Source organism: Tyto alba, unplaced genomic scaffold (genome assembly GCF_018691265.1).
Source record: "Tyto alba isolate M040663 unplaced genomic scaffold, T.alba_DEE_v4.0 Super-Scaffold_1000006, whole genome shotgun sequence".
In the NCBI taxonomy this organism is placed as follows: domain Eukaryota; kingdom Metazoa; phylum Chordata; class Aves; order Strigiformes; family Tytonidae; genus Tyto; species Tyto alba.
This window is the reverse complement of record NW_024881272.1, coordinates 10909170-10967639: the sequence shown is the minus strand read 5'-3', so window position 1 is coordinate 10967639 and position 58470 is coordinate 10909170. Positions and strand designations below refer to the sequence as shown.

General features: G+C 40.1%; 1 protein-coding gene across 1 annotated transcript; it reads left to right on the top strand.

The window, feature by feature from the left end:
* Positions 1-26532: 26532 nt before the first annotated feature.
* Positions 26533-37924, top strand: ATP6V1G3 (ATPase H+ transporting V1 subunit G3). Its single transcript, XM_033000373.2, has 3 exons — positions 26533-26792; positions 34182-34282; positions 37485-37924. Exons 1-3 carry the CDS (start codon positions 26711-26713, stop codon positions 37656-37658), a joined length of 357 nt encoding a protein of 118 aa, XP_032856264.1. The 5' UTR covers positions 26533-26710; the 3' UTR covers positions 37659-37924.
* The last annotated feature ends 20546 nt before the right edge of the window (positions 37925-58470 follow it).

Genomic DNA, 58470 nt, shown 5'->3' with positions numbered 1-58470 from the left:
GGTTTTTGACATACATGTTTATGACACTAATTATGACATTTGAAAATATTTCTATGCTGAAGCTACCATATATTTTCCGATAAACTAACCATCTCAGATCTAGTCTAAACATTATAAAAATTAAAAATAATAGAAAGGCAAACAACAAATGAAACAAACTCACAAGAAATAACTGAAGCATAAAACAAGTGCATTTCAGAACTAGCTAATATTTTACAGGAATATATGCAGGCTATATTCAGTTTCAACACCTAAAACGCACCACAACTGGGTTTGATTGACAATTGTCAAAAAAGTTTGGCTCTACTGTAAGAGTGAAATTAAGTCTCGAAGAAACATACTATTAGATTCTGTATATTCAGATACTCAATTCTTGCAACAGATTTCTGAAACAGATGATGTAAGGAAGGAGAAAAATTAAATTATTCTCTGGAAAGATGCAACCAAAATTCCCACTGTTTTTGATTTGCATTGATTTACACGACCCAGATGGCCCACATGAGAATAATAATTGCTGAATAAGGAGGTGACGATAAAGACAATATCAAACTTCAGTCCCAAATTTCTTTCTCTCCCACCTCTGCAGTCCTTGGCTAGGTCTAATAAATGCTCACAGCATTCGATACAAACCCTTGAACCAAGAGTGCCCCTCTTGAAGGGAATCATAGAGTGGTTTTGGTTGGAAGGGACCTTAAAGACCATATAGTTCCAACCCCCCTGCCCCGGGCAGGGCCCCCTTCCCCCAGCCCAGGGTGCTCCCAGCCCCGTCCAACCTGGCCTGGAACCCTGCCAGGGAGGGGGCAGCCACAGCTGCTCTGGGCACCCTGGGCCAGGGCCTCACCACCCTCACAGGGAAGAATTTCTTCCTCATATCTGATCTAAATCTACCGTCTTTTAGTTTAAAACCATTACCCCTCGTACTATCCCACCACTCCCTGATAAAGAGTCCCTCCCCACCTTTCCTGTAGCCCCCTTTAAGTATTGGAAGGCCACTATAAGTTCTCCCTGGAGCCTTCTCTTCTCCAGGCTGAATACCCCCAACTCTCTCAGCCTGGCCTCATAATTGAGGTGCTCCAGCCCCCTGAGCATCTTCGTAGCCTCTTCTGGACCCGCTCAAGCAGCTCCATGTCCTCCTTATGTTGGGGGCCTCACAGCTGGACCCAGCCCTGCAGGTGGGGTCTCACGAGAGCTGAGCAGAGGGGGGAGAATCCCCTCCCTCGACCTGCTGGCCACACTGCTCTTGATGCAACACAGGACATGGTTGGCTTTCTGGACTCTGAGGGCACATGGCTGGCTCACAGTTTTTCATCCACTAACACTCTCCAGTCCTTCCCTTCAGGGCTGCTCTCAATCCACTCCTTGCCCAGCCTGTATTTGTGCTTGGGATTGCCCCGACCCATGCGCAGGACTTTCTAACTACATATCCACTGTTCTTGGCAGAGTGACCCAAGTTAGATGGAAAAAGGAGTCTCAGCACAGATGGATCTTTCAGTGCCAGCCCTAAATGGGGGAAGGGAGAGGGCAACTGTTCCCATGGCCAAGTCTTAGCCCTAGGCCTAGTCAACTGTGCCCTTGGTTAAGCCAGGAGGGAGGTCTGGTTCTCTCACTGCTAATGAGACCGCAGCATTGCAGCAAGAAGTTGTGATCCTCAAAACACTACACTTGCCCATCTTCCTGTACAATCTCTCATAAAATATCAGGCAAAGATGCTGTACTTACTTGGTAACTTATCCTAGATAGCTCAAAGGCTCTGCCCAGATCCCAAACAATCTTAGAGCTTGCCGAGAGAGACCAAGATCTCTAATAGCCTCCACAGCCAATGCCAACTTCCTTTCTATCAGGACGCATTTCAGTAGCTCTGTTTTCTAAGCTGTACAGCACAAAGGCATCAGATTACAGAGTGCATTGGGCATGGTGTAATCCTCAAACACTTCTACACAAAGAATTTTATGCTTTTTTGCGTCTGAAGGCATTATTACTTAGCATTGGTCCTGACTGGCCAAGTCTTATCACACCATGTAGGCAAAAGTAAGGCAGAGAAAAAGAAAATTCAGCTGAACATGCTTGATTCTGTGGTTAAGCAGATTTCCTTTCCTGCAGTATTTCACTGACTTTTAAACAAAACCAGGCAGACAGCCTGGACTATACCTGCTCATGCAGGAGCTCACAGGGAATAAAGTCCCCGATGAAGGCAACTGTAATCAAGTGGGAAACCTGCAAAAAGAGGCCATAGAATTTTCAGTACACCTAAGAAAGCAGAAGGATGAGCAATGACTGGAGAGTAAAAAGGTACTTATGTAGGCCAGATAAACACAAGCACTGCTCTATAGCTTCCTGCTCTACAATAGCTTTACTCAGAGGTGGTTCAGGGTTTATGGCATCTTACTTTTTTCAGCACAGATTCCTGTCTTATTTCCTCCCTCCAAGTAACAGTGATGTCTACATCTGTGTGTGTGTGAAAGAGAGAGCACACACATAACACCTCTGCCCCAGAACAACTCAATTGTGTACTAATGCAGCCAGAAATTCCCTTACTATTTTGGGGGAGAAGCCAAGAAGCTGGTTCCTATTCCAATGAAGGGTAGAGGAACGTAAAGAACAGCTATAAAAGCCACCGTCATTTACCCTAGAGGCAGGGAGAGCACAAACTCTTCATCCATGTAAGCCACTTTGAGACTCCCCTCTTCCATCCAACAACATTCCCAAATCCATTTCCTATCTCTGCCTTGCACCACAGGGCTGGGAGGACACAGACTGGAAAGATGTAGGGAAGGCAAGAGTAGCAGTAACCAGAGTATCAGCAGCATTTTCATACAGCCACAAGCCAAATAAATTTATGTCTCAGGTTGAATTGTCACAGGTTGCCCCCAAAAGATTGGGCCAACCCATATCTGCCATCAGATATGAAATAACAGCCATGCTTACCCTGCACACCAACACCTACCAGGCCCTGTGTCACCCAAAAGCTATCATTCCTGGTGCTTGCTGTGCTCAATGCCACAGGAACTGTGACTGAAAGATGCCAGTGAAACTGCATTCTTTTTGTTCTCTCTCATACAGTTTCATGCTGCTTGGTTTTACTCTGTGTTCATTTCCTTAAGAGTTTAGCCAAATAATGATTGGGCATTCATCTGTCTCACCCAACACAATTCCAAGTCCAGATTTTCAAAGTCAATATGGTGCCACTTTGGCATTCATTGCAAAGAATTTTAACTGGGTTGCGTTTCTGGGTTTGTGTTTTGGATTTTTTTTTTTTTTTTTTTTAATTCAGGCAGTGGTGTTCTCCACTGGTACCTAAACCTGATGTTGTTCTGTGTTAATGTGTTTATAAAATGTTGTATAAATTAGTTTTCTCAAGAATTATATTCTTGAGAACCCACCTTTGTTTTCTTTTTGTCCAGAGGCCTTGGAAGAATAAAGTACAGAGCATATAATTCAATAAAAACGAAATTCTCTACATACTCCATATGTTGCTTAGATTTAAAGTTACACTGACTTTCTTTGATTTGCATAATTTTCCTTACATGGAAGTCAGCTCATATGGCCCGGCTCAGTTACACCAACATTGAGAATGGCTGCACATCAGAATTAAGTAGTTCCACAGAATCTGAAGACACACGCCTTAGCAAACACTAAGGAACACAGGATAAATTAATCCCAAGGGCAACTCTGTTTAAATCAAGGGAGCTACCTCCATAATGTACTTCATCCTGTAAAATTAATTTGACAGCCTCACTGTGAAAACCTTGTTCGTGCTAGAGAATATTTGTTATAATACTCTTAACATTTTGTTGAGTATTTGCTAAGGAATCTATTTTACACATACCTTTTTCAGGCTTGTTTGCAATTTCCAAGAACTATTTCTTGAAGAAAGAAAATATTTTTACTTAATATGTCATATTGGATCAAATTCTTTTAAGGTCAAGAGTAAACAATACTGCTCTTTGTGCAGGCATACTGCTATGCTGCTATCAACCCTCAGGCAGTGATGATTTGACATCTTCACTTCATAAATTGCCTGCATGATCCATGCTGTACCTGCTCAGGACAGAGATCATATTTTGGTATCCCTGAGGCACTATTCACAATCTGGTCCAAAACGAGAAATAGGTCTATGATAAGCCAAAATGCCAGGCTCAAATGTCTATGACGAGAAATAGGTCTATGATAAGCCAAAATGCCAGGCACTTACTTCTTGTTTACACATAAAATCATTCCAGGATAACATTAGGCACAGCTTTTGTGAAATGGGTGCTCTTGAACAGCCCTGTTTAACATGCCCCCCCTTAGAATTTGCTGCCCTTAGACAGTGGCAGCATACCCACAAGCACTGAGTCAGGTTTGTGCTGAACATCTGTTCCTCCTCCTGGTGTTGAATGAGTGTCAGATGCTGAGAGCAGCTCAGGATTTAGCTTCGTATATGGCATTCAGTGACTACACAATGATTAAATTAGTTTCACATTATGAAACATCAAATAAACATTTTTACCCATAGTGTCTTTTCTTCATATCCTTTCATCATCATCCAGTTTCAAAGCAAAAATGAAAATGAGGGACAACATTTATTTGAATATTTGCTGCCCATGGACAACTGCTTGTTGAACTCCCATTTGGAAGAGCCCTTCAAAAATGGCAGACTTTTCCTTCTCTTACTCTGATTTTCCTTTTTTCCCCAGTTTCAGTTCTCCTAGTACTAACCTCTAGATTCTTACAGACACTCATATGACTTTGTCTCAGCAAATGAACAACCACAGCTTTGAAAAGCAGTGACCTGAATGCCAGACAGGGAGCTGTGCTCTGCATTATCACACTGAAACTCAGGAGCACCACCGCAGCTGGAGGTACTCCCTATTACCTTCACCAAATCCACTCTGCTTTTAGCAACACTGATTACTTGCTTGCTGATTGCTTCCTATTAGCAAATCTGTGTCTGCTAGTTAATTTTCCCAAATTATATGCAAAATTATACATGACTATATGACACTCTGCAGTAAATGCCTGCACCATACAGAAAGTCATAGTTGTGCCATATTTGCAGAAGGCCTCACAGAACATGAGCCAAAGCAATAGCAACCCCAGACAACACAGAAGAGCCCACACAGGAAAAGAAGAAAATGCCTATAGAAACAATTTTTCCCAAAGTATTTCCATTTTGGCTTCAAAACAGCACTCACATATTTCATTGCGCTTCACTGGACATTCCCTTACCTCTTGGACATTGTGTCCTGTGTGCTCCGTAGCATACTTAAAGATGTCTGTTTATTCTGAAGTTAGTTCTTGAAATAACCAAACAGGGTGGGGATTCTTTTTTTTTAGTATTTTTTTTAAAGCACAACTTAAGCTGAAACAAGCCAGGACCAGTGTCAGGGTAGGCTACTGAACCTGTGTTTTGAACTATCTTTCTAGAGTATGATACTTCTGAGCTAACTGCTGATTAGTCTGTGTCATAAATCAGTAGATCAGCTTGCTTTCTGCAAGTTCCCTGTCCATTTTTCAATTTTTCCCAAGTAGGTATCTTCTGTGACGTTAATTTATGTATTGTTTGCTTCCAACGCTGTGTTCTGCTTCCACCTGGACTGTTTCCCACCTAGGATGCCAGATTCATTGTCATACACTATTAGCTGTGGTCTGCAAGTCTTGACAGTGTTCTGTCTGTCAGATGACAGTGCTTATATCCAAGAGTATTTGTGTTCATTTTTCCAAATATCCACAGGATAACTTTATACCAAATGCTTTCCTAACATCCAAAGTATGATTATTTTTTGAATGTAAATGTATTCCCACAGCTGATTACAGTCATTATGGTACAGAAGCACAAAAATGCCTTTGAGGAAGGTATTTACAAGCATAAACCACAAATATTTACCTAGAAGGCTGGTCTGATTACAGTGATGCTGTCGGTCATCTTCTGATAGCCCATCTTTTATCTTTCTTCACATTTTGACATGATTTTTCTCTCTGGGTCTGTCCAAATAGGTTAGGTAGATGTCTCCAAAGATAAGTATGTGGCAGGCATTACTTCTTCCTCAGTGGCTTGTCAAAAAACTAATTGTATAAAGCTAAGAGAGTCCAGAAGATTCCTATAATCTTAACTCATGATATCCATTTTTGAATTTGAAAGAGTTAGGATATCAGACTGATCCCATAGACTTACTTTGCACATCAGGGTCTATGTCATATCTCCCTCCTCTATTTTTCCTGCCTATAAGCGCTTCAATTTACATTTCACACACACTCACACACTGTAAGCCACCTTATAATGTGGCAAGTTCATAATACTGATGATAAGAAAAAGTCTGTCTGAAGATACACTGATTATTTTTGCTTATTCTCACTGTATAAAAACAACAAAGTAATCAGCACAGGCAGTAAATTCAAAGCTTTAAATAAAAAGAATTATCAAAATTCGAAGGAAACATTGACAAATAGTTCTCTATAAGCAGAGACAAACTTTTCTGAGAAATATAAAAAGCTTTTCTGTAGCATAAAAAGACTTCTGTAACATTGAAAATCCCATGAAGGTACATCCTGGGGCACACACTTTTGAAAAATATTTTTAAAGTATTGTCCCAAAAACACTTTCTATTCAGTCTTGTGAAAATCCATGTACCTTGCTTATTTGCTCCTTCAGTAGAAGTGCTAAAAAATCTGATATTTCACCCATCTTCCCTGACTGACATAAAATGAGTCAGTGTTAAAAAAATCATTAATTTTCACAGCACAGGTAAGAAATGGGAAAAGGATGGGGGCAAAAGTAAAACAATATGTGAAGTTCATTGCAGTACCATGGAAAGAAATTTACTTGTTGCCTGTTACATGTACTTCTTGGTCAAAATATTTCAAATTGATTAGTTGTCTGCAATAATAGTTATATTAAATCCAGATTTACCAAACTATCAGCCTTCTCATTTCTTCTGCTACCCCCATACTGATTTTATCTTTTCTTTTAATCAAGAATGTTATTTGTCCTGTAGAAAACATTTACTGCAGATTAAAAAATACAATGGAAGAGAAAAAATGAAGACAATACTAGATTATTCAGGAAAAATGAGATCTGCAGTTAGGACCTACCAAATCTAAGATGGTCTGGCTGATCTTTTTAGATCACATATTCATTTGGCTTTCTCCAAACTTCTACAGTATTCAGAAAGTTCAGTGAAAAATCATCCTTATTGGGTAGATTGGTGTCTAGTCTGGATGAGAAATGCAGAAGGTAAATCTGATCAAAAGTGAGACAGACACTTAAGTAAGCATTTCAATTTCATTAAAAGGATTAAAATGAATATATATAAAGTCATTTATGCAATTTCAAATGCTTCTTTATCACCTCTTGTTAATGCACATAATTAAAGTCCACTAATAGAGGTGCAGAAATACTAGAAATATATGCTTTTCAAGTAACAGCCAGGTAAGCAGTTGGCTCTTGTGCAAGACGCAAATTGTGGCAGAGAGCCAAGTAAATATCTGAGTGATTTAAAGACAAGTAAGAGAAAAGACAGCACCGGGAAATTAAACACTCTGAAATAAAGAGATTTGTTTCATTATTTTTGTTTTATAGCTTATTTCTATTTCACTGCAGGATATTTTGTAATAAACACTGAAAGACATTTAACACAAATTGGCTATTTTAACTGTGTCAAAAAGCTCAAGAAACATATTGCTGCGGGCCTTATAAACACATACAATATGTTTACTGCATATAATGCAATAGAATAGCCAAAAATAGCCAAAAAAGGATGGTGAGGAGGAAGATGGAAAACCTGTAATCTATCATGCTGAAACAGTCCATGCTGTGATATTCCCAAAACACCTGGAATTCTAGGAGTATGTAAACAATTGAACCACAACAGGAGTAAACCAGTATCAGATTCCTTTAGTTCAAGAAAAAAAAAAAAACTTTCACATGTCTCACAAAGAAATATCACAATTTCGCAATAGCTAATTTTATAATTTTGTGCTGGTGTGTACACTGCCAAAAATCTAATCACTGTCAAAAAAAAAAAAAAAAAGAAAAAAAAAAAGACCTAATATCACTATTATTTATTGTTTGTTTTTAAAAATGATAAAGTGTTAGCAATAGAAATTCTGGCACAGCAAGAACAGCTCATTTTTCCCATACCAAGCTCACAGGGACATATTGACTGAGGTAATGTGCTCTTCCTCTCCTAAGATCAGCATAAAATATTTGCACATCCTCTTTCTGTCTTATAGCAAGTGTCACTTCCCATACTTAGTAAGTTAGGAAATATCACAGAAGATGAAACTCCACACAACAACTATTTAGCAAGATCTGTCTGTCATCTTCTTCACATAAGAAGATCCGCTAAAGCAGAGTTTATGAAATTCTGAGTTAATATACAGAAAAGTTATTTAAAACTGGGTTTTATGCAAAACAAGAAAAACTCGTTAGCTGAACATTTCCAGTTCCTAAAGCAAAGTCAGTCTGTCAAGCCTGTAAACCAGTAAACAAAAATTAAGTTTTTTTTCTTCAGACAAAGGCATACTGAGAAAGATATCAACCTCATTTCAAACTGACATCCCAGCTTTATTTTCAGTTTGCTGATGTTCAGCAAGTTGCCCTAAACTGATCAATGGAGACATATTCTGGAGGGGTGAAGTTTCTAACAGATTTTACCCCCAGCTCCAGCACATGGACATTTTAGGTGGAAGAGATCAACCACTATGGAGAAATACAGATTCACAAAGAAGTTTTTCTAAGAAAAGCAATTAATCTGTTCATTTTACTTTCTTACTTTAACTGTAAACAGGAATATAATCTAAAGACAGATGATGATAATGAACAGAATAAGAGCAGCCTGCCCTCCACTGTCTCTGACCCAGAAAATCCTTTGTGCTATTCCTTGCCCTTGGAACCTTCCTTTCTCCAAGTTTCCCACATTAGCCTGAAAAAATACTTACTGACATCTGAACTTTCTCACTACTGTTCAGTTATCTTGCCTTCCTGCATTCATAAACCTTTAAGGTCAGATTTACAGTTCCTTCTAGCTGGAAATAATGTCTTTTCCATACTAATACAATATTCAGATAGAAAGTGTACAAAATACCAGTCCTAAGGAAACCAAGCTCCAATCAAACCCTCAAGTTCTGGGCAAGGTGGGGAGTTCAGTCTTCATTCCCTTTTGTTTGCATGAGGAACACAAGCAGTGTGATAAAAGAGAAGTTCTAAAATGAGGTGGGAAGAGCTTTTCTCTGTTGTTTCCAGAGTGACCTCTGCTCTGCTCCAAGGGGTAACAGGAAGTAGAAAAAGTGTTTTTGATATATGTCCTAGTTCAGTGTTGGCAAGTTGAGCAGGCTGAAAATCTACATATTCATTGCACAACCATCCAACCATATGAACACTCTGAAGATCATGCACCTTTACTTATTTACATATTTTGAAGAGTTTTATACTTTTGGGAAAAAAATAGTTTGCTTTGAATGATCTACAGTAGCTAAATTGTGTAAACCCAGTTTTATAAACTATCTACACCAATCTTTAAAACCTCTTAAAATTCCTTATTGATCAAATGGAAAAACAAGAACCAAACGTCCTGTCAGACAGATTATATATCTTTAATCCAAGCAAATACTCACTTAAACTACTGATGATACTATTTTTTATGCTGTATTTACTACTAGCTTAAGTTTTGGAAGCAAGTTTTGTTTAACTGTAATATTAGATATATTTAATGCCTCTACTGTCAATTACACCATGAAAAATCAGCAGCAGTGTTTTCAAGACTGCCAGACTAAGACTATTAGGCCCCAAAAAGCTATAACTGAAGTTGATATAACTGAAAAATCAATAAAAACTCCCTGACTGCTGCTTTCTGATTTTGCCTCAGCTTGGCCTGCAAAGTGTTCAGCTCTCAGCTTTCCAAGCTGGTTTCACTTTCTGGTTCCTGTATAATTACCAAAGCCCAGCAATGGGGAAGAGCTGCAAAATTCATAACTGAGGGCCTGAATATAACCTTCTTTTCTGGCTAAGTGAAATCCAAGCTATACCAGTGAAGCCACACATTCACTCATGTTGTCTCTGGGAGATCTCTTTGAAGATGGACTTTCTGGAAATCAGCTAAGGCGTTTTGATGCAGCCCACTGTTGATCTCTGAAGTTAAGAAATACTCTGGGAACTGAAAATAGCAGTGTTGATATCCAGTCTCCTGCTCCCCAACCTCAATTTAACATTTAACATTAATTATGTCAGTGCATGTCTTCTTACCTTTGGATTGTTTAGATGAAAAGACTGGTCCTTTGGGGACAATGTAATTGGCATCTCGGATTTCATTTTGTACATCAGAGGAACCAAGCTCCTTGTCATCAGTCTGACTGTGTATCTGAAGTGCCACAGGAGCCAGCACTTTCTTACTGAAAGTAGAGAAGTACAGTGACAGATAAATACTATCCAAATTCTCATCTAAGGACTATTCTATAAATTCAGCAAAACTTTTTCAGTCAGTTGCCTCAGGTTCTTCTAAATTGATAAGCTGGTTTCTTAGCTCTTGTCATGATACATTGGATGATACGAAGTTTGCACTGAACTAAAGCATACATGACACTGGCTCCCAGGTCCTGCAGGACCAACGAACCCTGCTCTGGGGCAGTGGAGGGGTTGCAGAAGTGTGCAGAAATTTGAAGTTCTGTCCAGTCCAAGTGCTGAGAGCACATCTAGCTCTGCCTGGCCCCCGGCTGCTCTTTCAGCTTGTTGATGGCTTCCAGTTGACAAGATAGGACTTGAACATGTATAGAACAAAATGGACCATTAGATAGCCCTCGCTAATACCACTTTTCAGCAGTACATTCGATGGGTTGTGTGTTATGTCTCAGTGTGTTTTGGCTTGTAGATGTCATACATGCGAGTCCACCTATTGTATACACAGTTGCTAATATCTCCTCCTTCTCTTACCAGATAATGAGGCATGAGGTTGGGTTTTCTGTGTTTAGAAAGCCACAGCTGTTGCTTTATGGCCATTTCTGCAGCATTATCTGGAATAATTTAAACATTTTGATCTTTGGAAGACATACTGTATTACTAACACAGAGATCTATGTTGTCCTTCTAAACTGGGGACAAGCACTGACAGCATCATTCTTTTTTCACCGGCTGTCCCCTAACCATACTATTACTCTTAAAGGAAATGCACCCTTTGATTAATCCAGCTCCATGCAGCACATGTGTTCTGGACAAACAATGTAAATGTGTGTGGGAGGGAAGTGGGAGGAGGAGAGCAGAGGCAAAAAGTAGATCATGAAGTAAAGAAGTGGTGATTACTCAGAGCACTGCAGATGAAAGCAAGATGCTGCTAATAATCTCAGCAGAGAAAGCATGAATGCTGATACAATGTGCTTCACTATATTCAACACCATCTAGATGATCAGGTTGCTGTGTTGTACGCTCAGCTCTACAGGCATTTGGGAAGTCCCAAGGAGTGTTCCAAACAGATAATGATACACAGGATCCTCAGTGTGTATGTAGGTGTATGCAGGAACATATACACGAGTATACATATGTAGGAAGTTACAAAATAGTTATTTTTAGATGGACAGGTCATCAGGCTAAGACAATCCTTTGCATGTTCCATGTCACACAAGCATGGAACATGTTTTGTGTTCCACATTACACAAAAACCTTTGATCATATACTTGTTTTAAGCAACTCATGCTGTCCAGCTCAGCAAGATTAATGTTTGCATTTACTGCTAAAAGTAATGTTGATAGCAATTAAAGGGTCACTTCTTCAAAGCTTTAAGCTCCAAGAACCAGAGAAAACACATATCTAGCAAGAGATCTGGTAACTTAGATTTGTAGCTTGACCATGAATTATGGGAAAATACTTTATAACATTCCAGATTTAGTATTCTCCTTCCTGGAGACCCTGACTGTAAAAATGAGGCTGGACTTCAAGAATCAAGTTCACTTCTGATTTTCTCAACAAAATGATGGTCTCCTTGAGCTGTAGGAATCTTGTAACAATTCAACATAAGACAGACAAGTAATCTGTGTACTCCTGTAATTGTTTTATAGCTAAAGGCTTTAAATCCAAGATAAGGTATGCACCCCCTTATGTCCACAACTGCATAGAGACACTGAGCAAAAATTTTATCTTTTATTAGGAAGCTTTCTTGAGATTATAATATTATTTTTCTCCATATCCGAACTTTAAAAGTACCTTTTCTCTTTCCAGATTTGTAGCCTACAAAACCTTTGCACTATTGCATATTGGAATTTTCAAACTTATATCAAACAAAATAGCCATTCTTAGCTGTAGAAAGAAATTCAGAGGCAAATGCTTTAAAACCTTAGGGTCTGCATAATGCATAAAACAGACCCCTTTTCCTGCAATCAATAAAATTTTCTAGAATAGGATTTCACTATAGAAAACAAATACAATTGTTATTACTTGACAGCTTAAACTGATAATGACACATGCTTATCATGAATTATCTCTTCTATTTAGGAGTCAAGACAAAAACCTATCTATATCTTATTGCCATGTTTTCTGTTACAGAATTTTGCACCTCTCATTTATATTATTTATAAAAGTATAGAGAATTGGAGCACATGATGAAGCAGCAGAGAATGAGAAGCCTAAGTTTGTCAGTATAGGACAAAAAAAAAGCTGTAAGGGCATGTTATCGCTGTCTTCACCTGATGGGTGGTTATAGAGAAGACAGAGTCAGATGTTTCTCAGAGATGCAAAATGAAAGGATGAGGAACAACAGGTACCAATTGCATTGAGCAAAATTATGACTCTATATTAAGAACCAAAATTTCACAAGAACAGTCATCCAGTGGAATGAGCTGCCCAGAGAAGCTGTGGAGCATCCATCCTCAGAGTCCAAACTCGATTAGAAGAGGCTACGAGTAACTAACATTGAAGTAAGCCCTGCTCTGAGCAAGGGGTACGGGCAGATGATGTCCTGAGAGCTTTGCTAACCTAGGTTATTCTGTAACTGTAACACCACTGCATAAATATGAAGCAAAAGAGTTTCACCAAGTGCTTGGGGAAGGGGGTGAGGAGTTGGTTTCTGAAATTTGGGGGGTTTTGTGGGATTGAATTTTTTTGTTTGTTTTCAACAGCTTCAAAAATTGAAGGTTTACTTTACAGTTACTTTCTTAGTTTCCAGGAGTAACTATAAAAACCTCAGATTTTATTTTATTTTTTTCTTCAAAGGGTTCCTAGGAATAGATTTTGAATTATCAGAGGTTCCCTTTCTTATTTAGGGCCACTGACTGACCATAAGAAAAATGTATTGAAGCATTAGATGTATTTGTTTGAAATACCTGATATTGAAATTCAAACAGTTCTTCAAGCAGAATTCCTAACAAGAAGGATTTGTGACAGGGAGCCTACAAGATTTACTTTGAAGAAAAAAATGTGTGTTTAAGAGACCCACGAACCTTCAAAGGAACACCTCCTTCAAAAGGCCCCACCTCACAGCTATAAGGGATTTTCAGAAGTTAATATATTTACATAAAGTGGAAAGACTTGCAAACTGTACAAGGCAATTACTGGAAACAGTGGTGTAGTATTGAACAAAATGGTCCTGATTTTCATCATTTTTTTCAAAGTAATCTGTTATTTCTTTCATCTACACTAAAACTATAGGCCAAATCCTGTAGTCCTTACAGGGAAAAAAATAAAAAAAATCATTTTACAGACCTCCTGCTGGTCTTCTGTACAAAGAAAATGAATACTCCAATGAGGTGAAGGGCAGAAAGAAAAGGAGATTGAAAATACAGTCCATATGGAAAGAAAAACTGCATTTAAAATGCACCCAATAAACACTAGAGATCTATTACAGTGTATTTGAGCAGCTTTTGCTGACATTTATATAATGATTTGTATGTGTCTATACAAACACATATATGCACACACACTTCATTCCACACATAGCTACCCCAATTAAAAACCCTACCCCTTCTTATTTTTAATCATAACACATTGAAACCTACATACTCTTTGGCATCATTAACTAATAGTTAGTTCCCTGAGATAGTGCTATATAGTCTCTTATTGCTGCATGTTTCAAATCAACTTTGTGAATACATTATATTTCAGGAAGAGAAAGATAGAAAACATAAAAGATATAGATAAGAAGTAGTGTCCAGTTAGGCAATTCAAAGTGATCACTGCATTTATTTTTGTTTTTTCTTTTAAAAACATTTTTTTCCCCTTCTGGTTTATGCACAGATACTTCTGCTCTCTGCATCCTTCTGTTTCTCCTTATTTCCGGAATCAGCCCTAAGATGCTTCATGGAGAGGGGAAGAGACTAAAATTATTTTTGCAGCACAGAGGAGGACTGGTAGAGCTTTTCATCAACACGTGTGTATGTGCACACATAAGCACATGTACACACCAACCACTACATTTCCAGTGAAGATTCTTCCCTGATTCCTAACTGCCAGTAAGGACTGAAAAAAAATTCCACGCTGCAAAGCATGGTAGAACAAGTGTCTGGTATTTTTGTACAGCAGCTCCCTAGATTTCATCAGGGTAATCTCTTCCCTCTACTGTAAACACAGTAGTATCATTCAGCCTCCACACAAAAATTTATTTTAATCTGGCAATGCTTTCCAGTGTGACAAGAACACCTAAAAAGTAAGACAAGGCTACCCAATATCTGCATTCATTCCTGTTCACCTCCTACAATAACTATGAATTTTTAATTAAGTAAAAATTTGATTAATTTTTAAAACTATCTTCAATAATTTAAAAATATTACTAACCATCAATCAGTTCCCACTAAATCAATTATGCTAGCTGCATGCTGCATACTGTTTAAAACCACATGGCATATTTCAAGAACAAAAATATAAGAATCCATTTTTCTATATATCATGCCCAGCACACAAAAGCTATGAAGAGAACCAAGGTTCTGTAGTTGCAAGCATCTACATAGCTGACTAAGAAGATTACAGCCATAAGCATCTCCTAATTATTCTCTGCATAATTAAAAAGTTAGCTCTGAAATGCTAGGACTCTGAAGTGATATTACTTCTTGTGGACACTTGGATGGTTACTAATCAGTAACTGAATCCATATTCCTTTTAATACCTAGAATTTATAGATTTGCATTACAGAGCTATAACTGAAAGCACTTTACAGAAGTGGGCATGAAGTTTGGGGCACCTTAAATTTTTAATTTTTTTTCTCAAAAGCCTATCCTCCATAATTAATACTATTCTTTTCATTTTTTTGCCTTAAACTTCAATTTGTTCTTTTGATTTGGGGATAGGTAAATATAGATATTTTCTGCCTATTTGATATGGTGTTTTGGAGATAAAATATTTCCCATACTTTTTTGTTTCCCGAAGTATAAGTATATATTTCTGACACCGTTATTTTATAAATAATGATACCATGGATGATAATATAAAGACACCTGAGGAACTTCAAGATAGCACAAATTATGCAGTAAGAAGAAAAAAAAAAAAGGCTTTCAAAACTGATCTCTTAATCCTGGCATACGATTTAAGATAACAGCCCAATACAATATTCAAGTTGTAGGGAGAGGGAAAGATTGGTGACATGATCTTTAAAGTCAATACCAATGACTGATAGAGACCTGGGCACACTCCATACTGAAACTGTTAGAAATTATTTCCATTTTTATGGCATTTCACTAGAAAACAAACAAGAACAAAAAAACTCACCTCTGGAATGAACAGTTTATAAAGAAATTTTTTACTTTATGATTTCAAAAGTGAAGCAAATGTTTTAATTTATGCCACTCTGGAGTGACCCTAACTGCCTTTCCCCTCCTCCCCCATCATTCCTTTCTTATGGGAATCTGAAATATTTCTGCTTTGAAACATTCTCTTTTATGTGAGGGTTTCTTCCAAACACAGAGCCTACTGCCACTCACCATCTATTAAAACTCTAGGCATTGAGTCTGTGTAATCACGACAGTAAAGGCAATGAAATCTTCCAGCCATTTCCCAATACTCAGACTTCCCTTTGCTCAGATTTCAAGACCTTCCACTTTAAGGTTTCTGTGCATAGGCTGTGATTTAGTAACATTACTGAAAACCTTAGGCCTAAAAACATTTAACTGAGTTCTTGGTGATTTCATAGGAAGAAATACAACCTCTCAGGCCTCTCCATTTTTCCACGTGGATATTGGTACAACTAGAGAACACTAGCTCTAGGAAGCAGCAGTTTTCCCACTTTATGTCCCTTGAACAAACTCTAGAAATTAAACTTCACTCATCAAAGTAACATGGGTGCACTGCTTGTTCCCCACTGCTGCCTGCAGCTGTTAGACAACTTGAAAGACATCATGCAGTACAGGAAAAGACTGGGTCACCTCTGCATCCTCTCCAGACCAGGACACAGACAGGCTGTCTGCAGACTGTGTGGTAGAGGTCCTGTCATGCCATAGCACCCACAGTTCTTGCCTCTGGGGACTGAGGACGTCTCTTTGCTGCACCACTAATCTGCTCCTCCAGAGCTCAAGCAAACTGCTGGTAGACAAGGAACTAAAGCATCTTCATCCTCAAAAACTGGTAGGATTCAATATGTTCAAATCTGGTTCCTGTAGACAACTCTGAAGGTTCCCCTTGCAAAATTATTTTTCAGGTCAGTTTTCCTAAATAAACATATTCTTTGATAAGGGAGTGTGTTAAGATATTATTAAGATTTATGAGCCTAGTAACAGAACAACATACATCTAGCCAGAGGCATAAGTGTATTTGCACACAAACCCTTGGTTTGTTGGTAACAACCCTATCAGATGCCTTGTGGGGAAGGGAACGTTCCCATAACCAAGTCAGCCCTTTGTATTTTTAATCTGCAAACTTAAAAACAGCAAAAATTTGTATAGAGGAAGTCAAAGTTACTGTAAAGTGTCAGGTTTCTGAACTTTTTACCGCCAGCTTCCCTCCCACCCTTTAATTCACATACCTATTGACACAACTTTCTATGCTGTAGAGCCTTGTTATTTCTTCAGTATCATCACTGCTGTAATAACAAGTGTTTCACATACTGCAGAACTAAAAAAACAGAAATGTGAAAGGGTCAGAGAAAACACTGATATCAGAGATATTAAAATAAGAGGAGGTAATTTATATTGAGAAATTACACAGAAATGATTGTGCTCTACCTGTAATGCTTCAAAGCAGTCCTCGGTGCAATATTCCTGGGTTTTTATGGAGTATATAGGACATAAGTACATATATTGTGAAAAATATATCAACCTGTTGCTATTGGAGTCAGTTTACACAACATCCAAAAAGCTTCACACTGTAACACAACAGTTATTTGATGTACACAGGTGAGTGCTTCCCACCCCACCTTGCTGCAGCTCACAAGGAGAAAGCCATGTCTTTTCATCACCATTTCTATCCCTCTCCTTCCCAGGTGGGATCCATAAAACCACAGCTGTATGAGCAAGTGAAAAGGCTGGCAGTGCTATGCATGCAGGTGAGCACAGAAGCCTGCCTGAAGGTCATACTGAACACGAGGGTGTGGACATCCAGCACCGAGAGGGTTCTGCTGGCACCTACAAAATGCAGGCACTGCTCTCTGTACTATCACAGGTTATTCCATAAAGATAGAGTCATTTTTGTTCTGAAGGCAAGGAGGAGTCAAGTGGCCAGGAAGAGGTAGAAAAAGAATCATTTCTGAGATTCTCAGTATTTTGGCATAAGGTGTTCACCCCTACCTAGAAATGGGGGGAGAAGTGAAATGGACAGCTGAACTGCTGTAATGCTCTGAATTGTAGGACACATATCTATGATCACCTCTGCTATTAAGAGGAGGATCTCAGGTGGCTTCGTAGGAAAAGATCCAGTAAGGCACACTGAGAGAATAAAAGCTGTTACTTGTTATGCCTTTACTAAAGAATTTCAATGGATTTAATTTAATTTCAAGAGGGTTTTGAGAGCCAATATTGTGTAGCCTTTTATCAAGCATGAAGCTTCTTTTTTTAATGTGTCTTTTGATGTTTTTCAAAGCAATGATTTTTTTCTTTTGAGACACTTCTATTACAGCCTGTGCAAGAAAGTTTAATCCATGCTGCTTTTGCTCTTACCTATGTATAGTGTCAAAAAGGAGCAATGCAAATATTCACAGTATTCTCAGACAGAAATACAGAGAATACTTCTGTGCTTTCAGTCTAATTCTAACTCTTTTGCTAGATAAATAAATCTTTCCAGGCATTTATTTCAAAGATAAATTAAGCAGCTGCTCAGAATAACCAAACTTATAATAATTTGTCTATATTGTTGTTTCCAGCAGCTCCTGCCTGACCATACACTTACCACAGAAAAATTTTCATATTATATACTAATGTTAATGAAGTTCCATCTTATATTAAAAATATAAACAACTAGAAAAAAAAAAGTAACAATCCTCTTTGTTCTTGTGATAACTTCAGAACAGCACAGATCGGTGGTCAGACATTTCCTTTTAAAATGCTCTGTGATACCAGAAATCTCATGGCTCTCCTCAGGGCCAGAAAATACTCCCTGTGGGTAAACAAGGAACTTCCAAAATGTTCCTACTGTAAAATACTTTATTCATCTTTGTTTTTTGCATTTTGACCCCTAAGACTTCTGTGCAATAACCACAGAAATACAGAGCCAACATGTCCACAGAGGAGCTGTGAGGAAGATATACAAGGAGTTCATCCATGGTGGTCCCTACTCCAAGATCCACCGTTAAAAGCACAATTCCTGTCAGAAATACAACTTTCCAGTCTATTACAGTTCCAGGACAATGATACATATCATCTATGGATTACCACTCCTGTTATTTTCCATCTCACACAGACAGCAATCAATCTCAAACAACACTGAGCCAAAAGCAAAGTTTAGAGCCAAGACTCACCCTTCCCCTGAAAAGGTGTTATATGAGGGCCACAACTTCTCTGCAGCTGGCTTCCACCAGCGTCATCTTCCTATCCCAAACCACTACCTCAAACTAGGTCCATAACCCCATGTCTTGCTCCCTCACCTCACACCTCCCTCCCCACCGGCTTAGCCCGGCAGCTCCATGCCTGACTTGCAGGCAGCCTAGCAACAGGCCCGGGGGAGGCACAGGCAGGGCGAGGAGAAGCAGGGTTTCTGCTGGGCCCCAAGCTCTACTGAGACCGGCCATCTCCCCCGTTCAGCTGAGAGCAGAGAATCTACATGGTGGCCCATGGATCCAGCAGCGACAGCTTCCCTCAGTGTACAAGGCCTCGCACCCATGCACAGTGCTGCTTTTCCATTAACTGCAAGCATGAGCTAGCTCTAACTCTCTGATTGCAGTTCCCATGTTTTCCTTCATAAGTTCTTCCATAGTATTTGCATTTTAGAGTACTGTATGCATAAAGTAACATCTTAAAAATGATTGTACTGGATTAGAAACACTGACCGGTTGATGACACATGTTGCGATTGCCCAAAATATTCACCAGAGCTGGCTTGGAGAAAATGATGCAATTTTTGCAGTGGCAGCCCTGAAAACATAAGGAAAATCTGTCAGGAAGGCCTTAGATATACCTCCTTACTGGATAAAGCAGCAAAATTTCTCATGGTAGGAAAACCTGAAGCATGCTGCGCACAGACGCACTGTCATTTTTTACACTCTGCACGCAGCAGCATAAATCGACCAGCTTTTGAAGAAGACTGACTCTGGAAGTCAGGACACATTTAATGTGCAATAACTGTGCTTAGTTTAGCTAAGCTCTAAAATTACTTGCAAGTGAAGTGTTTGAAAGAAAAGCAAGATAATAGTGAATTTTGACCTTTTTTCCAAGCCCATAAGAGAGACAATTGCTTTACATAAAACATACAGAGATCCTTATCAGCAGAATTACTTTCTGCAAAGCAAAACTCAAACCACTATAAGTTACTGTTCGACTGGCTAAAAAATAAAGTAAAAAAAACAGTGTTTACTGCATGAAGTCTTGACAAGAAAAGTCCTTCCCTCTCTAAGATGAGGAACTGCCTGACATGCAAGACTTGTTATTCTCACAGCCACAAGGAGCAAGAGAAACAGAGAACAGAAATACCAGGGACATGATGTAAAGTGGTGAGTAGGCTAAAATTAGTTAATGTTCTGATTTATTTTATGAAGGGAGAGTAAGTTTGGGTTTTGGGGTTTTTTTAATTAAAGCAAAAATCCTAGAAGGCACTGGAAAGTGAAGAAATAGAGATTTGAAAACTTGGTGCACAAACACATGATTATCTACGTACACATTTACTAGCATAAATACATGTACACTTTTCTTGTTTTAGGAACACTAATTCAAAATCAAGTCTTACAAAATAAGGAGAAAAGCACTCCATCACCTTTGTAATTGTATCAGGAATAATACCAGGAAATGTTACAGGGACTAGTTTAGCTAAGGCAATGTCTAATCTGGTCTTAAAGACTGCCAGTATTCAACGTTTTTCCACACCAGGTTTTATATCTTACCTTTCAAGTAATCACTCATTTTATGAGGACTAAAAAGAAGAAAAAAAGCTTTCCTTCTTCCTATTGTAGTATTAATATTTTCACTAGAAGAAAAGAAATTCTTCTTATTGCTTTGATTCACTTTCAGTTTAAGCTGGTGTTGCTCAGAGCTGGAATGAAATACAATGAAATGACTGAGTAGAAAATTAAGATTTTGTCAAAGGTCAGCAAATTGGTTAAAGAACCTTGACATACATACAAAGCAGAAGCACTTAAGTACAGTTCAGCAGACTACGGTTCAGCTCCTCTACACTGCAAAGTTGAACTATTTTTCTTTCTGGTATCTTTGTTGATCTTGGTAAATCTAATTTGAGACAGCACTGAAACTTTCTAATATACTACACTTGGTTTTCTTCAAGTGAATGTTGAGCTGTGACATGGATGTGAGCTGTTGGTTAGCCTACATAGTTCAAAATATACTTACATGGCTTCCCACTTCCCCTCCCCACCTACCTGCACACATACACTGGTGAGGCTGCAAACTTCTGTAGAAGGCAGCAGTGCTAAAAATCATTGAGAGGATGTAATAAGTAAAGAGGCAGGCTCTTTGTGCAGAAGGGTGGGAAAGAAGGTAGCAAATAGCTGCACTGGGAAAAGAAAAAGAGGAAACATGATTTGAAATTAAACATCACATGCTGGGTCTGGCTGGGATGGAGTTAATTGCTTCATTGCAGTTTACACATTGTGGACATGTGACTAAAATTGTGTTGAAAGCACACCCATGATTTAGGTGTTGCTGAACAGTGCTTGCAGGGTGTCAAGGCTTTCTGTGTTCCTCACGCTGCCCCCTCAATGAGCAGGCTTGGGTGAGCAAGAGGCTTGGAGGGGGCACAGCCAGGACAGCAACCTGGACTGATCAAAGGGATGTCACATAATGCCAGGCTCTGCAATAAAACTGGGGATTCGGTCTTTCCAAAGTAGCCACTACTTCCAAGTAACATTCATCTGCTTGTGGGAAGTGACAAGGGACTGCCACGGCATCATTTTGCCTTCCTCCACCCCCTCCCCTCACTTTTTAAACTGTTTTTATCTTGACCCACAAGTTTTCTCGCTTTTGCTCTTGATTGTCTCCCTCATGCCACTGTGGGAGGGCAGGGGACAGTGAACAATATGCTGGGTGGGAGCGCTGGTTTGGGCTGGACTAGAGTTAATTTTCTTCCCAGCAGCCCTATGGGGCTGTGTTTTGGATTTGTGCTGGAAACAGTGTTGGTAACACAGGGCTGTTTTCCTCACTGCCGAGCAGGGCTCACACAGAGCCAGCCAAGGCCTTTTCTGCCTCTCACCCCACCCCACCAGCGAGGGGCTGGGGGGCACAAGGAGCTGGGAGGGGACACAGCCGGGACAGCCGACCCCAACTGACCCCAGGGACATCCCACACCGTACGGCATCGTGCGCAGCGGAGGGAGCTGGGGGGAGGAGGAGCGAGGGGGGGACGTTCGCAGCGATGGTGTTTGTCTTCCCAAATCACCGTTACGTGTGAGGGAGCCCGGCTGTCCTGGGCATGGCTGAGCCCCTGCCTGCCCCTGGGGAGTGGGGGATGAATTCCTTGTTTTGCTTTGCTTGTGTGCATGGCTTTTGCTCTGGCTGTTAAATGGTCTTTATCTCAACCCACGAGTTCTCTCACTTTTGCCCTTCTGATTCTCCTCCCCATCCCACCAGGGCAGGGAGCGAGCAAGTGGCTGGGTAGGGCTGAGTTGACGGCTGGGGTTAAACCACAACAGTGGGGGCTTTACTTGCTAGCTGGGGTGGACACACCATACACTGAGAATAGGAAGTAATCACAACCACACTGATGGTCAAGTTATAATTAACCTGGAAGTTTTAGATACTGTGGTTCTTTTATTTTGCACTTTTCTAAAAAAAAAAAAAAAAAAAAAAAAATTTACTTTACCTGAATTATCACATGGGTAGTGAAAAAAACAAAACAAAACACATTTTTTTTCTTAATTTTTCTCTCAGATGTTGAAGAGGTTTTTAGAAAAATAATTAAATACATAACTCACACTGGCTTTCTCTGAATGCTAAACCAGCTAGAGTTGTAACATTATTACTCCTATTGAGACACAGGCCAAATTTAGGAAAAAATATGAGTTGGTTTACAGGTAGGTGTTCAGTATAGGGTAGGCAGACTGCTATGCCAGCTGAATCTGGGACTGTGTCAACAGACTTGGCCAGCAGTCAAGAAGCTCACCCAGACAGTATGGTAGCAACCCACCTCTGGCAATATTTTAATATTTATTCATCTTTTCTTACCTATTTGTTCCCAAATTTTTCAGGCCTCTGGGTGAAATTCAGACTGCTGAGGTCAATTGTGCTGATGTCAACAGAGCAAGAACATCACTGTCAGAAAATGCTGCAGCAAGAATCCTAGTTTGCAAACATAATTACAACTTCAGTACAAAGTTCATAACTATTTTTCTTCTAATATAGGCAAACATGGTTGTTGAATTCAAAGGGAAAAGACCATGATTTTGCAAAACATGTGATGGTTTTCACTGAACACATTTTAATTTATGCACAAAGACTTTTTGACATTAATGCTGACAAGGGACCACTACTCTCTCTCAATGTGATAGATCTTACTCCATTTGAAGGTGCTTGATTTTCATCAGAAAAGCAGTCCCCATTGTGATGTAGGAAGCTATGCAGGTGTGCACCCTGCTTTTCCTCACTTAGGCCTTTCTAGAGCAACAAAACAAAAGGCACACACTGACACACAAAAGCATCCGTGCCAGCTGCCCTGCCTGACATGCTGCTGATTTTAACGCTTTATCATTGAATCAATGTCACTGCTTTGAAGCTGTAGCCTGAGCAAAGCATACTACTTAGCAGTCATAGCAGCTCATTCGGAAAGAATATTTTTTATAATAAAAAAGGTGATTAAAAAAATGTGTGTGCTTTGGGAAATACAGCCACAGAAACAATGCATGGGAGACCTTCAACTTAAATACATTTCAGCAGAAATTCTGACTGCGGCCCTCCTACACACAGGAGAGCCTGTGCATGCTTAAACCACAATAAAAGGATGCCACAGCTCTGCCTTTACTGCTCTTTACTGAGAAGCTGTTATATTCATGCAAGGTAAGGCTCAATCTGAGTAACAGCAAGCAGACTTTTTTCCAAATAAAATAATCTGAACTACCTGGGGTGAACTTACCCACTGGCCCCGACCTTCCAGCTGCAAAGAAGAAAGCAGCTGCACAGCCTCCATCTAAACTAGAAATGTCCGATTTAGAGTGTTTCTGCTGGTTAAGGTGTGGATGAGCAAGCGAAGCTCAGCAGGGTCTCTCATCCCTTGTAAAACTCTTCATTTCCTTGCTCCACAGCTTTGCTTTCGGGGAGCAAGAATGCCAGAACTGAGCCTGGTTTTCCCTTTCTGTTGATGGGGATAACCAGGAAAGGCTCAAGAATTCTAGGGACTGAGATAGCTGGATGAAATGCTGAGAAGAAAGAGGGAGGAGTCTTTAAAAAAAAAATTAAAAAAAAAAAACATTCTCTCTGCCCTTTCTCCCTCCAGCAACACCTCACCTCTCCCTATCACAAGTCAGCACATCAGCTTCTCTAATTAAATGAGTCTGAAGCTGACTTGGAAGAAAGACAACAACTACAACACTGAAGTTTGTTATTAGCTTGTGTGATGAACTAGGAGACTGTTTGGTCAATTGGTGGCTTAACCTACTTTATTTTAATGAATTAGAGATACACAGAGATGCCATGTCAACGTAGTCTGAGATCATCACCACCATCATCAAACAAACTTTGAAATCAGTTCTAAGTGGCAGTACTTTGTGTGGAGTCTAACAAAATGTGTATAAGTACCAGCCAAAATAAATTATCATCTTCTCCCCTGTAGAGGCATACCAGTACATGCCTGATGCTGTGAGGAGTGCCAGCATGGCATGCCACCACACTGGATATGAACTAACTAAATGGAAAATTATAAACTGAGAAATTTTTTTGATTCAGAAAAAAACTGAAACATATGAACTGTAACATCTGCAGCTCAAATGATCTGCTTAAGAAATATATTAAATTTTTAACAATGGAAGAACTTTGTAACCTGTTCAAGGTTGGATTTTTTTTCCCCTAAAAATTCATCTTCTAGAACTATTTTCTGTGAAAGATGAATTAAAAATAACAGGTTATAAATATCAAAATTCAGATCATTACTGAGACCCGTGTAACATAATTACATCACTGAGAACTGCTCTGAAAATTCAGAAGGTCTGACCCCTGATGCTTTCAGTCAAGTCCAGAAACTCTGAAACAGTTTAGTTTGCAAGCAGCTTTGTAACACTTATTGTAGCAATGAGATTTTCCAGACAAGACCCTTTGCCTAGAATATACTTTTGATGTCTGAGACAAGCCTGACATTTCCACTTCCTATTTAATTTTTAGGTAACTATTGCTTTAAAGTTCTGAGCCCAAGTTGTCTGCCCCAAGTAAACCAAATCTCTTCATTTTTTACTTTCATTTGCCACTTCTGCTTTTCTTTGCTGGTCAGAACATTTGGAGCTGAGCCCCAGTGGCACAACAGGCTTCCTAACCCTACAGTTTCCATTTTCTGTACAATTGATCATCACTTCCTCTTCTATGTCTGAATAAAATAAACTTCAAGGCTATGCATTAAAATTTTCTAAAAACAGTGCCATGTCTGCTCTCTTGCAGCTAGAGCAGACCTCTGATTTCAGTACTGTAGACGAGGAGGCATCTCACACAATTTCTGGGTGAAGGAAGAAACTCGGTGACTATCACGCTGTAAGAAATAGGCATTTTCCTGAGAGGGAGCCTGGGTGGAATTTGACTCCATGATATCACAAATCAGAAAAAAAAATAACTTCCTTTTCAAAGTCTCAGTGCTACTGTCATTCACGGTACAGCTGAAGACAGTAATAGAACAAGAGGTTTCTCCCTCAAGCCTGCAATTTTTGGGGGGAAAACCCCTCAACATCCTAACACCAGTACACATTTCCTTGTAGGGACAAGGTAACAGCCTTGCAGCAAGCGAGCAGCATGGCACTGCTGCCCTAGGAAACCCCAGAAAAGAAAGGGCTCTACAGCAAGGGCCATTTGCAGAGAGCACTGAATAATTTTTATATATATGCATTTTATTTTATCATATAAATGCAGAACTTGTATAGATATATATTTATACATATACATATATATATATATATATATATATATATATATATATAATTGCAGCCAGAAAAACCCATTTACATCAGAAGGTGATCTCTGGTCCTGACACAGCTGTTTCAGAAGAACTTGCAATAAATATGCTTTACTCATGCTACTAAATATTTTTTCTAAAAATCTATTTTAATTATGCATCTTGACATGTCCCCCTTCTGAGCAATGGCAAAAATACCTGTGATTGTGGGATTTGTTGCTTTTTACAATGAGTCAAAATATGAAATTGCTGCTTATTTACAAGACACTCCTACCGTAGAGTACAGGATGTGCATCTACAGCCATGCTCACACGTTCTTTTGACTGGGGTGGGTGGGTGGGTGTGTGTGTGTGGGGGTGGGTGTGTGTTAGGACTTGAAAGTAAGACCTAGACCACCAGCCATACCCAGAGTCTGGATTTTAGGGCTAATCCCACAGCTTCCCAGCACAGCACTCATCTCCCTCGTGGCAGATTACAACACAGAGCACACCTCATCTGCCACATGCTTTTTTAAATTTTAGTCCCTGATGAATTAATTTCCAATGAAGATTTTTTTTTTTAAGTGAAAAATCTCTAATGAATAATGCTAAAAAGTAAGACCAAAGAGAAGCCTACAATCAGTTCACTGTATTCAACCAAAACTACTAGCTGACCAAGTCTAATTCTTCACATTCAGTGGAAATTTTATTAAAAGGATAGTCTAAGAAACACCTTTTTTTTCCTCCGTTCTTCTGACAAGATTAACTATATTCTGCTTCAGCAATAAAATCTTAAAAAAAAAAAAAAATTACACATTAGACTACAAGCCACTTAGAGTGCTCTCCTTTTCCCAATGTACTAATTGGACACTTCAGCTTTTCTGTGACCCTGTGGAGGGCAGAACACTCCTTTCAACCTTGCTGCTGTGTTTTTCCAATTGCACTAGCTGGCCTCTTTGCTCAGCAGCAATCCAGGCAGAGCTGGCTGGTTTGGTACAATCCGGAAGGCTGCTGTATTAACAGAACAAAAAAGCACAAGGAAGAGCCTGGTGGCTGTATAAAACTCCCTCCGAGCTCCAATCCCTGCAGAAGTTCACTGGCCTCAGCAATCAGCATGACCAGCCAGTCTCAGGGAATCCAGCAGCTTTTGCAGGCAGAAAAACGTGCCAAGGACAAACTGGAGGAAGCCAAAAAAAGTAAGTAGCTGGCCTAGTTTTACTGTAGTTTTCAACTGTAAGCTATTCAGAATTACAGGGGCTCACGGAAAAATACTATTTCATCTGTATACATCACAGCTGTGCTGTTCCTGTTCTCTCTTCTCACTTGCATTAGTGCTGTGCCTTGACTGCAGCCAGGCATTTCACCAAACCTGAACATTCAGTTTGCTTAAAATTCTGTGTGTACATGTATGCTTGTGTGTGCACGCACATATGCCTTACTACATTAAACAAGGTTTTCTTTGTTGTATTCATCCTGTCAGCTAGATTTATTCTTGCTTTATCTCAATGCCAATAATGTCATTACAGCCTTCCTCAGCTACTTAAACTAGAAGCCTACATGCCGCTGGCTGACAGCTCTGCAGGACCAGGCTCCAAACTCTCTATTTCTCTTTATAGGTCTTGTATAAATTTTTCACTGTCCCTCTTTACTTACAAAATCTTTTAACTTGCCTTCTAATCTCAGCTGGGATTTAAATAAATTCTATGAAAACAAAGGGAGACTTCAGCACAATGATAGCAATTAAAGTCATGGTACAATCACAAGCACTGTCAGTACTGTAGTAGGTCATTCACATAAATCTTATTACATGATACAAGTAATCAGCAAGTGATTAAATGCTCAGTTTAAAATAAACATCTCGTTTACTGAAAGCCTAAATGACCACGGCAAAGCATGTGTGGATATGTAATAATAAGAAATTCAACTATTTTTATTCTAGTCATATATAAGCAAAAAAATAATAATAACAAATATAAAAAAAATGAAGATGTCTGCTAGAATAATTTAAACCAAATAAATAACTCTCCTGGCAGAGTCTTTCTATTATCTATTTCCTTAATTTTCTGCATTTATCTCCCAGTGATTTAAAGCAAAATATGGTAACCTTCTTCTCCTGAATGTAGGTACCAATCACATGAGTCACTGACCTGCATTAGCACTGAAACATTAATAGTGTTTCATGGAGTTACCTTGATTAAGAAACTAGCAGCAGAAAACAATGCTGTCCTGCAGGACTCAACTAAAATGCATGAAGATTATGTCATGTGGAACAAGAATGTGATGAAGGAATATATTTTGTTCTCCAGGGAGAAATAAAAGCTAAACAAAAATAATTTGTGTAGCTTCTATATCCCTTCTACACACAGATCAGCACTGCTCTGTGTTCATTACTAGTGTGACATGTTAATTTGTATAGCAGCATACAAAAAATAAGTAGAAATCCAATACCTCTTCCCTGAGCATCCAGCCTCTGCCTGTGCCTTGAAGAAGCAATAGAAGAAAAAAAAAAAATTCTCCCACCTTCATCAAACAGAAGGTTCATAAAAAGAAGGTGTTTGGGAGTTGCTGCTCCCAGACTGAAAGCAAGGCATAATTAAGAAGTGATTTGACCCTTATATAGCCAAACAAGGTGCTCTGAATGGGATGGTCCTTCCCTTCTCATGTAGGGCAGGGGAAACCCACTGTTCCCCAAGGCCAGAAGCAAGAAAGCATACTACCTGGAAAGGCACAGCTCCCAGTGGAGGGTGTGGGAGTTTGGTCTGAACACAGGCTGCAGAATCAGGCCCCTAGCTACACTAGCATGATGTTGATTACTCTTTATTTTTAGCTTTTGGGGGGGGGTTGTTATTTTCATTTCATTTAGGTTTGGTTTTACAACCAGACAAGTCAGTTTAGCTTTTCTAAAACAGACACTTAAAATGAGGTTTTGTAAATTAAGGAACTCCAAAAATGAGAAGTATCATTATAACATAGAAGTAATGACCAGATGAGTGTCTTGCAGAATTCAGACATAGTTACAGGTGCATTTACTCTACTCTGCAAAAAATGCACTCCCCTGTCATCACCTCAGCTCCACACAGAGAGCTTGTGGTAAGGACAGGGCTTCTTACAGGTAAAGTATCTTCCAGACTCCTCTGAATCAGAAAGTTGAATTAAACGACTCCCTATGCTTACCTCAACACTAATACACTGGTGGGAGTTATTCAACAGCTGCAGAAAAACAGCTATGAAGAAGTTTGCTATCAGCAAAAATATTTAAAGTAAAAATATTTCATCAGTATGACTTTCTTCTCTATTACTTTTAAGCCCAAACATTTTTTTGCCTTTATACAAACTATTAAGGAAAATAAAAATTTCTACTATGCCACCTTAGACATCTAACAATACCAGCATAACTTAAATACCGTGGGACAAGGACAAAAGGGTCTTTTAGTGCCAAATCTGGTTATGCCAAGTCAGAATTACTTTAACAGCATCTTCTCCAGAGTGATTACGCAGCTAGATCAGCATCAAGGATTGCATAGTTTGAGCGTAAATAGCTAAGATAAAATGAAATGCAACCAATATATCCAGTGCAATCTGTTAACCTGTGCACACACAATTCAGTGAAACAAGGCAAGGACATGCTGCTTCACCCCAGAAAATGCCAGCCCAGATCCACCCAGTACCAGTTCAGATCAGCAGCTTCTGCTCAGGGCCTGGCACTCTGTGGATCTGGGCTGCAGGTGAAAGCAATGAACTTGTCCAGCAAGTGCTAATACAGTTCCATCCCTGCTGAACTGTGCATATGATCCTCCTTTGTCACCCCAAACAGTCATTGCACAACACCACTACACCAATGAGTCCAACTGTTCTGTTTACACTGTAACGCAAGAAGAATGAAGGGCAGATTGTTCATGGGACACAACTAGGAAAAGTCATTTTCAAGGAAACATGATTAGCAAAACTACCCTTACGCAAATTCTTCAGTGTTTATAGTTGATACATAACCAGATTAAAATGTAGCATGAACATAAACAGATAATGGGCCTGGGTTTTGCTGACATATGTGCAGCTGCTCATAATGCAAAATCCACTTTGGATAACTGAAAAATTAGCAACTAAACAAACATATTTACAGACGTGAAAGAAAACAAAAATACAGTGCTAAAGCTCCTCTGCACATGCTTCTTCACACTTCTTGGTCAATACCCTTTATCCTGGCTTGCAATATCTGTAATGTATCACTCCCTGATGACATTTATACCTCACAAATTAATAGTTTGTTGGTAAATGCACACATGCAAGGCTGGAACTTATTAAATTGATTAAACACAAACAAAAACAGTCTAAAACCCTTTGGCCTTTTATACACAGCACTGCTTTATCTATCATTTTTGCTTTAAGCATAATTTGGATCCCTGAAATAATTGAGCATTGTCAGAGCCAAGACAACAATTCCTGAAAATCCTTCTGGGTAAATCAAGGGAAACAAATGTGTCACGAACACTGAGTTTAGCAAAACTTGGGTTTCTATAGATTTTTCTATCTTGGCTTGAATTTCTAATGCCTAATAAAATGAAAACTCAGATGAAGGATTTCAGAAATTCATATTAAAAACAAATGTTAATCAAAATAAGATATTGTAAACAGAATTATATCTATGGCACTCTTGTGGATAATATCCAGGACACATTTTATCTACTGAGAAAGCTATACATATTGATCAGCTACTTCTATTGTATTTTATTAGAAGTGCAAAACACTATTCTCAAAATGAGCATCCCTAAATCCCATCTTGCAGGCAATCTAACACTCTTGAAGACAACTGAAATGGTCCTATTTAAAGAAAATATGATTAATTTTTGGCAACTTCTTCATATGACATGATTTCTATGCAGAAAGTCAGCGAGAAGCCTAGATGATATGTTTGAAAACAGAAAGCCAATTTTAGCTTGGCAGTTTTTGGAAAGTAAGTTAACTTAGTGTTTGAGCAAATTAAAATGCAACGTTTTTGCTTTCTACTGTATTTTTCTTGCAAGAGCTAAAAAAACTCAACAACCTAAAAAACTTCATCAGTTCTTTTGGATCTAAGCAGAGCTAGGTATTTCATTAATGTCACAGAAATACCTAGAAAGAAGAACACAGCCTTCTTCCATACTGATAATGCCTTCCAATGCTAGATAAGAAAACCTACTAACAGGCTGACTTGTTACAGAAATTGGTTAAGATTTGGCCAATTTAAAATGATGTCTAGAAATTTATAGGCTGTCAGCTACCATAATCGCAGACAGCAGTGGGCAAGGAAACCAGGCATAACACGGCTGCTTTGCTGCTCACCGTCTTCAAGAATGGGACGGAGGGACAAAGGGGCAGCAGCAAACCTGGCCTCCACGGCATGACCTTTGGGCAATAGTCTCTTCAAACTTGGAGCTTTCTGTACCTCACCTTTATGGCCCTAGATGAAATGTCACAGTGACAGGTTGGTTTGCCCATCCTTCTGTGTTTCTTGCCTTCTTTTTTCATGATCTTGGTTGAATTTCAATGTTCTGCCACCCATCAGTTTGTAAGGTTTGATTTCAACTCATCTGTGCTCTGCAGAGAATCTCATCCAGAAGATCGGTAAGACTTTGAAAAGGCAATCCCATATTGTACAACTAAGGTAGCAGACAAGTGGTTAATAACAGACTGATTAATTAATTTTAGTTGGTCTCTAGTGAAACAGCAGGTTAAGCTCTAGTTTCTGCTTAACTTAATCAGGTGCAGCATATGCACTATCGCATATGTTGGCAGTTGCCGATTCTGTTCATGACGTTGAACTAGCAGTAATTTACTCACAGCTTTTCCACTTAATTAAATAGGAAGCAGCAGGTTCCTGCTGTGCCAATCCTAAAGGCATCATGGAAAAATGAAATGGCTGCCACCCTACAGTGACACCCTATGTATTGTGCTTACTCCAGTGCACTGTCAAGAGCTGACATGTATGTATATATATACTTTTAGGTTCACTGGATACATTGTCAGAGGCAAATGAACTGTTGTTTTACAGTTAATCTCTTTCCATTTTGTGCATTTTAAATGGATTTATTTATCTATCTGGTGGCCAAATATGCAACATATTTACTACAGATGGCCCCCCAGATGGAATTTGAAATTAAATTCCCACTGATTTTGAAATAATTTAATTTACTATAGAGATCCAGTTCCTCAGCTGGTGAAATTGGCAGAGCTTCATCGTAGTCACTCCCCCTGACTTCCAGCTCCAGAGAATCACCTCCCTGCTCTGCTCCTAGAGGAAAACTCCATAAAAGGCTGATCAGCTCCAAAATTAGAGAGGAGAATAAGGAAAACTTCAAAATACAGGCCTAAACCTGGTTCCAAATTTTGTTGTCCAGACTGATGTCAGGCTTTTACACAAATCTGTCAGTTCACGCATACCGGTTCCAAGACTTCATAGAGTGTGTGGCAGAAGCTGAGGGAATCAGCCCTTATCAAACAAATACAGACGTTGGAAAAGCTCACACTAGATTTTAAACTGCCTCTCTGCCCTTTATACATAAGCACAGTGCCTCAGTGGCAGAAGGACTCAGAAATATAATTAACTACACAGGAGAGCACTGCACTAATGAACTGAGAGTCAGTAAAGCTATCTAGTTCCTCGCCAGGTTACTCCTTCCTGTAAAAAGCCTTTATACAATCACACACCCCAGGTCTCACAGTAAGCACACCTACAAAATCAAATGGTCCAGGAACCAAGATTTCAAAAGGAAATTCACATTTCAGGCATCTCTGCTTCTACTCACTCATCTGCAGATTATGCCTTCAGGAGTCACCAACTGGGCAAATAACTTACTGCTGATCAGGCATTTTACCCAGACTTTTGCTGAATCTCAGATGTATCAAAAACAACAGCCTTTCTCCCAAGATTCAGTGGAAACAGATTGGTATATGCCATGCCTGATAAGGCTTCACAAGCACAGCACTGGTGTAACCAATCCAAGGCAGCATCCTGGAGAAAATAAATCAGAAATACTAATGCTGGTCTTTCTATCCTAGTTAGAGAATGTTCCTTAGGATTTCAGAAAAGGCGCTGTTTTCAACGCTCATGCTTGAATTGAAAGATTTAAAAACAAACAAATAAAAACCTTACAAAAGTATTCATATTGCTTAGTGATGATAAGTAGGTGGTTACAGTAAGTAAATAAATGCATGTTTTACTCATCAGATCAAGGTGCCTTTTTCGGTTGCCTAGCCCCCATTCTTGTGACATCCTAATTTAAGCAAGTAAGCAATAGCTTTTTCAGCCAAAGGTATTTCTCCCATTAAGAAAAGGGAGCAAGCGAATCCCCTCCCACTCCTAAAATTCTAGCTGTACAACAGAGAGAGACCCCCAAAATCAGCATTGGACCAGGTGTCTCAAATATAACATCAACTTTCTCTGCAAGAGGTTTTCAGTCCTGTCAGTTAGAAAGTGGCTGTTTTCCTCACAAAGTAGTGTAACAGAGTCCTGTGCACATCCATGCAACTTTATCAACTTTATACAAAACAGGCAGGCAGAGATGCATCACCATGGGGTGGTTATGACATGTTCAACACTTGCTTTCTGTAAAAACTTAAGCATCACATTCCCATCAAACCTTTTACTCCTATCCTTTACATAATGTCCCTGCTAGACCCAGGAACTACCTTATGCCCAGTCCTGCCATGACTTAGGTGGGCTTGATTTGACAAACCCTTAGTATTTCACCTAAGACAAAGTAACTATTCACAGTGAACAAAATCAAGTATGTAAACAAGCCTGTTCAGGAGTATGGCTCTAGTTTCCACTACAGCCTAAAATGCCACCTTACACATCACCCTCCTGTTTAAAAAGGAGAAAAAGACTTAATCACTTTCATGTTTTCTAGGCATTGATAGAGAGTAACATTGACCTCCTTTTTCTTTTAATCACTCACCTCTGCATTTAACAAATGTCAGGGGGAAAAGATGGGGGAGAAGAGGACAAAGCCTGAAGGTTGCAACTTAGTTTGGTAGTGGTTAAGATGTATCTTGCAGTACTTTGGAAATCTGCCAGCTCTAAGCAGAATCCAGTTGGTGTGGAATGAAGGGATGCTGGCAACCAATCAATATAGCAAATCTTACAAAATAACGTCTTTTCCCATCAGTGACAACTAAAATCTGTTATCTGGCTGCTACTATTGCTGATAAAGGAAAGATAGATATTTATTTGAACACGAAGCTGTGATAAAAAAAAAAAAAAAAAAAAAAAAAAAGAAAGAAAAAAGCATTTGTTATGAGAAAATGTGTAGTTGAAAAAAGACTTCTGTTGTTAGCAAACTGACAAGCTTTTCATCTGATGCGTGCTTTTGCACAGGGATTTGGGCTCACAAGATGGGTACTTGTGTGACTGGCTTTCAATCAAAAAGTACCCTACCTAAATCACTTTGGCTCTTCTGACCATTCTTGTGCAAATAAAGCTGCTGTTGACTTTGCTTGAAGCTTTGTCCATTTTACTATGCCATGGAAAATACCTCTGATTTAGAGAAATTTATCTTTTGGGGTACAGTGACAAGTGTCAAGTAAATCCCTGTTTCTTCCCCCATTAGGAAAGGGAAAGAGGCTGAAGCAGGCCAAAGAAGAAGCCATAGCTGAGATAGACCACTACCGGTTACAGAGGGAGAAGGAATTTAGGAACAAGCAAACAAATGTAAGAAACCTGAATATGTTCTTTTGTAGTGTCAAGCTGCTTGATGGTAAACCAAATTGCTTCAAACAGTGTTACACGGAGACACCTGCAAACCAACATGATCATACTGATTAAACACAGAGATATCACCTATCATGTGTATAGGCTTCATTTTGACTTTTTCACAGGCTTTGAATGCATTTGCAGAAGGTATTGTGAACTTTCACCACTAAAATTGTCCAGATTCTGTATTTGGTTCATGCTTGTCCTTTGAAGACATATCTCTCTTAAGGAAAAATATCTTTGGATCCTCTAACTACATATAGACTTCATTCCTGTCTTGAAACTGAAGGTTTCAGTAAGGTGGATATTTTGGTAAAAGCAAAGATTCAAAATCTTTCTTTCTATTTCTGTTCCACTTCAGCTGACTTTTTTGACTGCATACAAGACTGCATCTTTGATAAACTGAAATCACAAAAACTTCAGAGTTTTTCACTATGTTTTCATAGTAAAAGTCGTCTAGCTGATATTTTCATGTCTGAATTATAGAACACTTTATACATTTATGCCACCTTGCAGTTTTCTTTAGTATTTTCATGAAGGTTCACAAACTGTTCTCCTTTTACTTGGTGACCTTCCTCTTACATTTTTTGTTCTTGTTTTTCCTCCTGCTTGTTTAGTACAGAGGCAAGGAAACTACATGTGCAAAAGCAGCCACAAAAACAGCCGAAGAGGTCAAATAAAAACTGCTTTACAAACCTGTCATTTCAGTCACACTTCACATAAAACATTTTACAACAGATATCACATGTCTTAGGAACAGATATACACACAAAGCCTCTTAACATATACTGCCAGCCCCCAGACGTTGTCACACAGCCAGGCCAGGTAGAATTGTCTCATATGTACAATTTCAGATGTTTACTGATGCTAAAATAAAGTAAACACACCTCTAAAATTTGTTCACCTTTTCAGTCAAGCCGGAGTTCTTGTTTTAGGTCTGAAATAGCAGAAGAGAAAAGACGTTGCTTTGGTGTGAACTCAGTCTTTTCATCACAAACAAAACCAAAGCTGCAGGGAAAGGCCACTCTTTGTCATCTGAATATTTCACACAAGCAGGACAGAGCACATATTGCTCCCCAAATGACAGCACATTGTACAAGATCACTGCAGTCCTCCTTCACGTTCTCTGACCCCGTTATGTCGAACATTTATCTACCCAGACAAATGTCATCATTATTAACCTGTGCCTGGAAGGCAGTCAGGAGTTCCAGTTAAGCCAGGGCAGAGGGAATTCTGATGCCCAGTTCAGTATACTGGTTCAAGGATTCGGACACAAATATTTTTAACTCTTTGTCACAGTCTCATTTAATGCTATTCCTCCTCTGAGTTGCTGTATCCAAACAGGGGGAAATTTTCTTATACCATGAGATGTTTCGCAACAGCCCAGAATGAACGACAGCAGAAACAGAAATAATGATCAATTTGAGGTTAGAGTGACAATACACAAGATCTTTTTTCAAAATATTCAAAATTTAAGCCCATATCTCAAACCAATTTTGCTAGTGCTTGTGGTGTTTGTACTCAGAGTCTGAGATCACCAAACTCTGGAGATGTGCAGCCTAGTTCTGAATTTTGTGGCTTCCTATTCAATCTAACTTTTTAGCAACTCTGGAATGACACTAGCATAAAACCATTATGGGCAAAATAAGGGATAGACATTCAAGGTCAGCAGAAATCATAGACTAAGCAGAGCATTGTCTGCATTCTGAAAATAAAAAGGTCTTCAAATTCAGAAGCAGAAAAAGAAAAAAAAAAAAAGGTAGAAGAGTAAGAATCAACTCAACTATCTCAAGTTACAGTGTTAGCATGAACTGAGAGAGTGGGTTCCCAGTCTGCAGAGGCTCTTCTTAAAATTATAATACTTTTTTTTTGAGTTTTTTCAAACATATTTAGTAGGTGGATAACATGCAACCTTCTGGGATCTCTAGAAAGTTATTTTCCCTAGTGGAAAAAGTCAGCTTCATAAATCTGGTCTAAGCTGTACAATCTTTCCCACATGAGACCCTTACAACTTGTCGAAAAGCTAAAATAAAATGCCAGCTAAAAATAGTTACTATAGAACACTATAATCTTTTCCTGATATTTACAATTATGTCTATGTCCTGTATTTCTTCCAAATTGGAAATTGTTTTACATCTGGATTACAGACAAGCTTCTTACTACGTTGCCAGGTACTGATAAATAGAGTTGCAAAGGTGATTTGTGCAAAAGATCTTAACTCAGCTACTTTTCCTTATTTTAAGGGCTAAGTTGGGCTGAAATAACAAGTTAAATAAAGCTAGTGACTCATCCCTTGTTTATGGTCATCCTCTAACAGCCCAGGTTAGCTTCAGCTGCTAGTCCACCCCAGAGAACCACGGTAGGAACAGGAAGAATATGTTACTTTGTTACTCTGTCAGCGTGCAGAAATGTCTTCTGCTCTCCCCTGTGGAATTCTTTAGCCGGAAACCAATTTCTCTGCCCGTATCTGAAGGACTTCTCCATAAGGGATGAATTCAAGGGATGTTGGGGCAGTGGGGGAGGAGGGAACAAAGTCATGGATTTGGAACGTGTACATCTGTTTATAACATAACCTTGCTAAAATGTTCAGTGAGTCTAGAGTCAATTAAATTCTAAGCGAATGTCCTGATACTAGCTGTGCCAGAAGCTGTCTGGTATTTCGCCAGATAAGAAAATGTAACATTAAAAGACCTTGTCTGAGGCCTGTTGAGGGTTATACATCACTAACTGCTGAAGACATTTCAAGTACTCTGAAACTGTAATTATGCATTGTCAGGAAACCTTTCCCATGTTTTGCTCCTTAGCTGCACTTACATGCTTTCTCAGTGAGGCCAAACGAAGCACACTGGTGATAGAACTTAGTTGACTAGTCATTAAAATAGAAAACAAATTAAAATGAGCTATATAAAAGACAAAACATGTACAATTTTGTTCCCACAGTGAGTGGCAAAACTTTCATTACATGGAGAGATTCCCATTGCTAATGAACATACGAAAGAGTTCCCTTTAATCCTGTCATGTGTAGAGTTCAACCTAGATCATACCACTACTGTTAGAAGCACTGTGATGTGTTTGTGTTATGTTTATGCTAGATGATGAAGTACAATAAACATAGTCATATATAACCCTTTATTTTGCTCAGAGGACTTCTGCTTTTCAGGTAATGGGCTCCCAAGGTAACCTCTCTGCTAAAATAGAAGAGCAAACAACTGAAACCGTCCGAAACCTCACTAGCAGCTACCACAGGAACATGGAGAGCATGATGAAAAAGCTTTTGAACACGATATGTGACATCAACCCTGAAGTTCACCCAAACTTCAGACATGCAGTTTAAGATCCATTGATGTGCTGGGGAAGGATATTTGTTAAAAGTAACCTTCTTTCTTGATAAGCATAAATATTTCCTCATTTATTTTTTCTCACACATACAGAAACAAAAAACACTAAAGACAAAAGCACAAAATAGGCTTTTGATGTGACAAGAATTATACAGGGTTTCACAAGCATTTGTTGGAATATTGTTTCCTGTTGGTAGCTAAGCCCCTGTCATTTAGATGGGGGCAAGTCAACAACAGTAGAATAAATGGTTATTTGAAACCAGCAGCTTTTCAGTTGGAGTCTTTATTCCTTTTCTCTTATAAAATGTTCTGTACTAGGATGTGATGTTGCATAAAGTCTGTTTACGCCAATCTTTATTGTACTTCAAGTTGTGTGAAATAGAATATCACAAAAACTTAAAGCATTTCTGTTTTCCTCACGACACATGGAGTGGTCAGGTTATGGAACACACAGGAACTCTAGCTTTTGGTCAAAAAGGATAGGTCAAAACATTTTCAATTTTTGTATGCTAATTTAAAGCAAAATATAGCTGACTTGTACAGAATGCTCAAAAGCTGTACTCCAAGTATCGTCCTGTTGTTTAACTACACCACAAATTCTATATAGCTTTGTTAAGTCTGAAAAATTAGAACAACAGTAATCATTATTTACAAAATTGCTTTGGTTCAAGGTGCAGACTAGCACATTTGTCATGATCTATACAGTTACACGGAAAGCACAGGAATCCATGGGCTCAAACTCTACACCAGTTACACTAAATGGTACCTTAATCCACAGGTTGTTCACAGAAATCATATCAGTTAGAGCTCACTTCTGGTACCCTAAGTGACCTTGAATAATACTTCCTTCTTCAATGGCACAGAATTCCCTTGGATTAAATTCTACTAAAGTTAGGAAAATAGAATATGATGTGATACTTTCAAGGTGAAGCCCATGAAATCTGATGGGAGGCACTAATAAAGTGGGCGTCTGGCACACACCTGCATCATGAACCCCCTTAATGCCTTGCCTCTGCTATAAAATTACACTGAATTAGAAATTAAGCTTGAGAAATTGCAATGATGAGCAAACAACAGCCATGATTTTCAGTCCACATAGACACAGACAAATCATTTCAATTTCACAGCAGCTAGTCATAGGCAATCTCCTGTTCCAGTGAGATTTACACAGCTGACATGCTGTCATGTGTAAAATGACCATAAAGCTGTAGTCAACTTAATGTCAGCAAACATGACTCCTCAAGGCTGTGCCTGTATGCTACATAATCTCCAAACCCTGATTGTTACAGTCTCCTGTGCTTGATTATATTCTCTGGGGATGCAAGGATGCTGAGGAATGGGATAGAGACTAGAAATCCTATCGACATCAGCTAAAAGGCTCATTTATTTAGGGGTGCTTTGAATCAAGTTGTGAGAGGCTTTGATTTACTGAGAGGATGAAGGAACTCCAGTCCCAGCTGAGGTGCACAAGCCAAGGCAGGCACCCTCCTGCGCAGCACGCGGCGGTCAGGTTTGCCTCACTGCCTGGGCGCACAGGCCTTCACTCTGGGTCATGACTCCAGTCACAGTGTAGCACTCAGCTGTGAAGCACGTATTTTCTGTGAATTTAAACACTCTCCAAGGGGGACACTAATCTCTCACAAGGACTCACTGCAGTGCTCAGGATTGCTCTGCTTTCCCTCTGGGCTACCTCAGCACCCTTTCCACTGGTTGTCACTTCTAAACATACAGAAATGTTGCAGGTTCAGCTGCAGAACTAAAGCAATGGGGTGTCCATCACCAGCTGTATGGAATAACAACGCACACCCCTGTACAGTGAGAGAATTGCCACAGTGCAAGCTAGAGAAGCAAACTAGAGAAGCAGCTTTTCAGGAGGCTGGCAACCCAGATTACGTGAAATAAAGCTTAGTTTTCCTGCACTGCCCTGCTTTGTTTTATGACGATCCCCCCTTTCCTTCATTCTTGCCAGAATCTGTCTTCTGTCACCAACTGCTCCTCTTGCAAAGCTTCTGCACTCCTTTCAAGGCTACTCTCTACCCTTCTGGTCCTAACAGCCACAAACACATCTTTTATTTAAATATTCTTTAAAACACGTCATCCCATGAATACACCCCCCTTGACAGGAACCCAAGCATGTGGTGGGGGACAGCAGAAGCCACTGGCAGCGTGGACAAGCACTGTCTGGAGAGGCCAGTGCAGCTGTGCCATCTCTCAAGCAGTGACACTGCACTGCAATCATGGCACTGCCCTGCCTGTACCCTTGCTATCACCTGCATACCTGAGATATAAATTGGGTCTTAAGTACTCCAGCTTTCTGAATGTGGTTATTTTCTTGAACTGTGGCCAGAATGAAGAGCTACTGCTCATGAAAAAGGAATGAATTCCTTATGATTAGCTCTTTAATCTTGAGAGATTTAATCCAAGAGCTTTGTGTGCTCTGCATTTGCTCTCTTCTACATTCATTCCTATTTCTGGACAGGGAAAGGGTGGTTATACCACCACTTTTAGCTGTGCAGAGGTAAAGGCCAAATTAGGCTCCATGTAATTGAGTAAGATACTGTTTTTTTTAAATGAAGAGTATAAAGTACCAGCTGCATCAATGGAATATTGCAGTGCCAAGAAAACGCCTGCTGAATTTACAAGTGCACAAAATATCTTGTATGTGACACCCACAGATTCAGGATAATGGCAAATAATCATTCCATGCAAAAGATAAATATATAATACAAGCAAGGAGGTTTAGTTTCAGAATGCTTTTAAATGAATAAATAAAAGTAAAAACAGTTACTCTATTAGCATTTACTTACCACAGATGATTATAAATACCCTGCCATCTCCTGGGGAGTATCCCCAGACAGCACCCAGCCCTTGCAGTGCCCTGACACTCTGTTACCTAATATGTACCAAAGCAGTTGCCAAATAAAATGGCAACATCTCACACATCACAACACAACACAACTAGAAAACCACATATAGATAGCAGCACTGTGTAAATATATATATATAAAAATAACTCTGGAATCAGGATCTTAGCAAAAACCCGAACAGCTCCTGTGAAGGTTTCCATCTCTCCAGCCACTCTCCTCCTTTGGAAATGGTGGTGACCTGTCCACGACACCATTTCAAACAGCCATATTTTCTCCACATCACTGGAAGCCAAACTCTGTAAGGAGTAACTATTATCCTCCCCCCGCCAGTGATAACTGTACATAGCAACAGTGATTAGCACTTTCAGTATTTCAATTAGTGTCTTCTTATTATCAATAAATCAGTAAAATGAATGGAGCTGATTCAAGGTCTATGTCTGATCCCATCAAAATCAACTGCAAAACACCCAGAGTGTGAGATATTAGGACTGAAACAAGAAACTCGGGGAGTTTCCTAGACTGGCTGAATTCTACACTGGCTTGAAACAGTGGGTTAAGAAGGCTTTTTCTGTCTGAAAAGGAAGAGGTGTATTACACACTAACTAAATCCACTGATTATAAAGTGCCTTAAACGAGTAGTGGAAAAGGTCAGAACAGTGGAAAGTGCAAGAACTGTTTTATACAACTCATGATTTAATTTGGGCTGAATTTCTCTGGCTGTTTTGAGTTATACATGAGGATGTAGTGACATGATTCCCACTGATGTGTGATGAGGGAAGATCTCTGAACTCATGCAGGTAAGATAGAATATCTTTCACGTCTAAATAAAGTAAAATGAAACACACATGAAGAATTACCCCTATGCTCTAGATAGAGGCTTCCTACTGATTTTCTCATTAATTTCTGAAGAGTTTGGAAATCAAGATTTGGGAATTCAGAACCAGATGTTAATCTATTACATGGATTATGATATTAACTGAAATCAGATTTCATTCCTTGTATATAGCTGCATCAATTAATTTTTCCATATTAAAGTATACTTGGAGGTTCGCATTATCTGTAAAATGTAAGTCGTTCTTGTAAATGATCACATGTAGGATATAACTGTATGTGTGAAGCTCTTTACAGAACAAAATATTTCAGTCCCTGACTTAAAAGATTTTGTAGTTCAAGGGCTGTGAGCAATGTCTCCCTATAAGATGGGACAAGATGACCTGCTGTTGCAGAGCTCAGGAACTACAATGGGACAAGTGACAACAGGCTGCCATGACAGGAGATGTGAACCTGCAGATACATACCTTCAGAAGCACCCTTCCCCAGAAGCATCCTTAACTGCAGACTAAGCAGGAAAGACATCTGTGTGTGACGATTTATTGAGCATCTCTGCAGCAAGGGGCCGTGTCAAACTTTGGGTACACATCTAGGCAGGTTAAGACTTCAGACTGAGTCTGGGGATGAAATACAGACATGTTTTTAGGCTACTAAACAATACCTTCCAATATGTGCAGTGGCATTGGCTATTAGCTATACTGACAGGCAGATCGTACTGTCATCAAAGACATAGATATTGTGAAATAGTAACAGTTATTAAAAAAGAAAAAATGAGCCTTGCCCCTATAGTCCATTTAATGGGAAGTCATCACCTTCCACCAGAATTTCTCTTAACCAAGATTGTACGGAAGTGCTGCATCTTTCAACTACAGATTTGTTTTTTCTCAGATAACAGTGTGCAGACTCATCAAGTGTTACCTAGACACAATTATTTTTCAGGCCCTGGCACCTGCCAGGTTCCTACTCTAGGAGGTTCTCACCACGGAATGGTACCTGTGTGGCATCTCATCCTCACCTTCTCCATACCCTGGGGCAAAGAGCATTCCCTGATTGCCCAACAACTGAGGAGGAAGCAAGGTGCTACTGAAAATAAACATAAGGGGAGGAAAGGATACTGGGAAAACATTCTGGGGTAAGAGCAGAATTCCAGTTCTTTTCCATCCCAGGAACCTATCATGGTCATGTGTTGATTAAGTGGGAAAACTGAATGTTATGTAAAGTTATGTTCTGCTCCATGTATACAATAGATATACTTCAAAATTATTTTCTCCAGTTCATCACAGAAAGAGAAGAAACGCCTGTTACACAATACACAAGTGTCATATATTCCTGCCAGATGCAGAGTGGCCTGTCCTTCACAGATTTGATTATTCCGCATTTTATGGTAGTATAAGGCACTTCAAACCCTGAGTCTTCCCCAAGGAATGTTAACGCTTGTTAGAAGTACATGACCCAACCGGTATTACTACAAAACACTTGGAAAATGTTACATCGGAGTACTATTAATACACTCTATTGCACTTACAGGACATGACTGCATGTGGAAAATCTGATGACTAGCAAGCTTATTAACTTACTGAGATTCCTCATTGCTTTTATGAAAGATATGCCACAACTGAGCTACCTGACCCAGGGTGATTCTTCTAAGTCCCTCTTGCCCCAGCTATCAGATTTATTTATAGGTACATCAGACTCCAATATGCTACCAAATTTCCATATCACTTTTGAAAATAGAAACATTATGAGTAGATCTGTGCTCCAGAAACTGATAGTTTGGTTAAAAACAAGCTTTCCATGAAATACCATGCCAGAAAAATGACCTCAATACTTGTTATTAAATACTTTGCTTTGAGAAACACAGTATTTATTATTCAATTTACTCGTAACAAACCAAATATCATAAATATAAAACAGATCGGAATGTCAATATAACCTAATTTATATAACCTCCTGTATATATTTCATGTAAATATTTATTTTACAATCCTATGTCACTGATTTATTGTAGAAATTAGACGGACAGATAAAACAGATATGTAACATAAACATAATTTAGCCATGCATGTGTCACTTTGCAAAATAAATGTAGCATTTTGCAGCAGTCTTCTTCCCATTCCGACTTACTTGTGGGAAACAGTGCAAATCCATGAGCGATCCCATTTCTGGCAGTAGGATAGTTCATACCTGTGCTTAAAATTAAGCAAAGGTGAAGTGTGGTGGTAGCTCAGAGGGCAGAAGCGAGACCTACCAGCAAGGACAGGCTGCCAGGGCACCGCAGGTGCTAGAAACGGCTCCTGCTGTGCTTTGTGAGCCACAGCTCTCCTCTGCACCCGGCGGCCGGTGCCGCTCTTCTACCACCCCAGGAACATAAGCCGTGACTCTCTAATAACCTCAGGAACAACTTGGTGACCTACTTCATACATCTGGCTCACCATGCGTCAGAAGGATGCCTTTTACCTCTTACTCATTGTTTCCCAGTTGGCAGCAGTAGCGAAGAACATTTAATAAATTAAATAATTGTGTCTTCTATCAGATTAACACTTCCTAACAACATATCTACTACCATCAGTTTCAAGAAAAAAAAAAAAAACAGCATTGTTTCCTATTAACACTTAACTGCTCTGTCTGCATGTGCTATGGGAAATTCAGTAATTCCACCATATAGCATAGTGTTTTAAAAATGTGATTCATTTAAAAATGTGAGATGTGACTTGTTCAAGCAGTAAGACCAATATTTATACTCTTTGGTGGTTAAGAAAGATGTCATAATCAGAAGAAAATATGTTCAACACAAAAGCACGTGGACTTGTCAGCAAACACTGAATGCAGTCATATATACTAATAGGCTAATAATTGCTTTGTGGATAGTAAAATCAAGTCCCTGATGTGCTTCAGAATGAAAATATCTTTCCTTGAAATGGTGAGCAAACTTTTATTCTACATACAAACATGGACTCCAGCATTCCTCAAAATCTTGTGCAGCTTTTAAATTAAACTTGAGATTCATTCTCTAATACCAGGTGGAAAAAGATAAGATTAGATGTGTACCAGTTAAGGCAGAATGTAATTAAAAAATCAAAGCATTAACAAAACCTGCACTATGCTGTTTATAGTTGAGATGCAGGCATCAAGTTTAATGAGCCTCTTTGTTTTCTCACACCCCTGCGACTTGTTCCAACTTTAACTATCCCTTTGCCTTATAAACTTCAGGTCCATGAGAGGTGAAGATCAGTTTGAAGGTGCATATAACACAACGAGCGTGTCTGAGTTTGCATTTCACTGCCTTGCTTCCGCTCAGCTGCTCTTGTGAGGCTGGAGTCTTGCAGAGTACTAAGAGCAACCAAGTTCAGAAGTCAACCAATAAACTGGCACTGCAGCAGTTACAAATGTTTGCATAGGAAAAACATTAGTAGTACAAGCACAAGCACTTGCTGACCTTACAGGCTACTACTGGAGTTCAGACTTCAGCATGTCTATGAAAGAGCTGGGAATTGAAAGAGCAATCTTAACAGAGACCTATAAACCAAAGGAAGCACACTCCAACAACAGAGGCTTGTCAGAGGTCCAGTTCTTGACTTAAAACCTCAGGCTAGTGCCGTAAGAAAATTGCTAGAGGTGCAATAGCCAGCTCATCTGCACTGCAGTGGCTTTCACCAACCATTGGGGTGCCCTATATTTTTTGTGGATTTGTTCTAATACAATTGAATCAGAGGTCAATTTTCCAAAGATCACACTGCGGGCGTGACTGAAGGACTTGAAGTCATCTCCCCATAATTGTAGATACTGAATTAATCTCCCTTTCACAGGATCCTTGCTTAAATTACACATATCCACCACACCAACGGAGTTCAGATCCTAGAGTAGTTGCTTTGTTGGTTAGTCTCTTTCTCATTACCACTACTGTAATTTTGAAGAATGAAAAAAGACAAAACCGTAACACCTCAAAACTTTCCTGATCTCTTACTTTCATTGGACCAATGTTTTTTCTCACACTAAATTTAACTTGATTTTCTATACTTCTAATGTGTATCCTAATTTATTCCCACCATAACCTCCTTAATTTCTATTTACCTTGTAGATCCAGCTTCCGTTATCCTCTAGTTACTTTTTCAAATCAGCATCTTCATGCTTTCTCCTTCTCTAACAGATATCCCTCATAGACAGACACCACATTTCTTCATATTCCTCCTCCGCACTCCTCATAAGCCTTATTTTGCTACAAAACCTACCAAAAGAGCATGACAACCATAAAACAAATTGTGTTCCAAGACTACTGACTATCATATTACCCAATAGCATCTCAATAATTTCCTTGTTTTTTCATATGCCTGTTCATCTGTTGCCATGTTGTGCTACAAACTCCCAGATAGAGGAACCATCCTCCCCTCCAACCTCAGCCCCAGGTCCCTCCCCACTGCAGTCCTGTTCCACGACTGTTGTGCCCAGGAGTTCCCAAACACAAACTATTACTATTAAACAACAGTTTGTAGTTCTGTTGTGCCAAGCCCCGTAGAAACCGGGGGACAGCAATCTCTGCCTCGAGCTGGTTTGCAAGGCTGCTGCACATGTTTGGGTGCCGATGAATATGTTCAGAGTATTGCCCACTATTGCACATATGAATCTGACTTTTCTGAAATATCATTATCATGCAACGATTGTTTACAGCCTGCTTATGTCAACACAGCTGTACCAAATCGCTTACCACGTTAGCAAAATGTTTGCTAAAATCATCTTAGACTGCAAAGAGGGCCAGGCAGAACCAGGGCATTAGCCTTTTTTAAATTGCGAAGCAGTAGGTAATTATAACATGTCCCTTTTACATTTGGTAGAAAGCAAAAATATTCCTTGTGTTTATCCCTGGGGTGAGATTAAAAAGGCACATTATAAACAAAAAAAAAAAAAATAAATCCCATTTGCATTACTTTTACTGAAAGACTTTACTTTAACAGGTCTGACCTGGATTAAAAATAATGACCCTCCAAATTCCAAACCTTCTTCATATAAATACCAGCTGTCCATTTATAGCACAATTTGAGCCAGTTCTGAACTTGTATCTGGCTCCCCACCACCTGCCATTAACAGCTTGTGCAAAGCTGAATCTAATTGTACAAGGAGAGGAGGAAACCATCAAAGTTATTTCTTAACTAATCTATCATCTATCATGCCCATCTCAAAGCATGCCAGTGCACAGGCAGATTAAGCTGTCAGATATACAAAGAAAGGAAGGGGCTACTTTGCCATTACTGCTGGCTAATCTGATTAAAATAACAATATCTATACGATAATTAGATGTTGGAAATAATGGGTACTGCTCTAGTTCTCCCCTCTTCTTTATTTGACTCAGTATTTCAAGAGAAAGTGGTCCAGTGGCCTCTAGTTCTGAGCTTTAACAAGTACTTCCGAGATCTGCAGTGCAGCTTTTCTAATCTTACCTTGGCTCCTCTTTGGTGACATCTCCCCCCACCCCTCCTTACAGACTTCCCCAGTTACCTCAGTATTTGCAGAATTCCCTAAAGCACCACTACATGGAACACTATTATCTCTTATCTATTTTATCTATTAACCTAAGGAACATTGGCAAGCAATTATGGGCAATCACTGTGCTTACAGAAAAGGGACAGAAAAGAGGCTGTGCTTTAAAGGTCTATGTGGAAATTGCCATTTATAACACATTTTGCATTTTTGTCTAAAGGAAAAAGAACTAGACATTTCAGAAGCAAAGCCAATGTATCTCAATTAAGCCTCTCGGCTGTTTTGCATTCAGTGAAGCACTCATATATTTTTTAAAGATGTTTCTATCTGCTTCTATTTATCCTTGCACATTTTCTGTTGCTCACTCCTCATAGAGAATCCTTCAAAAGGCAATAGCCACCTGGGGATGAAGATGTCCTGGATCTCTAACTCTAGCCCCATACCCTGTTTTCCAGGTCGACTGCTGGGTTCTTAGGTTGGTGATGCTCTGCATCTGCCTGGGGATGGGAAACAGACTCCTGAAGAGCAGGATGCTTCAAGAGAAGTAGATAGTTTAGGAAAGAAGGAGAAGTCAGCACAGAGGAGACAATAATAGCATGAGACAGTAATTAAAGCTGCAGGAGAGATCTGCAGGAGCAAAGCTCATCCTGTTCACATATCAGCAGAACCAGCAAATTATTTGCTGATTTATTTATTTTCTAATCAAAATATTTGGGTCTTTTTGAAACCTGAAATTCAAAAATATCATCCATAAAGACAGCTGAGAATAACTTTTCCTCTCTTATTGGTGGTTTGTTTGGGTTTTTTAAATTGTACATTTAGCCATGTGATCAGATTGTGTAACACTGCCGATTCCAGGTACGAGGGGAAAGAATATGTCTGCTTCACAAACAAACTCAAAACATAACATTTTGATCTGTTTTGTTTTTTGTTTTTTGGTTTTTTTTTGGTTATTGCTATTTTTTAAAAAGGAAAAAACCTTGTAGTCTTCCAGTTTCCCAAAAGGCTCAAAATGTTTTTGAAAACTATTTCTCATTTTGAGGGGCAGAGCAGCGGCATAGGCATACAAATGCTCTGAGCACAGGAGGAAGGAGAAATCCTTGGGGCTTTGCTGTATACTTGGGGTGAGATTTCAAAAGCACTGCTCTTATTCAGGCTCCTGCAGAGACAGGTACATATCCCAGAATTAGTCAGGGTGATTCAGAGGTGCTGACCTCGTCTGGTGAAAAAAAAAATTCCCAGATATTTGGTGCTTTCCATGTTTAAAGCTGTTATTTAGTCCTATAATTAAATTTTACTTTGAAATATCTATTTGAAATAGTGCAGAATGTTATCCCTGACTAGAACTTAGTGCTAATTCCATCTCTAATCAGTAGATGGCACCATGAATTCATCAAACAGGATGGAGACCAGAAAGTATAAATTTATCCCAAAAAAAAGGAAAAAATAAAAATAAAAAAAAAAAAAAAGAGGGGAAAAAAGCATACACCCAACTTGACACACATAAATCAGAAATTAAATTCAGAGGGTGTAACTTTTCCCCCATTCCACCCCTCCAAAAATAAAATTGGCTGTGGAACACGCTGTTACACTGATGCACGAACAGCAGCTATACTTAAAATGTCCCTGGCCTTGCCCTGTCACTGACCTACATTGTCTCATGACCTCCTGTGAAATTAAAAAAAATATATATATAAAGACAGAAACAGAAAATAGCCATCTTCTCCTCTGTCCTCCCCTCGCTGTGAACAACAGGGTCTCCGGAGGAGAAGGCCGGCCCAGGAGGACCCGCGGGGCAGCTCAAAGCAGAAGCTGGCAGGCCGGGTTGCAGGCCCAGGCCTAGAGGCCGAGCAGGCCTTCGGAAAGCCTGGCCCAGGGTTTCTGGCCCACAGACGAAACTCCTTCAGCTCTGGGACCGCAGCACAGGCACAAACCACAGGCTGCCGGCAATTTGGAGGCAGGGCCTGGCTGCCAGCAGCGCGCCCGTGCCGGGAGGCAAGCCCTGCTCAAAGGAGCAGCCCGGCGGAGCTGGGAGTTGACTCTTCCCCTGGTCCAGCCCCGCTCATCCTGACCCGTGCTGCTGGGATAACTGCTTCGATAGGCGCGGAGCCCGCACCCACCCGGCACCGCTTGACGCCCACCGGGCTCCCACAGGGCTTCGCTGGTGGGTGCGAAGTGCAGCGAGAAGGCGCATTCCTGCGCACACACCAAGTGATGTGCAAGATGTGCTCACCCCCAGCAAAAATCTGCTGCCTTAAATACGGGCTCTCCGTGCTCTTACATATGAACAGTGAGCATGAAAATCCTGCCCGTCCATCTGTTCCTTAAAGGTTTCTTTCTTTTGCTGCGTGTTAGAATTTCTCCCCAAATCTTCTTCGGCAGCACAAATCACATCAGTGACATTTATAGGTTAAGTAAATAGTATGCTGCTGACATCATCTAAGCACAGTAACAGGCACAGTTAGGTTGTCTATGGATAGTTTTAATGCTATGGACTTCAAGCTCCATTTGTCTTGTTCTCAATGAGTGGTAATTAAAATCTGCAGTAACAGAAGTATTGCTCTCAGAAGCAATAGCTCTACCATGCGAAGAATGGAAATTTTGCCAACAGAAGAGAGAGTTCAATCAACAGTTTCAACCGTGGCACAGAAATGAAAACTCTGACGTTTCAAATTTAGAGAGAAAAGCAGCATAACAGCAAGAAGATGAACTTACCTTGTATTGCATGGAGTCATCTCTTCTCAGGCCCAAGGAGGAGATGCTGTAAATTTTTCCCATCTCAGGTTCTGCACGTCTGGTTGTTGCAAAACGATTTTTCTTCCTGGCTATTCCTTATTATTTTCCCAGCCTGCCTAGCAGACACAACTCAGGAATTACCAATACCATCGGCAGTGACACAATTGATTAAGTATGAGCAATACCAGCCTGGGTTTTGCATTCTGTCAGAGCTCTGTAATGGCAGCACAAGGGGCCTTGCTTGTTGAGCAAGAAGGGCTTTATGTCACTTGTCCCTAGAGCAAGGCACAACTGAGCTTGATGGAGAAGGCAGCAAACACACTGTCAGAAGCCATATTCGCAGGGAAAGGGCAGAACAATGGAGATTAAATGACAGTGCAGAATCAAGGAATTAAATCATCCCTGAGGCTCAGATATTCCAGGCTTCCCCACAATACCTGCTAGAGGCGCAGGGGAGGACCTGGAGCGAGGCCCTGCGGAGGTACCGCCACCTGTACCAACACAGTGACGGAAAACCTGCAAAATTGGTTGCAGCTCTTCTAAAAATCATGGTCCATACAACTTCGCATCCAGCTGCATGCTCACTTTTTGGCCTGTTTTCCAGTCTGAAATCTGACTGAAAAACCACAGTAGGATTGCTTTGAGTCCAACTTTTTTTTCATTCTTTCTCTCTGCACAGGAACATAACTCCTGCCTGCCCTCCTGCTGCAACAGTGTAGTTCACTTCCAAGTGGTTGTAGTAAGAAAGGAAAATAATTGCTTGCTATAAATCAAAGGAGGTTACGCAAGCCACTTACACACTGCTAACTTGGTAATTACACCGTTCTCCCGAGGGATGGGAGGGACCCTGAACCCATGCCTGCCCTCTCAACAGTGTTCCCAAATCACCACGGCAGGGTACTCTGTGCCTGAGCATCTTTTCCTCTGGATGCTCTTGCTTACGCAGCTTACAGAGACCAGTAAAACATTTTTTAGATGAGAAGATGGTAATGAGAGATTTCAGATTTTCACCTGAGAGACACAAACTCAGCTCCAGTCACAGTGCCAGGGAAGAGTTAAGCTTTCCACAGATGGGGAAAGAGCTTGAACAGGGAAAACCGAAAAGATCAGCTCCGTCTGTAGCAGCCCAATCGCTACCTTATCCTCCCAGGCCAACATGGAGACACCTTTACTCAAGCCCCTGGTTTGAGTCAGATGTAAAATTTAAACTTTGATATTGTCTTTCCCAGATTTCTGCTGGGAACAGTCTAAAGGCTTGTGCAAGAGTGAACAGAAACATTTCAAAATCTTGGTAAATCAGCTCAAAATCCAATTACAGCAATTTACTGCTTCATTATAGTGAATAAGAAATACTTCTGGGGAGTAATGTTTCAGGCTGGTTGTAGATTTGGGAAGTCCCTTGTTACTTTTGGTGCAGTAATACATGGGGACGATGGACACTGCTCACTTTATAGACCTGTATGCTTCTTGCTGCTGGTGTGCAGCCACCACCACCCTGCCTCTTCGGACTATCCAACGGATTGGTACAAAGCTCAGAAATTTTGTTGTAAGCTCTCAGCTGTCAGAGACATTGTAATTTTAATCTTGAATTTTTATTCATTTTTTCCATCTCCTGACTGTAAAATGAGAGTGACAATAATAATTACTTAAAACTAGAAAACTAACTGCATTCATGAGCAGTCTCTCTGTGCCCCATTTTCCAAATAGCTTTAGGTACAATGAATCCATTCTCCTGTTTCTCCTTGTTATTTATTTAGATTAAAAACATCAGGGCAGGAAAGGTTGCAAACAATTAGTGTAGTCCTGTTGCCAGTGTCCCATTGCCAAATCTCTGAGCTCACAAGGAGTTTCCCTCCATACCACTGATGCTCTCCATGGATACATGGCTGTGCCAATGCAACAGCAAGACAGTAGCTTATGTTTGCATGGTATCAAGGACTGTGCAGTCTTAATTAAAACCTGAGGCCTCTAACCCCCACCAGTATGAGAAATAATCCTTAATTGGTGCCAAAGTGTCTATGGGCCATTCACAATATCTTCACCAAACTGGTCTCCTGTGCCTGTGTATAACAGAAGAGTAAGTTATGAAAGAAGAGCCACCACCTGCTTGGTAGTGAGTCTGAAATATAGCAACCTGTGACTGTTGCTCTGCTCAAACAGACAAAAAAAAATTGAGTTGATGCTACACAATTCAATAGCAAGGAGATAATGGTCGGCAGCAATATTAACAAATTTACGTAATTCATTCACACTTGTTATCAATGTGGGATTGTTTCCCTATATACCTTTCTGCTCCTCAAACAGGGTTTTCTATAAAATTTTCTCCCAGCTACAAGTTGAATAAAATCCTTCTAAAACTAGCTGCTTAAAAGGAAAAAAACTCTTCTCTTCTGTATGGCTTAGGAAAATTAACATTATTTGTGCCATGATGTATTAGATAGCATTAGGAATTTTGCTTAGCCAGAAAAGTTATGTTTAAGGTAGCAACCAAAATACAGCTTTAAGACACGCAGAGCGTGTGCCTGCTGGCTTGCTGATTCCTACAGGGGAGCCATGAGGCTGGCACCACCCTGCCACCCCACCTCCCGTACCACAGAATGACCTGCCTTTAGTACCGGTCCATGGTCTTCCTAACCACTGATGTTTCAGTTTTCTGTTATCTGCAGCTGGTGGTTGTTTAGACAGCTTCTATATTACTAGAGTAGCAATGACTGGTCTTAAGCCTGAAGCAGTATTTTCACTGTAAGCACTAGTTCAGCCCTTATAAGCAGAGCTAAGTAATGCAGAGATAATTTTATTCGACAAATGTAAACATGGTATGTGTGAATTTTCATTAATATTTCACATGAAGAAAACAAGCCCAAATTAACCAGTAAAGTATTGCAATTTAGCCACTATCTCTGTTGATGAGCAACATGGCTTTTACACCAAACGTACACCTCTCTTCAGGTCACTCACTGTTGAAAATTACCAAGGATATTTCTTTGTAAACAGCTTTTTGCTCACCAGACCTTATCTCAAGAGCTTACTTATGTATTTTGATTTAGAGCTGAAGTCTGAAAAAGTTTTCCTTTAAGTTCTCCATCTCGCATTCCCTGCTCCGAAACATACAGTCCCCCCAGGGCCCTTCTTGACTCATGCTCCCTTTTGCTGCTGCACCCACCCATGCTTCTCTGGACATCCCCTTGCAGCACGCCACAATGCGTGAGAGGAAAGAAGGCACCTGGCAGCAGATACAGGCCTGCCTGCAGCCCACCAGCCACAAATGATGATGGAAACAAATCCCACCAGCCTCAGCAGGCTTCGTATCTATTCACTAGTAAAACAAAAATGATCTTCAAAGTGTACCTGGGCTGTGGAGTAACCAGAGGTTTGAAGTATATTCACAAACCCATAGGAGCTCTACCACTGGCTAGTACCAGAGCCTGGTGAATTCAACCTGAGAGGTGTGAACATCTTCAAACTGTGCAACCACGGCAATGTGGATAATCTGTCTAAATTCTGCATTTCATCGGAAAGAAGCCTCTAACTCCTCAAACATAACATCGAGCTAATGTCAGCATTAACGTAGAAAATGTGTAGCTGTATAACAGCAATTTGAACTCGGGTTTCAGAAGCAAGTTGAAAGCATTATACTAACAAAATGCACTTTATGACATATTCCACACCTAGTTTTAGACACCTCACAGACCCTTAATGGTTTGGGTTTTTTTTCTTGGCGGGGGTTGTTTTCTGGGTTTGGTAATATTTCATTTACAGGAAGGTTGAAGACCGTATGCCAATATATGCACTTGCACCATATTTCTTTAAATATGTTCCAGGAAATGCCATACTCATGAACTGCTCTGTAATGTAATCCTTCAGACTGGAGCAATTCATAAGATCCCGAGAACAAAAAAGCTTTTTCAGCAGGTATAGTTAATCAGGAAGTGAGTACATGCCACATTAGAATCCCCTAAGGGTTTCTAGTGCTTGACGAAAGTATGGCCAGGTTGTTGTTTTGCTAGGGAAGCTGTCACAGGACAGAGGTCCTCATTAGAGCTCCATTTTCACATTCTCTGGAGTTTGGAGCAGAAGCTTTGCCATCTCTGCTCCGAGACCTTTATTGGTTACAACCCAGAATGGACTCGAAAGAAAATTCTCAGCCCTACAGTTCAAAAAGTTCACAGTGTAAGAAGCAATTCACACTAAGGATAAACTGTGAAATGCATTCTTAAAAGTGTTTTATTATCATTTTTTATTCGAGCCTGGTGCTGGAGTTAGACATCTTTCGTTGACACAAAGCCCCTTGTCCCACTACCAATGTGAGAGCTCCAGGGACAAAGCTGCAAATTGGTTTCCAAGCCTATTTTAGGAATGGTTTAACAATCAGAAAAGGAAATGTGATATTCAAATGGCTAAATTTTTCAGTATTAAAGGTGATGAAGAGAGATCTGCTCTAATAGCACAGAATGAAGAACAAAATGCAAATATCCTAGCTCAGAGAAACTATGCACGGTCCAGTGCCTGCTGAAGTCGCATGTTTCTACCTGCTGATGCTGGTAGGGGATAAGGCCAAAGGAAAGCTCCTGGGGGACAGAAAGCCAGGGGGCCGTGGCTGGCATCCATCTCCTGGCACAGCGCGGGCAGCCCATGCAGCATCACAGGCTGCAGGGGTCGGTGGTGAGCACCACCCTTGCTGCAGCATGCAGCACGTCAGGATAAACGCCGGCTGCCTGACAGCCTCCAGCGAGATCATCCACCGGGAAACATCTACCCAGCACCATGGCGGGAAGACCCCCAAAAAGCAGGAGTTCAAGGGACATGACAACTAACTACTGTGCTTTCCTTCTCGCTGCTGGAGCAGACTCAGTTAGAAAAGGATAATGAATTACACCAGGCTGGCATGGAAGGCAGTGACCGCCCGCAGACGGAGGCTCACGCCCCTCTGGAGCCCGGCTGGCGGCAGCAGGATGCGCCACTGGCACGCCGGCGGTACCTGTGCGGTGCTGCTGCACGTGGTAGCTGAGTGTGGCCCATACAGACATCCAATTTCAGTTCAACAACTCCAACAACTGAAACGTTCAAATTCAGTTCAACAACTCAAATTCAACAACTCCACTGATAAGAGAATATAAACACACTCACAATATATGTAAGCAAACCTAAATTTGTTTAAGAAACATTTCTCTGCTAATTGTAATGTTTTTATTAAGGTATTTTTGATTGGTATGGTTACTTACTGGTCACTTGCAAAAGCAGAAGGCTTTTATAGCTCTTTTACCGTAGAAATAAAACAAACATTATCAGGTGATGGCATAACTTGACTGCACCGAAGAGAACTGAGCAACACTAAAGTTTACATGAGCAAAGGATCCAGCCTCCAGAACCTCTGTGTTTTCAAATGAAAATGGACACACTGCAACCTTTAGTCTGAAAGAGGGTAGTCTGGTGTAAAAAGTATTGAAAAATCACTGCTGGTTCAAAGCCAGCTGTGCCTTTGTACTAGCTTTTCTTGTAGAGCTTATTGTATGTAATTTCTTGCCCAATTCATAAAACAATGCACCCAACCATACACCACACAGAGGGTATGAAATTCAGCCACGTGCTGCTTTGAGTGTGTCTGCATGTACTACTGCTCCAAAAATCCAAATCTCAGTGTCATCAGCACTGAGGGCAAGTCGGTGCTCTGAAATGTGTCTGATTATGGGAAATCAGTGGTACTCTGCTTGTCTAAGGGTCTGTCAACATAGGGGAGATTTACTGAGGCAATTATACTGCTGTAACTGAGCACTAAACCTCTGTAGTCACATTGATGCAACTCCCTAGTACTAAAGTACTTACTTGCAGTTCAAATTAAGTTGCTTTGAATGCAATATACTTATTATACTGGCATAATCATAGGAGGAAATATCGCTTTGCTGACAACTTCTTAGAAGTGAAAAGGTCTTCATCCCTGGAAAAGCCTAGGCAAATACAAACCATGTATCAACAGGTTTTTTTTTCTCTCTGATTATCTGTGTCTCTGTTAACAGCCTGTGCATCAGGCAACTTGGGCTAACAAACAGGGCACAGGTTTAAGACAACCAGTATCTCATCTCTGGTGTTCACATGTGGAGTGACACAAGGTAAATCACCTGTTCTTTTTGCTTTTAGGGTTTGTTGGTAACATCAACATTTATTCTGGCAAGTCAATAGAGGAGAAATGCCAATTTGATACAGTCACGGTCTAATTTTTCCCAATTCAGACACTTTTTCTTCTTAACACTGTCTAAAATAAACCAAAAGATCTATTGCTCCAACGTTCCACATTACCACGTTCGCCATGCAAATATGGCTCCTCTGCTCAACATATCTAGTCCTGACACTTGCGAACAGTTTGCACATTTAGAAGCTATCAGAGCTCAAAACTCAGTGTCTCTGTGTGAATCTAACTGGTGTAATTCTCCAGAGACAGGTGAGGAAGAGCAAAGACACATTTGAATACACTTCCTCTGAAGCCACAGAGGAAGGAGAAGTTCTTTGTTTCAGCGTAGCGTTTTACCTGCAGTGCTGCAGAGATGCACACGGTGACTGCTAACCCAGATGTCCAAAAATAGGTCTTCTAACACTGTCTTGCCCTGCTAGAAGAGTGGGATACGCAGTAGGTCCACTAACTGATTTAAATGACCTTAAAGTCTATTTGCTGATAGTTCAGTGTTGTTCTAGTCTCAAAAAACAAGCTGTGTATTTAAGACTCACCGCAATCGAAGAGCTGTGCTGTGCCACAGTTCCAAAGAAACATGGGCTGCTGCAGAAATAGTGTCACCTCCCAGCCAGACACTGGGTCACAGGAGCCCACATGCCTCTGGAGACCCTGATACAGCACCTCACACACCTTTGTCAGCATCTGCACCAGCTCCCCATTCCCAGCAAAGGCTTTTTATGTGGCCTCTATAGGCACCAATCTATGTCCTAACTAGTGGGCTTTCAAATTTAGGGATCAATAATGTCATGTATTCGAGGGCTGGATGATGCCTGGACTGTCAAAATGACTCCAGGCTTCCTTTGGGGTAGCTAAGTCAGAGCATCCTTTTCTGAGGTTGATTTTCTTTTCTTGCTCAACTGACAGGTGGGAGCCAGGGGCAATATTCCTTCTTATTTTCAAGTGGCTGCCAGCACACAGGGATGTGGGCACAGCTGCTGGAGATTCCAGCAGGCACCCAGCCCCAGTAAGAAGCAAAGCCAGCACCCCTGTCACTCCACAGCACCCATGAGGCACGCTGGGCAGGGAGCTCCACAGCAGGGACAGGTAAGCCTGACATCAGAACCAGGTGGCCAACATGCTGGGGGCACCGTGCCATGCTGAAAAGGCCCTGTCAAGAGCATGGCTGCCCTGCGCCTTCCACTTTGGGTCTGGATCCTGTGTGATGCCCTGCCTTGACTACATACCGCACCCTGCCCATGTTTCACGTGGATCCTGGCGTGCAAGAAGCATTTCAGAGACAAAAAGTCATGAGCAACATGAAGGCTAAACAGATAACAGTTTGACATAAATGAGAAAAAGTTGGTACCCCTTCAAACCCAACCTGCAAATAAGTGAAAAAAGCCAGTGCTCCCAAGGCAACAGTCAGAGATGATTCCGATCAAAAGCTGGTGATGTGCCATTATACTCCTGAGCACACCGTGGGATATAAATTTTTCCCTAGTATGTTTGAATAACAAAGTGTAAATCGTGTGAAAGGGTATGTGTGTCCTCCTCCGCCCAGCTGGCGCAGGTCACGGTCAGGAGGATAAGAGATGACACGTCCTGCGAAATGCCCATGAGAAATGAAACGTGGTGAATGTGCCAACACATCCCATTAGAAAGAATGGAACAAGGCAGAAACATGCTGGCACAGAGGTCAGCCCTACCATTCTCCAGATATAATATGATCTGGAAAGTGTTAGATTTCAACTGCCATCGTGATCTTTCAGGAACATTGAAACTATTGACTATTTTTTTTTCTCATAACATTGAAAATTTCCATCCATACTGTTCTCCACAAACCAGTAAGAATGAAAAAACTGGGAAGATCTTGCACAGGAAGAGTTTTGTATAAACAAACACTAAGGTGGAGATACATAAAGATAATGCTTGCACGCTACCCAGCAGTCTCACACACTGAAATGTCTTCATGAAATTCTGGACTCACTGACATTTGGAGTCAGAGTGTTATCCAGTGAGAATAGGTGGGAGCATTACACGTAAGAGAAAAGGGATTTCAAGTTTAACTCATCCATGAAGATAACACTTGCACACTTTCTGCATTATCTTATCTTTGCATTTTAACACAAAAGCCATCAGTATCCCGAAATGCTTACGGTAGCATAGCTCATATATTCACAGCTTAATAAAGTATGGCTGTCATACACTGCAAATATTCACTTTACATAATCAGATCATCAGCTCATGATCTTGCAGGTACTAAAATGTGCACACACTTATCTGATAAACAGAAGAAAGATCGCCATTTCATCTATTAGCTTATGGACACATTTTAAAATCAGCATTCATTATTCTCAGAGTATTTAAATGTATGACTCACGTATGAGTCACGTCACAGTCTAAGGACCAAGGTAACTGTTGAACTTCATGCCTGTGAATGAGATTGCTCATATTTGCTAAACTAAACAAATATGCAACTCTTTGAAGGCATGGAGAATAATTTGAAACATTAAACTGTACAACAGGAATCAAAGAAATAAAGACATCTTAGATCAGCACGACATGGCTCTCTCACTTTTGGGGTACTTTTCTTAAAGGGACTAGATCTTCAGGAGATGCTGAATATTCACCTTTAGAGAAAAATCAAGCCCATCACAAGATGCCAGACAAGAAGTCTTCCCCTGCGATAGAAGGCTTGGGTTTCGCTTCTACTGCGCCAAGAGACGTTCTGCCTCA

Coding starts and splice junctions, on each gene's coding strand:
- ATP6V1G3 (XM_033000373.2), top strand. CDS start 26,711: ATGACCAGCCAGTCTCAGGGAATCCAGCAGCTTTTGCAGGCAGAAAAA. Junction 26,793..34,181: donor ACTGGAGGAAGCCAAAAAAA/GTAAGTAGCTGG, acceptor TTCCCCCATTAG/GAAAGGGAAAGAGGCTGAAG. Junction 34,283..37,484: donor TTAGGAACAAGCAAACAAAT/GTAAGAAACCTG, acceptor TCTGCTTTTCAG/GTAATGGGCTCCCAAGGTAA.